General features: G+C 36.4%; 4 protein-coding genes across 4 annotated transcripts; 3 read left to right on the top strand and 1 right to left on the bottom strand.

The window, feature by feature from the left end:
• The first annotated feature begins 26306 nt into the window (after positions 1–26306).
• Positions 26307–35777, top strand: LOC144062522 (regulator of G-protein signaling 8-like). The gene is made up of 5 exons (XM_077583987.1): positions 26307–26499; positions 31498–31608; positions 32034–32095; positions 33482–33648; positions 34420–35777. Exons 2-5 carry the CDS (start codon positions 31508–31510, stop codon positions 34612–34614), a joined length of 525 nt encoding a protein of 174 aa, XP_077440113.1. The 5' UTR covers positions 26307–26499; positions 31498–31507; the 3' UTR covers positions 34615–35777.
• Positions 35778–43212: 7435 nt separating this feature from the next.
• On the top strand, positions 43213–45376 carry LOC144063091 (regulator of G-protein signaling 5-like). Its single transcript, XM_077585064.1, has 5 exons — positions 43213–43355; positions 43494–43577; positions 43655–43716; positions 43863–44029; positions 44747–45376. Exons 1-5 carry the CDS (start codon positions 43312–43314, stop codon positions 44960–44962), a joined length of 573 nt encoding a protein of 190 aa, XP_077441190.1. The 5' UTR covers positions 43213–43311; the 3' UTR covers positions 44963–45376.
• An 8737-nt stretch (positions 45377–54113) lies between these two features.
• On the top strand, positions 54114–58643 carry LOC144062541 (regulator of G-protein signaling 5-like). Its single transcript, XM_077584024.1, has 5 exons — positions 54114–54260; positions 54782–54895; positions 55623–55684; positions 57973–58139; positions 58275–58643. Exons 1-5 carry the CDS (start codon positions 54217–54219, stop codon positions 58437–58439), a joined length of 552 nt encoding a protein of 183 aa, XP_077440150.1. The 5' UTR covers positions 54114–54216; the 3' UTR covers positions 58440–58643.
• A 7599-nt stretch (positions 58644–66242) lies between these two features.
• On the bottom strand, positions 66243–70361 carry LOC144062849 (regulator of G-protein signaling 4-like). The gene is made up of 5 exons (XM_077584608.1): positions 70214–70361; positions 69948–70055; positions 69185–69249; positions 67779–67942; positions 66243–66952 (listed from the first exon to the last, which is right to left on the bottom strand). The coding sequence occupies exons 1-5, from the start codon at positions 70255–70257 to the stop codon at positions 66719–66721; spliced, it is 615 nt and encodes a 204-aa protein (XP_077440734.1). The 5' UTR covers positions 70258–70361; the 3' UTR covers positions 66243–66718.
• Between the last annotated feature and the right edge of the window lie 1728 nt (positions 70362–72089).

The following is a 72089-nucleotide window of genomic DNA, read 5'->3' as shown; positions in this document are numbered from 1 at the left end:
GGTTGTTGTGTATATAAACATTTTAAATGATTTATTTGAACAAACTCAGGAAAAGTACAAAAGTGTTTAAATTTTAAATCAGTCATTTGGAAGTATTCAGATATCAAAGGATAGGAAGACAACAATACCTGTTCTGATAAAGGTCACCGACATTTATCATGTTCTACATCAAAACTAATTTTCCAGTTACAGATTTCCTTTATTTAAAGTTGCGTTTTTTTTTTTTTATAATTGTCTCAAACGATAGACGTCTATACAGCAATATGTTCTCCACAACAGCCTGTTTGAATTTGCATTACATCTGTTATCTTCAACTCCAGCGGACTTAGACAGATAAGAGTTGCAAGTCGGTTCCAGTGTCAACAGAGGTCCAGTATCTCTTCTGGTCTTTTGGCAGTGGCCAGTAGTTAGAGCCTCCCTGCTGATAATGGAACAATCTCCAGCCTCCATCTCTCCCTGGCTCTATTGCCAATCCACAGGGTGCTCTTCAAACTGTTCAAAAAAAAAAAAAACAGCAGCAGGTGAAGCACTATGTCATGTGTGTGTGTTCCGCATGTCAGCTACAGAACTCCACTACATTTTTTGGTGTGTGTTCTACTGGATAAGATGCAAAGATGCTTTCAATGCATAAGGTCATCTCAAGTCATTTGCGTTGATTTAGTGGATCTCAACATAAATCATACTACGTTAACTCTGTTTCTGTTTTTTTTTTTAAATGTAATTAATTATTGAGAACCCGATTAGCTATTGACCCAGCTAAGGAGCTAATCTTCCTCTTTTTCACTTAAGACTTGAGCATATCCACTAGTGTTGTTCCGATACCAGTATCGGGAGAGGCCCAGATACATGCCGATACCATTATTTCCTTTTTTTTATTATTATTATTATTATTCTCTTGAGAGCTCAGTATTGTTTACTGATTTGACATGTCATCATCATTGCTCTCTTTTTTTTCTTCTTTTTTTAAATAATTTAAAAAAAAAAAAATTGTATATGGGTGAGTATGTGTATGTGTGTGTGTGCGTGCGTACCATTATTTCCAACGCTAATATAGGACTTTGGACTTTGCGAGCCAAGATATCCTATCGGCCCTTGAATGCTCGGAACCAATGGCACGGCAGTTTTTTTTCATGTTTGAAACAAAAGTAGGTATCGATACATGTTGATACCGCAAAACTGGGTATCAGAATCGGTAACAAGGGGCCAAAAAATAGTATCGAAACACTAATATCCACCCCAAAAAAAGCACCAGGGTTAGCTTTCAGGTTAGGAGTATCTCAAGGAAGATGTGTACTAGAATATTTGGCATTATATGGATTTTACTTTGGCTCGTGTTTTTGTTCCCCTTTGGTGCCAACACATAAGTACACTGTAAAAAAAAAATGTCTGAAGAATTTGGAGTGAATTTCTGTTAAATCGTTCTGTAAAATTTACATGCAAATTTTGTTTATTGTATGCTACATTTGAATCTTGGTAAAATTTTGAAGCAGTTACTTTTTTTTTTTTCTGGAGAGCTCAGTTTGTTCATTCGGTAATTTTACCGATTTGACATGTCATCATCATTGCTCTCCTTTATTTTTTATTTATTTATTTATTTTTTTTAAAGAAATTTTGTATGTGGGTGAGTATCTGTATGTGCGTGCGTGCGTGCGAGTGTGTGTGTATTCATTAGTTCACCTAAAACCTATTTAAAATATCCCATACCGTTCACCTAAACCGAACACTTCCAGCCAGAGTCGTGGGGCTGTCAGGAGACCCGAGGAAGGACCAAAGAAAAGCAGTTACTTTTTAATGTACATTAAATACCAGTCGAATGTACAAGTCGTTCTGTAAAGTTGCTTACATTTGCACTGCATTTTTTTACAGAATTTCTCTGGCAACCGCAGCTGCCAGTTTTTTTTTTCCCCGTAAACACAACATAATTCTTTTTTTTTTTTTACAGTGTACCAATCATGACAAGGAGGAGAAATATGTAGAAGACCAGAATGTGGAATGTGTGGGCTGCTCAGTAGACTCAAGAACAAAATTTACACGAGAACGTGAGACACCTTTGAGCCTTCTGCAGCAGGAAGCGGACACATTTCGGTCATAAGTACTTCTGTCCTCCAGAAAATAATAATAATAATAAGTACATCTGTCCTGCTAGCGCAGATCAGGAACGAGTGCAGTCCTATCTTCAGCGTCACGCATATCGATGCCTCCAATCAAGTGCGGCAACCACTTATGGAAAATGTTCATGTTTTGAAATGCATAAAAATCTGTCCCACTTTTCATGGATAGAATTTGTCTGGAAAATATTTGTCTTTTGGGTTGCTTTATATTCAAAGCTTCAAATGATCACAAATCCAATGACAAGATAGTGGTCTGTGAGAGAGTGCGCAGCAAGAATCATGAGAAGATTCTTTATGCTGCCTAGTTAAGGTTTTTTGGGGGAGAGAAAGGGGGGTCAGCTAGACAGGAAAGCAGGCAAATCAGCCTTCATGTACAAGAAATGAAAAGCCCATTGTTAAAAAAAACACACACAGGTGTCCACAATACAGTATAAAGTTATGTGCTAAATAAATATTCTCCATAATAAATTCTAGAGGTTTATAAAGAAACAGAAAGAAAAGAGAAGTTAGTTAAGTAGAGATAGAGAGCAACATATTGAAAATTAGACCCAAAAACGTTGAACCTCAAGGCCGAATTAAATGCATGAAAATTCATTAAAATGCTGACGATAAGCATCACTGGCGGGTTCAATAATGGGCTGCAAACCCATTTGTGCTTAGTAGAAATCCCAGAGACGGGGATCCCAGCCAGGCAGGCAGTTTCTGATCTGATTCCGCATAGAACGCTGTTGATAGGGACAAATGAATAATCGAGGGATAAAATGGACAGGCACTACTTCGTACAACTTCTGCTAAGCTAGTGTCCACCTCATAACTGTCTTCATTAGAAGGCGGTGCGAAGTCACATTGAGGTTGCGTCTTTCCTCTCACCCTAATGAATTATCAGCGTGCCGTACCCTCGCATATTTGAGATGATGTTCTAATGCTTCAGGCAGGGGGGGTCATGCTTCTGTTTCGCGCATGAATGACGCTCGCGCCATCCACCTCACATTACCAGCAATAGTGGCACTGCCGCAAACCTACAGCCGTATTCATCATAGTTATGATTTGGTGACAGGGTCACGCCATACCCCCCCCCCCCCCCCAACACACACACACACCCAACATTCCCCTGCCTGAGACGCAGGACTCGTAAAGACTCCCTTTCTGCCTGCAGACCTCCTGTTATGGTGGCTGTAATTGGCTGATTGGTGGCGAGGAGAAAGCAACGCTGTCTTGTGAATAGATGACCAATAAGGCACAAGTGTGCTCCCTTGGGCAGGAAAGCACCTATTAAGGCTCCTTTCCAGTTCAACGCCTCATTGTCAATGTTATACACAGCCAACCTTTTTACACTATTACTTCTTTCTCTTTTTTTTTTCCTATCCGGAAGCCGTTGCCTCTGCCATGGTCTATGAAATCATAAATTGTGAATTGACTGTTGTCTAGAGAAAATACAATGTGGCCCAATTTCCGCAGCTCTTCTTACCGTATGTAGTCGTAGTATACAAAAATCCATGCCGTCCAACCAGCAGTAATTAAATTCCAAACTATCATAGTAATGGATATTGCTTTCGGCGCCATAGCTAAATGACCATAGAAAAATATAGTGTATTTTAAACTTCACAAGCATTCTCCACATTAGCAGTCAGAATGCAGTGCAGAGGTTGAGGGCATGTAAGCTAAACAATCTATCTTCATGTCAGAATTATCTATGCAGGTTTTGGGGCAGTGCTGGAAGCTGCTTTTGTTTAATAAAGGCCTGATTAATGAACACGGCAATGAAGACAGGGCGACCGAGAGACCTCGGGATGAATACGTGATCTCAACTTCCTTCACACACACGCTGATGTTTGCTTGCTATCCGTCTATTTTATATAAATATACAAATATTGTACCCATCTGAGTTCATGACATGAAAAAACATTTTTTAATTTGAGAAGTATTGGAGCCTGTAAATTGACTATTTATATGAAATAAATCCCATCATATCTACGTAGATTACAGTAAAGTGATACACATTAATGTCCTGTATATTAACTCATACAAACCCAAAAACGTATAAATATGTTTTTTAATACTTTGTCTTTCACTCCCAAAACATTTTTTTTTATGCTACAGCATACAGAAGGCTTTGATGCAGCTTCTGACCTGAAGAGGTCTCTTAAAGCAATAGTAGTTATTGCAAAAAGTGGCCAGCAAGTGGCAGCAGAGTATAAGAGATCAGCCAGGCCCATGTTGCAACAAGCTCTTTTTAATAGTGTTTTCAACAGGTTTATGAATAATGATGAAACTTTGCTATATTCCAATGCCAATTGTTGCAAAATAAAAATAGATACAAATATTTTTTTCTGATGAAAGAAGAGACTCCATGTTTTTATAGAAATAGAGCACAATATTCTGTGGGCCTCGCAAAATCAGTCATAATCCAGTAAAACAGCCGGGAGTGAAGGGGGTTGCTTCAGTCAAAATGGCTGGGAGTAAATGAGTTAGAAAAAAAAAATAAAAACCAAACAGTTCCTTTAGCCCTACAGGTTGCACAACTCCTAGCTAGCATGAAGCTAACCTGGGTATTTTTCTCCGCTGCTTCGCTGGGCTTCATTGACTGACATGCGTAGCAGTTGAATTGAATGCTTATTTAAAATGATACACCGGTTAGCGTTATTGTTTTGTTGTGGCATGTTCTGATTCAAAAATTCAGATTCAGTGTTCGTTTTTAACGGCCACCCATTTGTGTACAGCTCAAGCAATGCATCACAATATGTGTGTTCAAGACCATTTATAGTACATCCAATTAAAATTAAAACCATTTAGCAGATTAAGTAAATATACAGTGCACGTAAAGACCACATTGTAAATCATAACGTGACCAGAAAATTGCGACCATGTCAAGATCCTCATTATGGAAAATAAAATAGGTATGAATGCACGAGTTTATGTTTTCTGTGTGTGCATCTAAGGTGGGATGGAAACAATTAACTCTTTGACTGCCAAAAACGTTAAATAACGTTTAGTAAAATCCTATGGAGGAGTGCCAAAGACGTTAAAAGACGTTTGTTTCAAAACAGAGGTGAAACTAACCATTTTCTATTGTTGATTACTGAAAAACGGAATAAGGTAGAAACAAACTTTTTTTCTGATGAAAGATGAGAGTTCAATCTTTCATTTGGTAGTATGTGTGTTTCCATAGTCCAAACACGTAATTTTCTGTTGACCTTGAAAGATCAGTCAAAATGCTTAAATCGGCTGGCACCCACGGCATCCCTTTTCTGAAAACGTCTGGCAGTCAAAGAGTTAATGGCTGTCTATGTACAGGAGTCATCAAGGGTCTAATACAGGGGCAAATTACATGCTCTTATCACACACAATGTGTAACTGCATGTGTTGGAGGATAAGAAAACATCGCCTTACTGGTTGTCCTGGCAACCTCTTCCTTCCATCACCCAGGAGCCAGAAATCAATTATTCATTGTGTACAGTAGATTCATGCTGGTGTCTGTCCTTTGCACCCACACCGCAAAAGCAGGACTAAATGTTGATGGTACACTCCTAATTGACTAGACCAGGATTGTATATGGGCGATTTGATACAATAGATTTAATACAATGACATTTCCTGCTGCATTGTGGAATTACTGCAAATGTTAAGTAGATTTCACAAATGGGATACACATGGAGATAAAATATTACATTTTATATTTGTCTCGTTTCTTTTTGGCTGCATGGAATGAATAGGCCTACATTTAATATAGGAAATAAATAAATGTACGGCATTCTTGTGTGTCTAGCATATTTAGTTTGAGAAACATAAATTGAATATAAAAAGTATTCATTCCCCTGTTAAAATGCCGAGTTTAAAAAAATGAGCCCAATGAATAATTTTAAAACATATGTTACCATTGAATTGAAGTTTCAAAATATTTTTAACAAGTAAAAAAAAGAAAGAAGAAGAAGTTTTGTAATGTTGCAAAAGTGTACACACCCTCTTGCGGTTTTGTTAAATGCACACAAATGCCACCATTTAAAGTGCCTCTGATGTCTTGGTTTCATCAGACTGGAACACAAACTCTCAAAAACACACGTCATGTGACAAATGTGTTGTGGTTGTTAGAACCTTGTGGCCATAATTCCAAAAGGTGAGTTTGCGTTGAACACCACATTTCTTAACAATTCTTATCTCAAAAAGATTATTATTATTATTAGTTATTTTCTTTTTTTTTTTAAGATTTTTTTTTTAAGATTTTTTTTTTATTGTGTTGTGCAAGTTATGGGTCACATTAGAATTTAATAACATCTTGGTCTCATTAAAAAAAATAAAAAACAAAAAAACACCTTAGGATTTGAAGTAAAGTGTTTAGACTTTTTATGTCCACTTACTTCTACCTGTATCTGATAAAGATCTAGCACACAATTTGTCATGGCACTACAGGGAACAGTGGATTCATGTCCAACAGTTTCAACAGAACAAGAAAATCAATTAACTCAGTACACAAGTGAAAAACAAATAATTGTTTGATTCATCAGAGACTTGGCCGATGAAATCTCTCAGTTAACCTATTTGGCTCGGCGCTACAAGTGTACGGCCGCCTGAAGAGTAATTAAACCACATTTACGCAGTAATGTGTAAAATTTTGAATCAGTAAAATAGAAACTGATTAAATCAATGTAAATATATTTAGCGTCTGGCCGTGTGCTGATTAAATCGTATTTCAGCATCGCAGGAGAAAAATATTTTCATTTAGGCTTTGGAACGGTGCCGAAACATAAAAACATAATCTATTGATACGTCATAACTGAATAATCATTTCATTTATATTGATATTAATTATTATATGTAATTCCATTTTTGAAATGCCCCTTAAGCATAGATTTTGTTATTAAGATACAACAACTCTCAACAAAGTGATTCAATCATACTACAGGGGCCAGATATGCTCCTTTTGGCACACATTTTAGGTACCTGTGTGTGTGTTTGTTTGTTTTAAATGTTAATTTGGTACAAGAGAGAAACAAATGGAAGCATACATTAGGGAAGTAGCCAAAATAAATATTTGATTTGTTTTTGTTCCCTTCAGTGTTTTAGTCTGTCGAGAGCCATGTTATAGCACGTGGCAGAGGTTTGTGAAAGCAAAGCTAATGTTTCGACTTGCCATTATGAAATGACTTCAGTTTAATTCAACATATTAAAAAACAAAATTCATCTTAAAGGGAAAGTCAACCCCAAAAAATAAATCCTTGACAACAATATGTTCTATTCAGGTATTCTGGTTAATATTGCGTTAGTGGAATATGAGCTAAGCAGCTAAATCGTTTATATCAATATCAGAAGGCGGCCATTTTGCCACTTGCTGTCGAGTAAAAATGACATCACAGTTGCTCAGGTCTCAGGTAACAACCAATCACACCTCAGCTTCAGAAAACAGGTGAGCTGTGATTGGTCGTTGCCTGAGCCATGAGCAACTGTGATGTCATTTTTTAGTCGACAGCAAGTGGCAAAATGGCCGCCCCACTGAGATATATTTTGCTTTATAACATATTAATCAGAATGTCATATTTAGACTCGTGAGGTCACATTTAACATATTATTGCCACACTAAATTACGTCAAGATATAAAAAGAAAAATCACTAGAGTAAGTCTATTGGCTGTACTAATACCTTGGTTGGTTCTTCGGCAGGTAAGTATATTACACAAGGCAGCGTTCTCTTAACAATGGGGCCCTGGGGACAAGTTTGAACTTTAATGAAAGCCAGGTTCTTTGACCCGATGATCCTGCGGTGGTGAACAAGACCTGAGAGAATGTGAGATTTGCTCAATTTGATGAGCAAAAGTGCAGCCCGTGGAAGGTTGATAGAAGGTCGCGTCCCCCTTGGAGACACAAGAAAACAACATTGGGCTCGGCCCTATTTGCACTACATCAAATTCTTGGCTCTTGGTTGCCGGTTCTTGGGATGTCGTTGTCACGGAGCGTTTAAAATTGAGGGGACGTCTAATGCTTGGTTCAAAACGACAGATAACACCTGAATAAACAGACAAAACAAAAAACAAGGTGAGAAATACACGAGAGTCCATGATCCTATTAAAACCCGTGCAGGGCGCATGAAGCTAGGTGGTAGCAAATTGGACGGGAGCACGGAGTTTTATATACGAATGGACAAACAATTAGCCCCTCTCGACTGAAGCTAGAGGGCAGCCATCTTACATTGCCACTGTTTGATTGTGGTTAAAAAAAAAAACACAGTTTGCAGTGTGTGATTTCTGCCAGTATCCCTGTAAGGACTATGAGAGCCTCTCGAATGAACCAAAAGTGTTTAAATTATATATTTACACTATATTTATATATTAATACAAAAATTAGGACTAAAGTTTTTGACTCCTTACTACTCCCTTTGGAACGTGATAAACAGTACTTAATGATGACCATTTATACCAAACAAACAATATTTACATTTCACAGTGACAATCTCTTATTAATGTTGTGCAAATAGAATGAATTTGAATAGATTAGAATTAATTTGTTCCTAATGGACTTTGCTTTTGTTTTCATCCTTCACGGTTCTGACAACATGACGCAGACGAATATTTGAGTGGCACTCAAAGATATACCTTGCAAGAGAAAACAGATGATTAGTTTCTGCCTCTTTGCCATTATGGTCTCCCAGGGATTCAAAAGTTCTGCTAAGAGCACAGCTGATGGGGACTAAACCATGCAGACAGGTAAAACTTTCATCTCTGTTAGCATGCTTAGCAGCTTTATTGGTGCAATCGTACGCCACGCACTGTGTCATTTGCCGTGAAGTCATAAAATGCACCGAGCAAGTGGCAATGTAAGATGGCCGAGCTAGCGCGCTAGCGGCTAGCTAGCTGCTAGCTAGCACATTGGCGGCTAGCTAGCTGCTAGGGTCTATGAGACAGCTAGCTAGGTGCCAGCATGCTAGCTAGCCACCAGCGCGCTAGCTAGCTGACTCATAGACCGTCAAACTTGCCACCACCTTGTTCCGTGCGCTACATGCGCTTCTACAAAACAGAGACGCTTCAGTGGACGGTAGCCGGTGGCTAGCTCATGGGCTAACAGGTCAATCACTATATTGTGGCTCCCGATGCAGACATTTGAACACATATTTTGAGAATATTAATACTAATGAGTGACAGGTAAGAGTCCGCAGGGGTGTTTCAAACCTATTAATCATCTGAGAACTAAAGTAAAGTTTCAGTTTGACACCATTTTAAAACCTGATCTGAGTATTTCACCCAGAAGCAACTTGTCCACTGTGCAACCATGAGCACATTACAAAATATTTTAATTAAAAAGTGACTAGACACTTTCTGGGGCATACAAACATTGTCATTGTCTGGTACGAACATGATTTTTTTTGCTGTGCGTTGTCGCACCTTTTCTGCACAATCAGCATTTCAGTCACTAACACAAGCCAGACAAGCCAAAGCGGATTGGGATTTCAACTCTTTTTTTTTTTTTTTTTTAATCTCTCTAACCTCACATTTAATTTGCTCGCTCAAGCTTCCCCATTGCTATCTCCCCCCAAGTTCCAATCTCTGTAGTTGGCTTTGCTACACACTGTGCCATCAGAATAAGGCTCATAGAGACAGACAGAGCAATTCCAGGGTGACTCTTGTGGAAATGGGGACTTTAACCAGAGGGGGTTGGAGAAAATGGCTTGTTCTGTCCTTTTGTATTTGTTGTGGCTCGGGTAGAGACTTGGCCGCGCTGGCCCGATCCCTGACACCAATTCCCATATAAAGAGCTTGTTGTGGCTTGTGAATATATATATATATATATATATATATATATATATATATATATATATATGTATATATATATATATATATATATGTATATATATATATATGTAGCTGCAAACATAGCATATTTTCCCATAATGCCACGGGGGGTTTATATTTGAACATGCGCATTGCATTATGGGTAATATGCTGAACCTAAATCATACATTGCAGACAAAACAATAAACGTAAGAGCGTATTTGCGAGTATATTTGAACGCATTTGCCAGTACATTCAAACATATTTAAAAACCAGTTAAGTTTCACCGGTTAAAAATGTTGACTCCACATTGGCAGTTCCTACACTTCTGTACAAAAAACATATTAGTACAGTAAATTCAAAGATCAGATTCTCTCTATTAACTCACTCACTGCCATAAATTCATTTAAAAAAAAAAGAAAAAAGATTATCAAAAATTTGGGGCAAGAGGCGATTAATTTTTTTTAATGATAATTAATCACATGACTTCAATAGTTAACTCACAATTAATCACAAATTCTATATGTTCTAAAAAAAAATCGAGGTTTTCATACTCTTGTTAAAAGTGGAAAAAATGTTAAACTAATAGAAATAGTTCAAATGAATTTTCAACGGCAGTAAATAAATAAAAAAAGAAAGAAAAAATAAAGAAAATCTAAAAAATTTGGGGCGTCAGGCGATTAAAGTTTTTAATCGTAATTAATCGCATGACTTCACTAGTTAACTCGCGATTAATCACAAATTTCATGTACAAAAGTAAATGTACAATAAAAAAAAATCTAGGTTTCAACAAAAGTGGAAAAAAATGTTAAACTAATAGAAATCGTTCAAATGAATTTTTGACATTTATAGACGTCAATGGCAGTGAATGAGTTAAGCGTTTTTATACATAAATCTTATATGTAAATTTTTTTGATGTCCAAAATGAACAATTTCCACGTAGTTCTGTAGTTTTGGTATTGATATATGGACTACTTTGAACCATTATTCTTTAAGATATTGTCAAATTTTAATATAATTCTGTGACTTTATGACCTCAGCTGTTAACCTGTTCTCTTTTTTGTTAATATTTTTTGTGTCTTCTACTGCGTAGGTATAAAATGTGAACGCTTCAAACATATTGAGGAAAAATATATAATAAATATAGATCTTGGCATAATATAGTGCATGTACATTTATAGACGTGTTGATTTAGCCGGATAAGAAGGAGAAATAAAACCTCCCTAATTATAGATGCCTCTTTTGGCTTTTACTTTCTGATTCGTGCTGTTCTGTGTCGATGGGGCAGACGAGACAGCCTTGGCAGATGAAAACGCACGCCATGCTTCACTGGCACCGCTTGGAAGCATCCGATCAGAAGCGTCAGGATGCCAAGTGAGAGCAACTAAGGTGGCATCGTCGTGCGCTTTGAGTTGGATGAAAATTTGGGTCGCTTCCACAATCATCAGACGGTATTGGTCACGCAAATTGCTAATATCTTTTTCTTTTCTCTTTTCCTGGAGAGCTCAGTATAGTTCATTCGTTAATTTTACCGATTTGACATGTCATCATCATTGCTCTCCCTTTTTTTTTGTTGTATGTGGGTGAGTATGTGAATGTGTGCGTGCGAGTGTGTGTGTGTGTATTCATTAGTTCACCTAAAACCTATTAAAAAATCCCATACCGTTCACCGAAACCGAACACTTCCAGCCAGAGTCGTGAGGCCGTCAGGAGACCCGAGGAAGGACCAAAGAAAAGAAAGGAAATTGCTCATATCTAACTCATTGGTCATTGCTTTATATTTGAATCTATGTGTAGATATGTCCAAATTAATTGATTAATCAACAAAGTAATCATCAAATAAATTGACAACTATTTAATAATCGAGTAATCTTTTTTTTAATTGTCCAAAACCTTTGATTTTCAGCACATCAACAGTACCGGTAATTTACTGATTTCTGTAGTCCTTGAAAGTGTCATGTTTATTTTCAGTCTTGTTTAGTCCCTGTCATGTTTAGCCTCTGTTTTCCTTGTGTGTTCCCCTTGTGTCATTTCCTGTTTTATTGTGAAAAGTCTGACTCCTCTCGTTTCAGGTCACTTGCCCTTCCTTGTTTGGTGTCTTTGTCAACCCTGATCCCTGATTGTGTCCACCTTTCCCCATTACCCTCATGTGTCATCCAATCAGTGCCCTCAGCCAGGTGTGTCTTGTTATGTCATTAGTGTTGGTGTATTTAGTCGGTTGTCTCCCCCCTGTCTGTGTCGGTTCATTGTTGCCACTGTCGTAAGTCTTTCGCCACGTCACGCTGACCTTTTTGCCTTATCAGGATCCATGTCATGTTGTTAGTCTCGCCTTAGTTGTTTTGTCATGTTTAGCTTCATGTTTTGTTAGTTCAGTTTATTTTGTATTTTGAAGTTAGCTTTTTTTAATTAGAAATTAAAACCTCTTTTTGGACTGCACCTCTGCCTCCTTGCTCTGCCTTCCCGCATTTGGGTCCTAAAGCCCCCATCTTACTAATAGAAAGAAGACTGACTGATTATCTCCTGTTTAATCAAAATAAGACATTTGCAAACACCTGTTTTTACTTTTACCGGGTTAGGGTTAGGGTTAGCCCTAACCCTAACCCGAAAAAAACAAAAACAAAAAACTTTAACCTTTTTTTTTTTAAATCACTATGTGAATATAAAGTACAAAACAAGTACAAAATAAACACCATTTTACTTTTACCTTTTTTTTTATCACTATGCAAATATAAAGTACAAAACAAGTATAAAATAAACACCATTTTACTTTTACCTTTTTTTTAAATCACTATGCGAATATAAAGTACAAAATAAATACCATTTTACTTTTACTTTTTTTTTAATCACTATGTGAATATAAAGTACAAAACAAGTACAAAATAAACACCATTTTACTTTTACCTTCTTTCTTTTTTTATCACTATGCGAATATAAAGTACAAAACAAGTATAAAATAAACACCAATCACCAGTTAATAAACAGTAATCAGGGAAAATATGCTTTTGTTATACATTTTAATGCAAAATTTAAATGAATCTGATTAATCGATTAATCAATTGAGTCATCGATAAATTAATTGATTCTAAAAAAATATTCAATAGTGACAGCACAATTCTAAAGAGTTAATAGTTGACATCATGTGCATTCCCACTTGTGCGAGAATGATTTCATCTACCAAAGATTTCATCTTGATTTTTCTCATTGGCCAAAAAAAATGATAACGACACATGAACGATCAAACTGCTGGGGGGAGAAAAAACAAAAAAAACAATGAATTATCTTTGAACGTGGAAGCATCAACATGACTCTCCTGAGACCTGGTGCACTTTTTTTTTTTTGGTGTATAAGCACAGTGTTACTTTCTTCTGTTAACCGAAATAAGAGTCTGGCCTCTGTAGATGTAACTTCACAGAAAATTAATTAGCTCAGATAGAAAATGTGACTCAGGAAAACTGCAGGGAAAATGGCTCGGGATTGCGGTTCAGTGCTGTTAAGCTCTGCTGAAAACAAAAGTGAGGCAAAAGTTCAAAGTAACATTTTACAAGTCCCAAAAGTTCACTCCCACTTCCACTGTTTGCAAAAAAAAAAAAAAACTCATCAGTAATCCAGTCGACTGTTGGGGTTTACCACGATGAATTCAACCGATGGATCCTGATTCGGCTTCCATTCCAGGATGAGGAGTGCAAAATAAAAAGGTACATAGCCTGACATCAATCACAACAGAGAGGCAACATATAATTTGGCAATTAATTCAATTAAAACGACTCGGAGCAGCGTTGCATGAATCCTCTCTACCTGGCTTCACTTTTAAACCCCATCTTTTGTGAGGACAAAACGGTAAAGAAAATGGATGGCTGGAATGCCAATACGCTGTCAACAAATCAATAAAGAGCAGCGTGTCTATCTCCATTCTTCACTTGGGAATGTTAAAGTACTGTTTTGTACTCCAGTAAACGGATGATTTCATGTGAGACGGTATCCGTCGAATGTTTTTGAATGAATGAATTGTCCCGCTTGGTGAAATGTGGTCAAGGTCAGGGAGGAACGGAATACGCATACCCAGCATTCTGCATTCAGATAATTATGTTTTATTTGCTTACAGTTAGAGATTGACCCATATGGTTTTGTCAGGGCCGATACCGATTATTAGTAGTCAAGGACGCCGATAACCGATATTTTGGAGCCAATATTAATTTTCACGAAAATTTATCGGATCAAAATTTGAAAAAAAATGGAAACTGCAGCTCAATTTTTTTGAAGCATATGTTTGTTTATGGAGCAACATTCGATTCGAGAATTGCGCGTTGTAATATCGCGATATATTGCCGAATCGAATTTTTCTAACACCCCTAATATATATATTTTATATATATATATATATATATTTTTTTTTTAATATATACATATATATATATATACACACATGAACACACAAAGACAATATATAATGAATGCAAGTATGTGTGCATGTGTATCGGATGCAGTACTGGGACCTCTTGAGTGCCACTGTTCTCGATTTCATATAAAATTGAGTTTATGGATGTAAGCGAATACAGCAAAAAGAACCAAGGAGAAAGTCCATTTAATTTTTTTTTTTTTTTTACGAGCACGCAACCTCTCGTGCAAGACTCCAATTTCATCCAGATCGAGCGATGATATGTGCGTGTTCTCCATTGTCTTTGTGTTCATATATCCTGCAATTTGCAGTTTGCGCTAATTTGCCATAAAACCTTATAGCTGACACAACGCTGCACTTTGTGTTTGATATAGTCTTGAATTATTCTAATGAACGCAGGGAATCCAGTTTAAGGTCAAAGCCAGCTTCTGGCAGAGACATTTGGCCATTGGACGTCGTACTTCATGTTAATGAATGCATTCATACGAGAGCCCGTGTGCCAAATGTTGCTTTCTAATGACCTTGCCATTCAAGGTAATCTCCAGTTGCTGCTCTCTTTTAATGAGATTGCCTCATTATAAATTAGGACTTTATTAGTGGTCATGAAAAAATAGAAAACAGTCAATTAATTCCAATGGATTGTGGTCACTATTTAACATCCAGTTCAGTACTCAAGCGAGGCTTCAATACATTTTGATTGCGAATGATATTTAAGAGAAATCAATCCTTCAAATTGGCTGCGTTCGGAGGACGATAGGCAGCCGCTTCCGAACCCTCGTCAATCCCAAAAACATACACCTGTGATTACATGTGTTGTTTTTTTTCCTGTTACTGTAGTTATAGGCTGGGCCGATTATCGGCTCCGATATTGAGCATTTTGACAAATATCGGCATCTGCCATTTTGAAGAATCTTATGGCAGATGATAATTTTTTTTCAAAAAGTGTTAACTTTATACACCAATTGTTCAGTATTGATTTCCACAAGATCAAATAATTTTACAATTTTAGTTGGTAGAAACAGTGTATTGGTGTGATGGAGATTTTTTTGCAACAGAGGTCGTAACTTCTGAACAAGAATTTAAATATGGTCATACTACAGAGCGTTTTTTTTTTTTTAGAGAAAATGCAGCCAGATGAGAAATTGTCACTCAAATAAGAGTGAGAGAAAGTCAAAGAAGAAGATGCGGATTTTGGCTTAGGGCACAAGAGGACATCTCTGACTACATGCAGAGAGGGCGCGAATATGTCAGCTTTTATTTCTTTCCTCGTCATCCGTCTATCTGTGTGGGGGGGGGGGGGGGCTGTGTGAAGGGAACATTGGCCCTTCAGCATTCACCAGAAGCAGATTACACTCATCAGTATAAGTACCCTCCAGTGATAGCATGGCATCATCTTCGCTGTGACCTTGATTGATTGGCGCTAGTAGCTAGCCACCCTCCGCGCTTTGCTAGCACGCCTCCATGTGTTTGCTTGTGGCTCCCGATGGATGCGGTGTGTTCAAAGTTTCATGGAAAATTTGTCAACTCTGTCGTCATGAATTTGCCTTTCAGCCAAAGTGTGAGTCGTAATTTTCGCACGGGAAAATAACTCGACGTGTTTGATTTGAATAAAATTGGACAAAATGGAGACACTCACTCCAAAGGCTTGCTTGGTATTTTAACAGGGATGTCATATTGCTTTCGCACTCACTCACACCTTTTATTACATTTTAACTCATTCACTGCCATTGACGGCTATAAACGTCAAAAATTCATTTGAACTATTTCTATTAGTTACATTTTTTTTCCACTTTTGTTAACAATTGTATAAAACCTAGAATTTTTTTTTATTGTCCATTTAGAATAGATATAAAATTTGTGATTAATCGGGAGTTAACTAGTGAAGTCATGCGATTAATTACGATTAAAAACGCCTGACGCCCTGAATTTTTTTATAATCTTTTTTTATTCATTCAATGCCATTGACGGCTATAAACGTCAAAAATTCGTTGTAACTATTTATATTAGTTTAAAAAAAATCCCACTTTTGTTAACAAGAGTATGAAAACCTAGAATTTTTTTATTGTACATTTAGAACAGTTGTAAAATTTGTGATTAATCGTGAGTTAACTAGTGAAATCATGCGAGTAATTACAATTAAAAAATTTAATCACCTCTTGCCTTTTAATTTTTAATAATCTTTTTTTTCTTTTTTTTATGAATTCATGGCAGTAAATGAGTTCATGTTTTTCCCATATTACCACGGGGTATTATTTGCGCATGTGCAAGTCCATACCCTGTTGCATTATGGGAAAAAATGACAAACCTAAATTTTGCACTGCAGATATAATAAAAAAATAAAAAATATGAATAAACAATGCTTAAAAAATGTATTTATTTATTTTTGTATTCACTCGGGCATGCACAAGAAATATCTTGCGGCATTATGGGAAAACATGCTATGTTTGTAGCATTTAGCCTAAAAATACTTTTGAACGTACTTGTATGTATGTTCAAACGTATTTGCGAGTGTATGTTCGAACGTACTCACCAATCTAAAAAAAAAATTCTCAACATTGGCAGTTTGCTTAATATTGCGTCGCTCAAGCAGTACATTTTTGCATAAAGCAACAGGTTTCGTATTTGATTCTAGCTTCTACTTCATTCCTGTTAAATGATCCTTTAACTTTATTTTAAAATCCCAATTAGGCCTGATGCTGTGTCATTAGCGTGTGCCTGAAACACCTTCTTCGACATAATTGCCACCATTATTGTGTGAATGGTTAAATGAGTACCTGGTAAGAATGCTGAAAGGTTGACAAGACAAATAAAAAGAATGCATGTTTTACCTTGAAAGTCAAGTCTATTCATCTGTACATTACAAATAACACATATCTGAGATGTGTGTGGGGGGGGGGTTCCAATCATGTAACACAGACAATTAAATTGCATGTACTGTGAATAACTCCGCAGGTGTTAATTATAGGTGCTCACTGTACAAACGTAAACGATAATACATTAACGATACGAATTTTAAGCGATGTGTAGGTTTTTTCACAGAAGCTATCCTCTTCACTCCCGGCGGTTTTACTGGATTTTGACTGATTTTTGCAAGGCCCACAGAATATTGTGATCTATTTCTATAAAAAACATGGAACCTACCAAAAGAAATATTAGCGACTCTTCTTTCATCAGGGAAAAAAAGTATATTTGTATCTGTTTCCGTTTTGCAGCAATTGGCATTAGAATATAGCTAAGTTTCATCATTATTCACAAAGCTGTTGAAAACACTGTCAAAAAGAGCTTGTTGCAACATGGCCCTGCTTGATCTCTTATACTCTGCTGTCACCTGCTGGCCGTTTTTGTAATAACTACCATTGCTTTAACAGACCTCTTCATGTCAGAAGCTGTATCAAAGCCTTCTGTATGCGCTAGCATAAAAAAACACATAAAAACGTATAAACACGTTTTTGGGAGTGGAGGGCAAAGTATTTTAAAAAAAAAAACATTTCTACGTTTTTGGGGTTTGAATAATTGACTTTCCCACTGATTTAAATAAGAATAACCTTCACATACAGCAGTGGTGTCCAAACTCGGTCCTCGGGGGCCGGTAGTCCCGCAGGTTTTGGATATTTCTCTCCTCCAACACAGCTGAAGCTCATCAGCAAGCTCTGCATAAGCATGATAACGACCTTGTTGATTGGAACAGGTGCGTTGGAGCAGGGAAACCTCAAAAACCTGCAGGACTACCGGCCCTCGAGGACCGAGTTTGGACACCACTGACATACAGTAAACCCACTAGCTGCCATCTACTATTTTGTTTAACTATTGAGGTAGTTATAATATGCTATACATCAGAATAATGTTTTTAAAAAAAAAAAAATTGCCTTTTAGGCATCCTTTACTACCCAAGGCCTTATTTTTCTTTTATATAACCGCCGTGGCCAGATGTCTAATTGTGAAACGTTGCTGTCAAATTCACTCTGCTCTTGCCATATCAATCTAAATGACATGCCACTTGCGGGCATTTCATTTTTTTTTTGTACACAAATAAGCGCCATTGAGGCAGACGTACAGTATATTAATAAACATAATGCTCGTGTTTAGGTTTTTGCTCGCTTGTTCAAAAATAATTAGCTGGTTAATTCTAGAACACTTTTCCTTTCTTTTTCTTTTTTTTTCTTGGAGAGCTCAGTATTGTTCATTTGGTAATTTTACAGATTTTATTTTTTTATTATTTATTTTTTTTACACTTTTCAATGCAGATGAACATGAATCATTTCAGGCGCCTGAGGTGGTGGTGGGGGGTGGGGGGGTAATACACAGTTACTCTGGTATACTTGATGAAAATACTATTGCTCTTTTTTTATCTGATTGAAAAGTAGAATTAAAAAAGGAAATCCATCTCTTTGACAAATGGATTCAACTGTCACACTAATTTCTTACCGCAGGATTGATGGCAGCAGAAGTGTTGAAGCATCCAAGTGTATCCATCATATCAGGGATTCTAGTCAGAGCTGTGAGGAAAAGAGACTTTTTTTTTTTAATCCGCACTTTTCAAGGTGATTCCATATTCTGTAAAATCTGTGAAAGTAACAATATTTTTGTAGTGTCAGAATTTTATTAGTCACCTCGAGGCTGACTGAACAAAATGTCAGGAGGCGAACAGAATTTTATATATGTTGCTTTAGGTTTATTTGTTTTTCAAAACTCTTGTCAATATACGAGCGTAGTGATATAAAACTAATGATTTGTTTACTGCCGGCAGTTAAAGGAGTAGGTAGCGTAATGGTGAGAACACTTGAAAAGCCTTGAGATGGTTCACATCATGTTGTGAGGAAATGTAAGGCTTTCTGTCCTTCATTGCAATTGAAGCACTTAGCACCCAATTAGGCAGAATGTGACAGATGGCTCTTTGGCAAGAGCGTTCTCTTCATCCATCAGCGTGTCAATCATACTCTGCACTTCTCAAGGTGCTCTTACGTTTGATGGTGAAATTGCCACCCAAAAAAAAAAAAAAATAGATCTCAGGACTGTGTCATGAGCTCACTGGATCACAGAAATGAAAAGATGTAGTCTGGGTTGCAAGATGAAGCATCAGCTCCCTCTAGTGTGACATCGTTTTTGCTTTGTTGCTACATGTTAAAGCTGATTATCTTCCCTAAGACTTGCAGTCAAACACTTTAGCTCATCTTAACATTGTTGGAGGTACTGAATGCCACCAAATTCCTATATGATTTTTTTTTTTCAAATTCAAAGCGTAGGGATGGGGTTTACTGGTGAATATTGAATCTATCTTTCTTCACCTTGAATTCAGAAAATCTCCATGCATCTAAAGAAAGTGTTCTTTTAGTTTTGTTAGATAGCTACTTGTGCTGGACTAGAATTGCGCAACTTGGCCCATTTTTCTACATTATATTTATAGAACACTTGAAAACAACCACAGCTGTTTTTCTTAACTCATTCACTCGCAGCCATTTTCACAGAAGCAATCCTTTTCACTCCCGGGCTGTTTTACTGGATTTTGACTGATTTTGCAAGGCCCACAGAATATTGTGTACTACTGCTATAAAAATATGGAACCTACCAAAAGAAAGATTAAAGGAAAAAAGTATATTCTCAATCGGTTTCCGTTCCACAACAATTTTCATAAGAATATAGCTAACTTTAATCATTATTCAAAAACCTATTTAGAATTGTGAGTAATTGAGTTTTTTTTTTTTTCAACATGGCCCTGGTTGATCTTCTTTGCTCTGTTGCCACTTGCTGGCCGTTTGTGTAATAACTACCATTTTTGTTCAACCGTTCTTTGCAGTTGAGAGGCTGCATCAAAGCCTTCTGTATGCTCTAGCATAAAAAATAATAAAAAATACATTAAAAAATGTATAAATACGCCTTTGGGACACTTAAAACATTTAAAATAGAACATATTTATCTGTTTTTTGGGAGTAAATGAGTTCAAATGGAACCCAGGGGCAGCAGATACAATAAAAACAGCAGAGGCCCCGTAATTGAACCCTGTGGAACACCACACGTTCCGTTATACATGTCAATTCATATTGCACGTATTCATATAATAACCCCTGAGACTGACTCACCAAACTCGATCGAACCCAGGTTAAGAACCACTGACTTAGCTGATGCAAAGATTACTTTGGAGGATCCCGACTGTAATCCCTTACATTAAATACACTCCTTTAACAGTCGCCCGCTTGTCTGAATCTTATAATAATTTTCTAAAAAGACGATGTAAGCCCAGTGGAATTGTTAATTAGCAATGATTTATTACATTAAATTTGACATCCAGTTGAGGGTGACGGCGGTGTATTGTAATGGGTTGTGAGGAGAGAACACCAGAAAGAATCAAGTTCGTCCATCTTATCAGCCGGTTACAGTCGGAGCTGTGCCGGGCAGTCGGAGCGCCACTCACAGGCTAATCTGAGCCTCACTAACATTCACACATGCGCTCTCCCTGCTGCTTTCAGAACCCGACACATTTTGCGGTCCAGCGGGGAAGAAAAGATTTTAAGCCTTTGGAGGTGAAACGTTTGGTTTATGAAGTGTTAGGAATCCACGCATGTGGTTTGAAAACTCTCAATTTCAGATGCTGCAGCATGAATGAGATCAATGCAAAATGGATCGGCGGGTGCAAGTGAAGTGATTGCCAATGAAATTATATGAAACTCCAGTGCGGTGCTGCTGGGAATGTCGTGTATTAAATATCCAGAGAGCCATCGTCCTATTTCATCTTAATGTACAATCGCCCACAGCCTCGAGCCTGCCAAGACTTCATAGGTGAAATAACAATAAGAAAACGCATGTGAAATTGTGTTGAGTTCAGCTTCACACTGACTATATCTAAGGCTCTCGTATCTCAGTAGATCAAACTGCCTGAATTATACAATGTTCTCGCTGGGTGAGGGAAAAAAAAAAATCCTCTGAAACGGGAAGGGAACGATAGATTAGAACTGTTCAGGGAGGGCGGCAGCCCGCTTGACTGACTAGGCCATTATAAAGTACGGGCTTTGTTGCTGCTTGTTTGGGTGGTCCTAACTCAGCTACTTTGCATTTCTGTCGGTATAACAGTTTTTCTCAATAGCGCTCGCTATACTTCATAGCAACTGATAAAACGTTGAAGAACAAGAAATTAGAATTCCCCTGTAACGGCTAAAAAAAATGCTTTCACCGACTGGACTGCATAGGAAATCAACTGAGTTTTTTTTTTTTTTTTTTCTGGAGAGCTCAGTATTGTTCATTCGGTAATTTCGCCGATTTGACATTTCATCATCATTGCTCTTTTTTTTTTTTTTTTTTAGTTGATTACTCACCAGGAACTATTCATAACAAATCGAATTGCTTATCAATCTGTTTGTGTTATTACTTTAGCAGATGCTAAATGCAATTTTGGTTGACAGTCAACAGATGTAAATAATATGTGCCGTTGACCTTGCGCCAGATCGTAACATTGGAAAAATGCCGTTGGAAAAAGTCCACTTATGTTGGGTTTGACTGGCGACTGCAGCATTAGGCTCGTTCGTAAAAGTACATTTCGCATGATTCTTAGACACAGACGCAGGAAAGTCATTTTTGTTTTGGTGTGACACGCCTGCTAGCGATTTAACAGTTAGATTGCTTTTTTAATTGGTTTATACTAGTATGAATTACTGTGACAACTGTGCGATTGACATACAAAATAACCCAAACAATTGGCTTGCTGACTGGACTAAGAAAAAAAAAGAATGAAAGAAAAGAAAACGGGAGCCATGACAACGGGGATGGCGAAATCCATCAGGACTCTGGACACAAGCCTCAAAAACCAGACTGTTCCGGACATCTTGTCACCATGGATGGATGGATGGATTGTGATGGATGGATGGATCATAATGGATGAATGGATGGATCATGATAGATGGATGGATGGATCATGATGGATGGATGGATCATAATGGATGGATGGTTGGATGGATCATGATGGATGGATGGATGGATGGATCATAATGGATGGATGGTTGGATGGATCATGATGGATGGATCAATGGATGGAATGTGATGATGGATGGATGTTGGATGGATCATGATGGATGGATGGATCATAATGGATGGATGGTTGGATGGATCATGATGGATGGATGGATGGATCATAATGGATGGATGGTTGGATGGATCATGATGGATGGATCAATGGATGGAATGTGATGATGGATGGATGGATCATAATGGATGGATGGTTGGATGGATCATGATGGATGGATGGATGGATGGATCATAATGGATGGATGGTTGGATGGATCATGATGGATGGATCAATGGATGGAATGTGATGATGGATGGATGGATCATAATGGATGGATGTTGGATGGATCATGATGGATGGATGGATCATAATGGATGGATGGTTGGATGGATCATGATGGATGGATGGATGGATCATAATGGATGGATGGTTGGATGGATCATGATGGATGGATCAATGGATGGAATGTGATGATGGATGGATGGATCATAATGGATGGATGTTGGATGGATCATGATGGATGGATGGATCATAATGGATGGATGGTTGGATGGATCATGATGGATGGATGGATGGATCATAATGGATGGATGGTTGGATGGATCATGATGGATGGATCAATGGATGGAATGTGATGATGGATGGATGGATCATAATGGATGGATGTTGGATGGATCATGATGGATGGATGGATCATAATGGATGGATGGTTGGATGGATCATGATGGATGGATGGATGGATCATAATGGATGGATGGTTGGATGGATCATGATGGATGGATCAATGGATGGAATGTGATGATGGATGGATGGATCATAATGGATGGATGTATCATGATGGATGGATGGATCATAATGGATGGATGGTTGGATGGATCATGATGGATGGATGGATCAATGGATGGAATGTGATGGATGGATGGATGTTGGATGGATCATGATGGATGGATGGATCATAATGGATGGATGGTTGGATGGATCATGATGGATGGATGGATCAATGGATGGAAAGGGATGGATGGATGGATGGATCATAATGGATGGATGTTGGATGGATTATGACGAATGGATGGATGGATATATGGATGGATCGATGGAGGGATCGATATATGGATAGATCGATGGATCGATCGTTCGATCATGATGGATGGATGGATGGATTGTGATGGATGGATGGATCATGAAGGATGGATCATAGTGGATGGATGGATGATGATGGATGGATGGCTGGATGGATGGATGAATTGTGATGGATGGATGAATGGCGTGATTTGGTTGACTGCAGATCCATACAGACATCATCTATACTGCTGGTCAGTAAACACGTGTGTTATTTTTCAAAAATTTTGACCAATCTTAAGTGTTAAAAACGTCTCCCTCTCTTTGACGACGCAATGTAAATGGTTGAATTTTTTTTTTAAGTGATGATTTTACAGGAACAACGTCAACATTATTTACAAGTGCAGCCTCACTACACTGCTTAAAAATGTGCCTCAAGTGACAGTTTGACCAAAGACGGAAATAAAAGTCCCTATTGGTGAAAACCGGAATCATTTGCATGTTGACGACTTTAGAAAGATTTCAATAGCCAACCCAAGGGGAGAAAATATGCAAATCTCACAGTCATGGAAGTTTGTTTAATATACATTTGAGCAAAAAATGACAAACGAGCGTACAATTTTTTCAATTATTTTTTTCCTTATTGTCGTATTTCACAGCCCCTCGAGCATAGAAGACACAGCAACAACATTAGTTTGGCTCTTTAATTGCTTAATCTTCAATTGTGTAGGGACCAGCTGCTGCCATCCAGCCTGTGCACTTTTATTGATTGTGGTACTGATCCATTTCTGTATTCCCCTGGAACCAAAGGCAATTACTTCATGTAAACTGCATACAGCTGTGAGACCATCGCTTGTAAACAACCGCACACAACATGCGGTCACGCTAAAACCGGATATTTCCTAAAAGCTTATCTAAAAGAAAAATGGTGATAGTATGTTGTCTGATATAAATTTGGGTTTGCATTCTAGCAGTATGGACCCAGAATGTATTTATTTTAAGGACTGAATATGGATCAAAGGTTTACCTGCAAGGAAAGGAGAGAGAGAGAGAGAGAGAGACTAATCTTATTGTACTCTGCCATCTTGTGGCCGAAATGAGAACATCACGCTCTTTGAGGCGTAAATCTACAGTAAAAGTATTGACGTCATGGATTCTTGTTGAACTGTTTTGAATCGCTGCGGGTATCTATAATTTGCTTTTGACGTTTGTATGCAAATGACAACAAAACGCGCACTAGAACTGATGTTATAACATGAAAAAAGAAGGCTACTTTATCCAGGTATCTGAAAAAGTAATGTAAGTTAAACTATATTAACCAAAACCATGTCATAGCCGGCATAACATTCCAAATACGCACTCTAAATAATAAATAAATAAATTTTTTAAAAAGCCGCTGCAAGGTGCCGTACAGAAGATGAATTGCAAATGTTAAGCGTGATACCGTCGTTTGACCACTAGGGGGCAGCATCTCCAAAAGGCAAAACGAGGCAAGGCTGAGCAGAAAGCCGCTCGGTTCAACTTATCCTTATCAAGGTTCTGCAATGTTGCGACTTGTACCATAAACTTGTAACTCGTAGGTTCGATTCTCAACACCCACTTTGCCAGTAGTCAAATGTCATATCTAGGCGATATAATGATCAACACACACGATGCGCTGAGGATAACAAAAGGAGGAAAGCTACAGAAGGAACGTGCATGTGGACGTTATATAACAACTCAGTTCACAATTGGCAAGACATCACTCGCTTTCCTCTTCCGCTTACTGAAAGCCTCTCTCAAAGCTGTATGTTGATATACTTTTGCAATAGTATGCATATGCTGATAGCATGGCCTCTATGTGTAAAAAAAAAAATATATATATATATATATATATGCATCTCATTATGTATGTGCTGCTAACTGTACGAAAGCTTCAGACAATAAGTCTGATTGTGCACAGAGAAAAATCTGGCGTTAAGTAGTGCCAATATCACACCAGATGGAGATGGCACTCACTGTTTGTTTTTTTTCTCACGGGTTTAATTACAAGACATGCACATAAAACAACTTTTCCATGCAGGTCAAATTTATATCAGTGCTTGTTTAATTTTTTTGTTTTTATTTTAGGGGACACCGAGCTAAGGTCTTGATTGAAACAACAATCTCCTCAAATTTCTTGTAGTTCGTTTTGATTGCCTAAGTCACAATTTACTGTATTAAATGACAAGATATCTTCCCTTTATGCTTTTTTTCTGAATGTCGTATCTATTATATTCTACGGAAGCGTAATGCATTCACTTGAAAAAAAAACTAAAATTTTTTGTTTTTAATTTTCTGGGTTTCTGAATATTTTTTTGTCTGTCATAAAAACATATATTACAAAAAAAAACGGGGCATTCAGAAAAACAGGAGGAAAAATATTCAGAAAAACAGAAAAAATAAAAAAATAAACGGGGGTCGGATCATTTAAAAAAATATATGAATATATTAATCGTAAAAAAAAATTTATTTTTTTTTTACCTCTGAAATCCAAGTGACTAGTTGCAGACTCCGAAAAACTAAAAAAAAAAAAAAAAAAGCTGGTGCTCTGTTTGTCAGATTTTTTTTTACTTTTTTCATGTTTTCCCCTGTTTTTCAGGTTTTTTGTTTTAGTTTGTTTTTCTGAGTCATTTTTTCTCCTATTTTCTGAATAATTTTACATCAAGTTTTTCCGAAATTTTTTATGACAGAAAAAAATGTGCAGTAAAACAAAAACAAAAAAATCACAAGAAAACAAAGCTCCCCCCAAAAAATTGTTAGAAAAAAATGTTTTTTTTTGTTTTTTTTTAATTTTTAATGAATGCAATACGCTTCCGTAACATTCCGCCTTGTGTGGAAAAAGCACTTGACAACTTTGAAGATGCGCTTGTGTTGTCCTCCGGATTCTTCAAAGATAGCTTGTCTCTGATTCCACCCCCTCCGTCTCTCGCCCCCCCCCCCCCCCCCCACCACTCGCGCCCACATTTCGCACCAATGAGCATGCTGCTGCTGGCTCGCACACAGCAATCGCAAATACAGTAGATGATATTACCACTTCTCAGCTGTACACTTTCATGCGTGCTCAACGGCAATAAAACTGGAGACTTCATTTTTGAAAAGCGCTTATTTAAAAAAAATATATATTAAAAAAAAGGGGAGACAAGTACCTCATCTGCAGAATCCAGGTAAAGGATTAATATTCATTACTTACTGATCATGTTATGTAACTCTTTTGAACATGGAGCTCAAAGTATTATGTGAGTCGTCGCTTCGTACTAATGGTTTACCGTCTGATTATTATCTACAGCTTTTAATGGAGGCGTTCTGTTCAATCGGAAAAAATGATGATGAATCAATTAAATGATTGTTGATACAAACCGCAATTCCAGTGAGGTTGCGTCAAATTAGTACTGTCACTATAAAATATTTTTAGAATCAATTAATCTATCGATTATTCAATCGATTAATCGACTAATCGGATTCATTTTCATTTTACATTAAAATAAAAAAAACATTTTCCCTGATTACAGATTTATTAACCAGTGATTGGTGTTTATTTCGTGCTCAATAAAAAGAGGAATTTGATGTTGTACTATTGTTTTTTTCAAAGTAAAACAGATGTTTGCAAATTTCTTATTTTGCTTAAACACAGAATTTCATCAAGGACTACAAAAATCAGTGAACAATTACTGTTGGTATGCTGAAATTAAAAAAAAAAAATGTCTCCAACCGATTACTCGATTATTAAAATAGCTGTTAAAGTTAAAAAGTTTTTAATCGTAATTAATCGCATGACTTCACTAGTTAACTCGCCATTGATCACAAATGTCATATCTGTTCTAAATGTACAATAAACAATTCTAGGTTTTCATACTCTTGTTAACAAAAGTGGGAAAAAATGTTAAACTAATATAAATAGTTTAAATGAATTTTGGACGTTTATAGCCGTCAATGGCAGTGAACGAGTTAATGAAAGTAACACGTGTTATAATCACTTTAAGTGTTACACAAACATTGACATCCGCAAAGATGAGATGAAAATATTTTCGGAATATAATTCAATAATTGTACATTAAATAAAAATAAAAAAAAAACGGTAAGATACCCAAAAAATATATATATTTTCTTAAGAATTTCTGGAAAAAATAGAATAATCGATTCATGAATCGATATCAGGCTTGAAAAAAAACAATGATTTTTCGATTTAAAATAAAAAATAATTTTAACCCAGCCTTAATGATCAATGGCATTGATTATTGTAAAAGTGTACTGGTTCTAAATTCAATCAAGAAAGCCAGTGGGGGCATCTGTTTGACCTTCTAGAGAATCGATATCAGGCTTGAAAAAAAAAACGATTATTCGATTTAAAAAAATATATTTAAACCCAGCCCTAATGATTAATGACATTGATTATTGTAAAAGTGTACTGGTTCTAAATTCAATCAAGAAAGCCAGTGGGGGCATCTGTTTGACCTTCTAGAGAATCGATATCAGGCTTGAAAAAAAAAAGATTATTAGATTTAAATAAAAAAAATTAAAACCCAGCACTAACAGTTAATGACATTGATTATTGTAAAAGTGTACTGGTTCTAAATTCAATCAAGAAAGCCAGCAGGGGCATCATCTGTTTGACCTTCTAGAGAATCGATATCAGGCTTGAAAAAAAAAAAAGGATTATTCGATTTAAATAAAAAAAAATTAAACCCAGCACTAACGGTTAATGACATTGATTATTGTAAAAAGTGTACTGGTTCTAAATTCAATCAAGAAAGCCAGCAGGGGCATCATCTGTTTGACCTTCTAGAGAATCGATATCAGACTTGAAAAAAAGAAACGATTATTCGATTTAAAAAATTTTTTTTAAACCCAGCCCTAATGGTTAACGACATTGATTATTGTAAAAAGTGTACTGGTTCTAAATTCAATCAAGAAAGCCAGCGGGGGCCTCTGTTTGACCTTCTAGAGAATCGATATCAGGCTTGAAAAAAAAAAACGATTATTCGATTTAAAAAAAAAATTTTAAACCCAGCCCTAATGGTTAATGACATTGATTATTGTAAAAAGTGTACTGGTTCTAAATTCAACCAAGAAAGCCAGCAGGGGCATCATCTGTTTGACCTTCCAGATCATCTGGCACATAACAAAGCCGTTTCACACGCATCTATCAAATGAGGACATGGAGGGGAAAAACATGAAAACTGCACTGCACCAAGTCGCTTCACATCAAAGACGCTGCGGCAGTCAAAATGATCCACATTTTTGTTTTCTTTTTCTTGATTTTCTTTTGGTTGTCTTTTCTTAACCAAGCCTCGGAGCATCTTTCGAGGAGAAAGTCGCTGGTTGTTTCCGATTCAAGAGGTGTGTCAGTGTGTGTCTGAGATGTTGCTATTTTTAGCTGCGTCCCTGCGGGAGTCGGCCTTTGCTGCATGGCTGAATAGAACATGCACTTGTTTCCTCCTGACTGCACAGATTTGTCAGGATATTTTTAGAAATAGTTCAGCACAAGCACGTGCCTGCAACCTACTGCAGCTCCACATAGCGATTCATCACAAAAGAAATCTGTTTGGAAAACACAACTAAATCATAGTTTGAACCTCTGTGTATCGGAATCAATTTTCCTTTTTGAGCCTGATATCAATTCATAAAATCATGAATCATGCATTTTAACTCATTCACTGCCATTGACGGCTATAGACGTCAAAAAAATCATTGGAACTATTTCTATTAGTTTAACGTTATTTTTTTTAAACTTTTGTTAACAAGAGTATGAAAACCTAGAAAAAAAATATTGTACATTTCGAACAGATATAAACATTTTGATTAATCGTGAGTTAACTAGTGAAGTCATGCGATTAATTACAATATATATTTTTTAAATTCTTTCATTCTTTTTTTTAAATAAAAAAAAAATATATTTTTTAATATTTTAAAAATTAGGGGCGTCAGGCAATTAATATTAGTAATGGTAATTAATCACTTGACTTCACTAGTTAACTCACGATTAATCACAAATTTGATATCTGTTCTAAATGTACAATAAAAAAATTAGAGGTTTTCTTACTCTCGTTAACAAAAGTAGAAAAAAAAGTTAAACTAATAGAAATAGTTCCAATTAATGTATGCCTTTTTTTTTGTGTATCTTACTGTTTTCTTGAAATTTACCATTGACATGAATTTAGGTATTTTCTTACATTTATGAAAGACCTGACTTATTGCACTTTAAGACAATTCTGAATCTTTTTTATTTATATTTCTAATTATTGAACTTAACATTTTTAAGTTGTGTATTTTGTGACAAGTGTTATCGATGTGTAAGTTACTCAGCTGATGTGCTTATTTGGGGGAAAAAAATATGTAATTATTTATTTATCACTATTTTTATTTATTTATTTATTTATTTTTTGCTGATTGGTTTTTGTGCAATTTTTCGCTTTTTAAGCAAAAAATGATCTGTGATAAACTGCAAAGATGACACCAACTCTAGTGTAGCCTATATTTTGCTATTCTTTTTTTTTTCCAACCCCTGTTGGTTTAATGCCATTCCATGTGAATTTGTCAAGTATGCAAAGCAATAACAATGCCATTTCAGTTGCATTAAGAACGACTCGTGTGGTTTTATAAGAGCCTCCCGTAAGTGGGTCACGTCCCCCGAACACAAAAGTTGCACATCATCCCCGCTTGCAGAAATAGAGCACGCATAGTTGAAGTGGATTTTTGCAAGGAAGGCAGCATCCTCAATTTAGTGCCTTGCTATTTTTAGCTTCCCCTCCTAGGCTTTTGTAACTCATTTTAAAAATGTTGACATGAAGGGAACCTTTCGTGCAGCTTTCAATATCGCAAATCCTTGCCCCAAAAATAAAATGTAATTACTAAATGAATTTCACCTTGAGGTTATGACACAGGTGATGCGCTCATCGGTCATAACATAACATTGATTATTTAAGAGGGCTGTTTCTAGGGCAGACCGCCCGTCGAAAGTGCAGATGAAATAATCGACTAAAGCTTTTTTGTGGGGGGGGCGTGGATGACACACATCCCAGAAGTATTTTGATTATTTTTTTCTTTCTAATTTTGCCTACACGTTATGAAAGATTGAAAACAGTCCTGATGGGATTCAAATATTCACTCGAACATTCAAACATACTCACAAACACGTCTAAACCGCAAATTGATTGGATGCGAGTCTCCAGTTCCTTTTACAGATTTTTATTGCACAGCTCAACACTGTAGAACTTAAAATTTCAGACACTCATATTGCATTTACTACAACCATAGCATTGCTTAACATCTAAGCTAACGATAAATCATTTAAAATACTCCTGATCACTAACCAGTCATGAATGCTTTAACAGCTTCTTAAGTCAACATTGTCAATTTGCTCAGCTTTTACAACCAGCTCGAAAGGAAAGGGGAAAACAAGCCGCTTGTTTATTGCTGCGTAAAACTTCCGGTTTCGCTGTAAGCCCGCAACTTCCGGTTTTACATGTCAAAATAAAAGTATCATATTTCAAAAGGAAATAAAGATGGCAGCAATCGCATCGTCCAAACGGACTTCTAGGTGAAATGCTACAAACATAGCACATTTTCCCACAATACACTGCACGCATAACAACAAATCATAAAAGTTACAAATAATCAATGTTTTCTAATTAATTTTTGAACAAATAACGTAGGCCAAATGCTTTTTAAAAAGTGTTTGTTTTTTTCATGTAGTCCGTTCTAATACAGTAAGGATACTATATATTGGTAACATAATCCAAGTAACCTGAAAACGTTTAAGTACTCTAATACCAGATATGCTAATGAAGAACAAAATACACTTCAATATATATATATATTTATTTGGACTTTTCTGCCTTATGAATGTCTTACAGTATGTTTATCAATATGGAAAATTTTGGAACACGGGATGAAGAAGAAATAATGATTAATTTGTTACAGATCATATAGTTATAACGATATAAAATCAAATAAATCTATATTGAAAAGACTCTACAAAGTTTTATGGCAAATGTGCTGTTTTCATAAGTGGGCTGTCAAAATAAATTAAAAAGCAGAGAAATAAAAATTTGGCAAAACAATATGTTACCTGGCTCTCACCTTAACATCTTATTTTTCCTTATGCAAAAAAAAAAAGTGAGCTACATATTTTTCAACTGAATTGTTGTATTTTCATTCTTTAGGATCGTTGCCATGAAGACCAGACTAGGATGTTTATCCCACAAATCGGACTCCTACAGTGACCTCTCTGAGTTCCTGCCTCCAGCGCATGAAACGACTGCCAGGTGTCTGAAGTGAGTCTATCTTTGGAGCAATTTCCCAAAAAAGTGGCCTTTGCAGAATGTGTCTTGCTTTGTGGCCTTTTTTAAATTATTTTTATTTTTATTTTTATTTTTATTTTTATTTTTATTTTTATTTTTATTTTTATTTTTATTTTTATTTTTATTTTTATTTTTATTTTTTATTATTTTTTATTTTTTTTATTTTTTATTTTTTTTTATTTAATTACACAATGTTTTGAATTCCTATGTCTAACCATAAGTTTATCAATATGAACAATGACCAGTATTTCTCTCTATTTTTAACACTTTTTACCTTTCGGCCTTCAGCAGAACAACCACATGATAATTCATGCATTAAATCATGCTGCCCTTCACTATTACGTAATCCATTCAAATGCATGATTTGCATTCTCACGAGGCATTTTTCTCTCCATCAGATTGTCAACAGATGAGGTGCTTCGGTGGTCTGAATCATTTGATCACGTTCTGTCCCACAAATGTAAGTAAACAAGTTTGCAATTTACATAAATTGTACAGCAAATTCCAAAGTATTTTGTAGGGCTTGGTATCGATTCTCATTTCTGAAATCGATTCGATTTGGATTCACAAGAGTTCAGTTCGATTCGGTTTTGATTTTTCCCGATTCGATTCGCTTCAATTCAATCCGATATTGATTAGTTATGGAACATCAATTCTTCCTAAATATCAAGGACATGTTAAAAACCCCGCAAATATTTAATTCCAAATTCATTTTTTTATGAAAGCAGTAAATGGTTAAATGATTTAGTTATAATGTAAGTAACACGCGTTATGATCACTTACTGTAAGTGTTACGCAAATATTGACATCAACAAGGATGAGATGAGAATATTTTCAATAATTCAATAATTGTGGATTTAAAATTCTTAATTTAAAGTGCATTAAGTCAGGTAAGAAAATACTTTTAAATTCACGTGAACAAAAAAACTGAAAGAAAACAGTAAAATACAAAAAAAAAAATTTTGGGCCTTTAAAATGATATTTTCTTATGAATTTATGGGTAAAAAAAAAAAAAAAAGAGATAGGGTGAGAAGCTCGGTCATCCGGGGGTGGGACTCAGCGTCGAGCCGCTACTCCTCCACGTTGAGAGGAACCAGTTGAGGTGGCTTGGGCATTTGGTTCGGATGCCTCCTGGACGCCTCCCTGGGGAGGTGTTCCGGGCATGTCCTACCGGCGGGAAGCCCCGGGGACGACCCAGGACACGCTGGAGAGACTACGTCTCTCGGCTGGCCTGGGAACGCCTTGGGGTCCCGTCGGAGGAGCTGGGTGAAGTGGCTGGGGAGAGAGAAGTCTGGGCTTCCCTGCTAAAGCTGCTGCCCCCGCGACCCGACTGCAATTTACATGTTCAAAAGGAATATTGGAAGATACATTGGACATTTTGCGACTTCTACTATTGTTGTGATTAGTAACTATGTCTCAAAAAAAAAAAAAAAGTACACTGCTCCGATGCGACCTCGTGCAAAACAGCATGTGATGTGATGTTGCATATTTACACACGAGCCATCCTGTCCACTCTTCCCTCTGTAAACAACGGGCGACGAGAAGGATGGGAATAACATGTCAACTTGACACAGGCCTTGTAGAAAAACACGCTCGGCCTCTGTGGTTGCACATTAATTGATCATTTATCTTTACTAATGAAAAAGATTGAAGGGGAGGAAGGGGGAGGAAAAATCGGATTTGTTTGTGTTCTAATGAAAACAGCCCTTTACCATTTCTGGGAAAAAGATTCGTGGATATTATGTATCGACTAATAAAACCTCATGATGAAGAATAATCCTGATTAACTTTAAATGTTTTGTTTCCGTTGTTTTTATCTCCTCTACTTTCTCTTACCCGCATCCAGATGGCCTGGCTGCCTTCCGAACATTTCTCAAAACGGAGTTCAGCGATGAGAACATCGAGTTTTGGATGGCCTGCGAGGACTACAAAAAAATTAGGAGTTCAACCAAACTTGCGTCAAAAGCGAATAAGATCTTCAAGGAATTCATCGATGTTCAGGCACCGAGAGAGGTCGGCGTGGACGAGTGCTTCGTTTGTTCACATCATGAAAAAATTAAATAAAATCTCTTGGGAAACATGTCAATTAAATGTCATTTTTACAGAAGTATGGAACTTCCAATTGGTAAAAATATCACCGTATGTGAACGTAACTTTAAAACCTAACCTTGAAATGCCTGCTTGTATCAAATTGTATACAAACGGATTTTAACCCTGGAGAATCCAAGAACCCTTTTCTTATTTGGAAAATTGTGAATTCTACATTAAATGACTGCTTTAAATTCACTGAACACCAAAATATATGTTTTTTTCAATTTTAACCCTTTTTTTAACTAGCTCAGAGTTGCTAATTTATCAAAGTATATATATAAAACATACTCCTAGGCATTCTGCAACATGATATGAAATAGATTAACAAAAAAAAAATAAATCCCATCTGATGGTTTGCTGAGAAGATGGTTTTGTTTGGATTGATTTCCAGTTTAATAAAACAGCATGTTGCCAGCCATCTTGTCACTCTGGCTCATGTAAGTGCAATATTCATCCACTAGATGGCCCCTTGCAGGGGTCAGAAGTGGCACTCTGGACTTTTGAAGTTAAATTTGTAAAAAAAAAAAAAAAGTCTTTGTTATTTGAGTAGCAGAATTTATAGGGGCCAAATTTGACCCCGTGGGTTCTCCAGGGTTTTAAGGAACGTTTTGTATAAATAACTCGTAGTATACAAATGGCTACTTAAGATTGATGCAGTGTTGTAATGCAAAGTGATCCCCCCTCTTTGGCCAGGTAAACATCGACTACCACACCAGGGAGAAGACCAAACAGAGCCTGGAGGATCCCACGCCCTGTAGCCTCAATGAAGCTCAAGCTATCATCTACACTCTCATGGAGAAAGACTCGTACCGTCGATTCCTCAAGTCCAAGTTGTACCAGGATATCGTCGAGAGGACACACGCCCGCGGCCAACGGAGGTCTGTCTGATCCGATCAACGGACATCGGGTTGCAATTCGAAAGGAACACAGTATTGACCGTTAGATGTCAAATGAAAGCCTTTACTTTCCTGTCTTTCCTTTGGTCCTTCCTCGGGTCTCCTGATGGCCTCACGACTTTGGCTGGAAGTGTTCGGTTTAGGTGAACGGTATGGGATTGTTTAATAGGTTTTGGGTAAAATAAAAAATTTAAAAATTTAAAAATTTGAAAATTTGAAAATTTGAAAATTTGAAAATTTGAAAATTTAAAAATTTGAAAATTTAAAAATTTGAAAATTTAAAAATTTAAAAATTTAAAAATTTAAAAATTTAAAAATTTAAAAAAATAAAAAAAAAATTTAAAAAAAAATAGAGAGAGCAATGATGATGACATGTCAAATCGGTAAAATTACCGAATGAACAATACTGAGCTCTCCAGAAGAAGAAAAAAAAAAAGATGCACCTTTCGTTGCCATCAGATCCGTCCGTGCATGCAGACCTTCGCAATATACTGTGAACGGTACAGGAATGGACACATAATGGCTTTACCGCACCTTGTATGGTGACGAATGAGAAAAATAGTTTTTTTCAAACAAACATATCATGGCAGCAATATTGTATCTATCTTGACGTGATGTGATGATCTTGTTTGGTCAAGAGTATTTTTGTGATTTTTTTTTTCAGTTGATCTGTGTTTAATGAGGTTTTCTCTCTATTTGAGTTTGTTTTGAAGAAACATATGCAGGAGAAGTTTACACTGAATAAATTGATTACAAAATATCTGAAGCTATGCCAAAATGAATTGCACTTTTAACATGTACTGTATATAACAAGGTAATGATGTGGCCGAGTCTGTTATGTGGCACAAACAGAGTGAAATGTGCTGGTAAACATTTGCTTTCTATTCAAATGTAAGAAGCTACAATGTAATCAAGAAGTTGGATACGTACTGTATATATTGGAATGTATATGGAAGTGCGGAAGCTATTTTGAAAATAGAACCATTTTGTCTACAGTTTTGAAGGCCCTAGGCCTCTTTATATTCTCTTATATTATATTATATTATACTATATTATATTATATTATATTATATTATATTATATTATATTATATTATATTATATTATATTATATTATATTATTACGATGCCATATTAGGGCCACATGTTTTTATTTATTTATTTATTTATTTTGGGTGTGTGTGTGTGTGGGGGGGGGGGGGGGGGGGGGGGTCATTCCAAGAAATAACAAAACCTAATCTCCTTGCTTGAAAACCTAACCAAAAGGTGTAATTTAACCGTAATTCCACCATTGGCATTTTGCACACTTGGGAATTGTGACTTGGCAAAAAAAATCCAAGCAGGTTACTTTGATTTCTTGCAAATTTTTGCAAGAGTGTTTTTCTTGTAAATCAGCGAGTTCTCATAAATTTTTGAGGTTTTTTTCTCACAAATTTGCCAATTTATAATGTCGCAAATATTAAAGTTTTTTCTTGTAAATTTGTGAGTTTTTTTCTCAGAATATTACTCCCTTCTAAAAATATATATATTTATACGTGACCCTAATACGCTGTTATATTATATTATATTATATTATATTATATTATATTATATTATATTATATTATATTATATTATATTATATTATATTATATTATATTATATTATATTATATTATAATTAAATGTCAGCCTATAGATGCTGAAATCCAGAGCTGGTCACTCCGTCTCCCAATGTTTTCCGTGCACAATGACGCTAAACCTCGAATAAATAATAAATAAATAATAATAAATGGAGCATGTAGCATGTTTATGAGCATCGATCTGAGTGAGTACAGATGGTCCCTCTGACTTTGTGTATTATTGCAATTATTGTTCATAAAGCATTCGCAGAGTATGTGTAAGCACTCGGTAAAGGTAACAGGAATTGACGATTAGCGGAAGTGCCCAGCTCTGGTCAATTATGTGCATAATAACTAAATGTATTAAAACATTTGCATAAAAAATTCTGAGACAAAATCTATGATGTTTAAAAATATATATATTTTACTGTAAATGATACGTTCTTTCATGCATGACCCAAACTGCTGAATAAAACATAATTTGACATTTGTGTAGCACATTATTTTTCCTTTCTGCTCTTATTGTCATGTTTGGAGGGTTTGTTGTGGTTGTGTGGGCATTGAAAATGGTCGTTTTCTACATTCAAAATACAAACTACAATTTCTTTATTTTTTTAAAATAGCATTTTTGTAAATACATAGGACATGAACATACTCTTGTACCTTTCATTAATTGTGAAACAATTGGCTATTTTTGGGCCCGCTCAATATTTGGATTTTATCTGGGCCGCAGGAGTTGCTGCATCACAGTACAGCGTGGCCTTCAGATAAAAACAATAACAGTGTAATATCGGGAAACATCATAGGTTCTTCCTCTAGCATTGACCTATGACTAGAACGTTATTTTTCTTTCTACCCACTCATCCGTAGCGCATACAAACAGACTAACCCATTCCCATAATACGATTGTTTCTGTTCGTTTTGTAATGATTCCCTCAAAGCAACCCTGGTTTACAAGTAGTCTTTATTTTTCTCCATTTCGTTTCACTCATGACACACAGTATTCATCAGTAGCCTGGCAGCATGCTAGAGTTTACACATAAAGGAAACTCTTGAATCATTTGGACAGATGCTTGGTGTGTTTGCACTGCAGACTAATGCACATGCTCGCTATTGTGGATGTGATTTCTGAACAGGATTACAAAGCAAAGCAAATATACAGCAACTGCTAGTTAATGCTGCTTCAGTGTTATCTTCTTTTCAGTTACCACTCCCAACTGGATGCGAGAAAATTCAGTTGAAGAATCGAACATTTTCGATGGAGCTTGTGATGAATCTGCAGACAGGAAACACAAAATTACTGGACTGACATTGTCCTAACGACCACAGCTGGAATCGGGAGTTAGTTAATCTGTAAACCAGGTGGACCATAACAACGGAATGAGCTAAAAAAAAAAAAAGAAAAAAAAGAAAAAGAAGCAGACCTGGAGATTTAGCTAGCAGCCAACACAAATACAGGCAGGTTAGCAGATTCACGAGAGACGTTCAAACTTTTCATCCCCGTGACCAAACACATGCGAGATATGAGGCACATGTTTTCGCCAGTTTTCAGAGAAAAGGTGACGGCACTGACGGATGTCCGGTCGAATTTTATTTTGAACATTGGTGTATGGAAATTTGTTCTCGTTTCATCAAACTGACTGCTTACGTATAGACCTGCAGTATGAGCTAGCTACAGCTAGCTACATGTATTTTGGCATCGATGTAAAATGTAATGAGTAAAATACGACATGTTTTCTCTTTTTTTCCCCCCAGTTACTACTTGTCTTCAATTGTCTGTAAGCAAAAGAGAACTCCATAAAAAGCAAGAAAAGTAAACCGACTGTACATGTGTTATCGTTTTTGTATGGAACACACAGTGGAATCATTATTCTTCATTAGTCTTCAATAATATGGAACATGCAGTATGCAGGTATTGAGTTTCTGTTTTCCCATCAGTTTCCTGTATGCTACAAATAAATTAAAGTCCGCTTCTAATTTGTATTAACAATACCTGTTCCCTGACCTACTTTTCTGTTATTGAAAGCCTCTCAATTGAATGAAACTAAGGTGCATGTTAGGTATGGTCAATTGACTTAAAAAATATGTCCTTAATATCTCTTGATGTTGACCTTTTCTTCCAGTGTTTTCAATTTCTGAGCCTGTCCGTGGAAGTGCGGTATCCTAAAATCCATTTGATCATTCTCTCTGGCAACAAAGGGTTGACATGAAAGAATACTTACAGCAAAGACTCATTTCAACACATACTTCATTTCTTCGCTTTTGAAGGGATTAAAAAACAAACACGCTGAGATTCAGATGATATTTCCCTCCATAATAACCGAGCCTGAAATAACAGCTTTTCACTGTGATGGACAAAAGAGAATGACATTTCAGGTTGCATAAGGTTAAGATCTTATGTTAAAAGCCCAAGTGGGGTAAAGTAAGGTGTAAGTATGCAGATGGTCTCAAATGAGCTCAAGCATGTGTCCTTACTGAAACAAGCTTTCAGCCAAATGTGGCCCAAAATTTGAGATTAGGGTAACGAGTCGCGTCCCGTTTTGGCCAAGACAGTCCCGATCGTATTTTAGCCTTGGGTCCCGCGTCCCAGCAGATTTTGCAAACCTATTTTTTTGTCTTACGCAGGACCCGTCCGGGCGTCTATGTCAATCACACAGTTGTCATATAGCAATTCATACGATACAACTATTAAAAGAGAATTTAACTGTAAACAGAGGCAGGGTCTACAGAAATTTGCCATAATAGAGATCCGGACGTCACGTGACTATTTCTGTGAAAACGCCCTCCTGCGGCAGGAAAGTAGCAGCGCAGCGTTAATGGACTACAATGGCGAGGAGGGCAAAAACTAGCGTTTATCCGTTAACTTTCAGCCCAAGAGCATTGACAGTCACTTTGATAAAAAAGGACATGATATATATGTGCGCAAGGTGGACATGTTGGATTGCCGATTTTGAGGGTCTTCTGCCCAGATTTAGTTATAACTGTTTTAATTTACTTATTTCCTCAGTAGAACTTTTATCTGTGGATGTGTCTTTGTAAGTGCTGTCGCAATTTCTGTTCGTGTCGTCATGTCTGAAGGACCTCGTCTGTTTCCACATCAATGCGCCAGTGTCTGTGGTTGAAGTCAATGTGTATTGGATGATATGCTAAAAAAGTCTTATCTACTTCCGGCTGTCGTCATGTGTATTGAACTCATGGCTGGGGGCTGTTTCCTGGGGGTTTGGGGTTTTTGGAATATTGTTTTTCAAGATAGTATAAGAATGCTGTGAGTCTGCTGTAACTACACACTTGCGAGAGGACTGCAGCCATTTGTCTGTAAACTTGCTTGTGTCCGGAATATTCTGTAAAATAAATCCTTCGAAGGACCTGTTCACCGATCTCCAGTCTGTATTCAGAAAATCAACATTCTCTTTACCCGAAAAACAACGAACACGCGGAAGACAAAGATGGTCTTCTAACACCGATGAAGTGTCAGGAGTGTTTTGTTTTTTTCAACTCGGCAATGCTGCTACATGGAATTACCTCCTCTCTTACCGGTGAGTGCTTTCAAATCTGGTCATACAAAGGCTTTACATGCTTGTACAATCCGGATTTATTTACCCTTTATGTGTGGTCAAAATGCCAAGTTAGCAGTTTCACGTAAGTCATGCAGTGTTATTTAGGTACGTTAGCAACTTAGCAGCTGCTAATAAGGCCACGGCCGCCGTCATTTATGCCATAAAAAGTCTTGTTTATGGTGTTTGTCAGTTATTAAATTCAACTGTGTAATATCTATTAAACCATAACAGCACAAATGAACACATTTTGCGTGTGTTAACAGTTAGCATCTGCTGATTCAGCCAAAGTGGCTACGCATTGGTTCCTCTTTTGGTAGCCTGGAGCAAGCTCAAACCTTTTTTAATTGACTCTTTTTGTTGTGGCAGCTGATTCACAACAGCTGTCAATCGTTGTTTAAGTGTTTTCTGTGCTGCCAAAATGGCTGCGCTAACGGCCATTTTGGGACTCGTGACGTCAACGTGCTATGCTCAAAGGTGGGCTGAAGAGGGTCTTCTGCCCAGATTTAGTCATAACTGTTTTAATTTATTTATTTCCTCAGTAGAACTTTTACCTGTGGATGTGTCTTTGTGAGTGATGTCGCAATTTCTGCCAAGTGTCTGTAATCACTGATGTTTTTAAAGTCTTATCTCATGTCCGGTGAACTCCAGGTGGGCTCTATGGGTGGGGCTTTTGTGATACCGCCCTTCAAGATAGTATAAGAAGGTTGACACACTTGCGAGAAGAATGCAGCCATTTGTCTGTAAACTTGCTTGTGTCCGGAATAATTTTGTAAAAATAAAACCTTCGAAGGAACTGTTCACCGATCTCCAGCCTGTATTCAGATAATCAACATTCTCTCTACCCGAAAGAAAACGAACACGCGAAGAAAAAGATTAATTTCTTCAACAGGGCAAATAAATTAAAAAAAATTGCAGGTCCGTTATCGTCAGTCAGTCTTTTTTTTTTTTCAAGCCGAACCAGATTGTAATCTTCAGACCGTCAGTTTTATGACCAACGGGTATTCCGTCAGTTTGTCATTCATCAACAGAACGGGCGTCTCTCAGTCACGAAGTCCATCGGTAATTGACTTAGTTTGTGACAATTACACCGACGGACAAAAACTCACTTCTATGATTAGTGGCTCTGTGGCCCATATTTGGATGAAAGGGTTTAAATGTGCTCTTTTGTGACTCCAAATTTACTCTATAATGTCCTCTACTACAGACCCACATAAAGTTTATCACATTAAAACCAAAAGTGATATGAGTAATGTTGCCAATGCTTGTGCGTGTCAGTTGCTCATCAGCCAACGTCAATGACAATAAATTTATAGCACAAAGAGAAGCTCAGCAATGTTTTAAAAATATATATATATTAATTTCTTTCTTTCATTCAAACACGCCCGTCTCTTCCGGTTGAGCTTTCTTCCATTATGGTCGGCACAAAAGGTGTGCTGACATCACAGACTGAGTGCATGAGTAGGCGGCTGGCTTCCCCAAGGCAACTCTTCTTTAATTTCCTGGCAACAAATGGCGCTATTAAATCTTCACTAGGAGGAGGATTTTGAGCGTTATGGCTAACGTGCAACAGTGTGTTCTAGCAGGGGCCATCCACTCCATATTAGCGGCAGCCGCGGCTCGGGGTGTAGAGACGGTCGTTCGGTAACAAGAAGGTCGGCTGTTCGATCCCCCGATGTGTCCTTGGGCAAGGCACTTCACACACATTGCCTACAGTGCTACTCACACTGGTGTAGGGTGGGTGCGAATGTTTGGTGGTGGTCGGTGCACACTGGCAACCACACTTCCTTTTTTTCCCCTGGAGAGCTCAGTATTGTTCATTCGGTAATTTTACCGATTTGACATGTCATCATCATTGCTCTCTTTTTTTTTTTTTTTTTTGCTATTAAAAGCCACACTTCCGTCAGGAGTCCTTATGGGCCTTGTGGCACTCCGCAGGAAGCTGTTGGGTCCTGGTTGGCCAAGCAGAAAGCAGTTTCGGCGGTCGTCGAGGCAAAAAGTCGTTCATGGGAGGAATTTGGTGAGGCGTGGGAAAAAAAGACTTCGAGACGGCTTTGAGGAAGTTCTGGTCCACCAACTGGCGTCTCAGGAAGGGAAAACACTGTGTATAGTGGAGATGGGGGCGCTGTTAATCTCGACTCAGGACATTGGGAGTCGGTATGGAGAATACGTCAAAGATCTCAATTCCACCGTCTTAAGTCAAGGCGCGAACTAGTTAATTTGCTTGCTGCCTCAAAACCTCAAAAACCTCACTGTAAACAGCGGACTCCCTGTAAATGTTTGAATAGGATTGATTTGCTAAATTGCATATAGACTCGTGATGGAACCAAACGTCTTGCATACATGGAAGGAAATTGAGTGCATCATCACGAATGGTTGTTCTCAGATTTCTTTGAAACGCCTTTAGCTGCATCTTTACGTAAGTAACCCACTTGGTTCGATACAATGCTATGCACTGTTTGTAAACCTTTGGCACTATTTTGATTGGGGTATTGAATCGGTCTGGTCTTGTTCCATCTCAGCTTTGGAGTCTTGCTGTATGGAGTTTGCATCTCTTCTCCAAGCGTGTGGATAATTTCAAGTAAGTTCCATTAACAAAGGCAATAGCTGTTTTTAGATCTTGGACGCTAAATGGTCAAATTCCGCTACTGGCCTATGGTTTGGGTCCTGAATACAATAAGGAAATACTGATTGAATATAAACCCAGTAGAGCTCTGAGGTCTACAGATGCGGGGGTCAATTAGTGGCGCTCGGAGTTCAAAGCAAACATGGTGAAGCAGCAGTTAGCTGTTATGCTGCACATAAACGAAATAAGCTACCAACAGAAGTTAAAACTGTGCTCCATTAATTTCATGTGATTTTTAGGACAAATACTATATTGGGATATATACTGTAGGTCTTTCTTTAAAATTTTCTGTCATTGTTTTTTGGGAGGAAATATTATGCATCAAAAGTACTAGTGGTGTTGGTGACTACTGTAGAGTGTTTACAAACAAATACCGGACCTCTTTGGCACCTATACGGGTATAAAGTTTGATTGATTGATTAAGAAAAGACAGCAAAATGCCAATTACCATCATAGTTCATATTTAATTTATACTTATACTGTAAACATCCTCTTTCTTATGTAACCAAACTGCTTGCTTGATCTCAGATTTATTCAGTCTGTTAAAATTGCTTATGTTGTCAGGTACGGAGTTTTCAAGGACGCGTTGAAAAAAATTTTTTTGTTAGCACTGGCTTTAATTATTTATTTATTTTTTAATCATTTGATAGAAATTTCCAAGCTCCCTCTATGCGTGTCCTTCCCCTTTCGGTGACTGCATCGTGAGTGTCACCCGTTCACGCGCTCTGATTGGCTACGAGGTCTGATGACACATCGGAGCCTGGCAGGGGCAAATGCTATAAAACCTCCTCTCTTTGCTGTATTCACACGCACAGACGATCCGACTTCCAACTGAGGATATTTACCCACCGTTCAGCTCAACACAGGAGAGACTCAAACCCCCACCACACGTCCATCTGCTGTCTGCTAGTATGTGTAAAGGACTCGCATCCATGCCTACCTGCTGCTTGGAAAGGTATGGAAAGCTGCATGAAAATTGAAGGATTACAGAAAAGCCACTGGATGTTTTTTTTTGTTTTGTTTTTCATTCGTCTAGATGACAACTCAAGGTCACATGCAAATGAGATGTAATATTTTAATATTCTCTCCGCAGGGCCAAAGAGCTGAAAGCGAGGCTGGGAAGCGTTTTGCAAAAATCAGAGTGGAGTCTGTTCTGCTGTAAAATGGGGAAAAACAAGTAAGATAAAAAAAAATTACAGTCTGTTTCATAAATTGTGTGTTCCCTGGAAGCTAACAATGCAGCATTTGTTTTAGACCGACCCTGGAGGAATGCCTGAGGTGGAAAGGATCATTTGAGCAACTCCTGTCTAGCAAATGTGAGTACATCTTGACACACGTGGGCTTGTTCCTCAGCAGTTTCAACAAGACTCAAATTTGCCCCCAATGTAATAAATGTATTTTGTAGATGTACACATTTACCATTTTAGTGCCATCAGTAATTGAATTGACTCTCTTCCCCCAGATGGACTGTGCGCTTTCACTGCCTTCTTATTATCAGAATTCAGCGAAGAGAACATTGCGTTCTACTTTGCATGTGAGGATTACAGGAGCACTAAATCTCTTGACAAACTAGCCGCTAAAGCCCAGAAAATCTACAATGAGTTCATCGGCAGCGATGCACCACGAGAGGTAACTCAAAATACAGCACATCACTGTAGTGTCGGTTGAAATAATGAAAGCTTTACTGGTGGTCTAAAATTTCCTTCTAATCCTCTTTTTTTTTGTTGTCCAATACACAAACCGTGTTTTACACTGTGAGAGCTGGAAAATAAATCAAACATGACACCGTCACTCAGACATGTTCACATTTCCTCTATAGAGATAACGTCAGGCTAATTAAACTCAAATGTCAACACCAACATAAATCTATTTATCTCAATCTCATTTTTTTGCCTTGTTGCCACTTTCAAACGGGCTAAGTTTCTAGTTTCTTAAAAGGTTGGATTTGTCGTGCGCGAAACTGTTTTTAACTCTTCAAACGTCTCTCTCTCTCTCGCTCTGTCTCTCTCTCTCTCTCCCTCTCGTCTTTCACGTCATTCACCCTTTCCGCATTCCTTCAAAATAAACTTCCGCCCAAAGAGGAAGTTAGAAAATAAGAGTTCCAACATTTACAGAAATTTAGCAAATAAACCCGTTATTAATTCCTGTTATTTTTTTATTTTTTATTAGATTTTTTGTAGAATGCTCAAGTAATTTATCATTTGATGATACACGAGTACCTTGTTTGTTTGTGTATAATTGTTCAATTAAAAAAAACGTTCTCCTTTACAATCACAATGAGCATGCATGCAAATTTACAGTCTAAATATTCCAGACTCATTTGACTCTTCTGTCCCCATTTCCCAGATTAACATTGACCATGAAACTCGTGACATCACCAAAGCCAACATGCACTCGCCGTCCCCGTACTGCTTCGACCAGGCGCAGCACAAGATCTACATGCTCATGGCCAAAGACTGCTACCCGCGCTTCCTGCGCTCACCCGCCTTCCGGGACATTTTCAGTCAAGCCAAGCCGAGCAGCAAATCCACAAAACAGCCGCAGCTGGCGAAGAAGCCGTAAACTATCACGGAGAGGCCACGAACATGTACTCGGGGTAAAAGTGTGTCTCATTAAAGAGCTCTCACTCAAAAAGCTGGAAAGAAAGGAAGCGTGGGATTCCTTTCCCACAACTGGAATGTCAATGCGTAGCAATGAGGTGGTCAAGAAAGGTGGTTTGGAAAGTCACAAAAACTAAAAGGTGAAGAAGCTAGTGAGGAATGGAAAAGCACTTTTTTTTTATTTGCCTCAAGGCAAACATTTGTGTTTGTAATGTCTGTCAAAGTCCAGCACTGTTTGTGATAACAATTCAATTTCATATTTATGTGTGTATTTTGTGGATTTTTACAAAATAAAGGCTGTGCAATATAATATATTGATATTTATATAAAGGCTGTATTTTTACATACCAGCAAATAAACTTGACAAATCTAAAGATATTATGCTCAGTTGTTGTTCATTATGCTCACATACACAATGTCATGAATTCCAATAGAAAAAAAGCTGCATCAGTAAGGTGAGCTAGTGGTTAGCCCGTCTTGCCATCTTGAGTCGACTTTTTCATTTTTTCAGGAAACACCCAAAAAAATTAACCGTTTCCATCATGAGGAGATGATTAAGGCAAAAAAAAAAATGCAAAAAAATGACTCATGCAATTCTTTTAAGAGGGTGACGTTATTCAGGTTACTTTAGTGATCCCTAAAAGGGCAATTTACCCAGTCACAATCTGAGGTAGACAGACGAAGAATTATCTATGTGGTTGTTTGTCTACATCAGGTACAGGCAACTCCCTGATGTAGAAAATCCGTCCATGCATCTATTTACTACCGCTTATCTGGGTCGGATTGCGGTGGCAGCAGCTTTAGGAGGGAAGCCCAGACTTTGCTCTCCCCAGCCACTTCAACCAGCTCCTCCTGATATAGAAAAGAAGGAAAAAATATTATATATATATATATATATATATATATATATTTATTTATTTATTTTTTCAAATCCATAAAAATTCTTCCAAAACCGCTGATGAATATCCAATACTCGTTTTCTATGAAAACCAAGGTGAATGGGGGCAAAAAAAAAATCACGGGAACAATGGGGGGGAAAAAACACCCAAAATATTGTTTTAAATATATATATATATACATATTGAGCACACACCCAAAAAACTCTTAGGATTTACGAATCCGTGGGTGCCGAAACACAAGTATGCAGGAGCCGACTGTAGTTTTGAGTTGTAATACCACCATTCACCACTAGATGATAGCCCTATACAACAAAATGAGTAGGCCAACAATTTTTCTTCTTTTTTTTTGCGGATTTGGAATGACATGAAGGATAAAGTTGAGTTTTGTGAGGCAAAATGTGTTCTTGTACTTAATTTTAAGTTTACTGTTCACCAGTTATGTGCTGTCCTCGAATGGTCATTTTTCAGCAAAACTGCCCTTTGCACTGGGTGCCAATTTTTACTTCTTTTTTTTTAAATCACAGCATGTGGTTATTGTATGTTTCCTCCAAACCATTTGTTGTGTTAGGAGAGTGGATCTTTTACACACGCAATGAGAAATGAAAAATGAAATATATTAGGATCATGTATTTTGCGCATATGCATATATTTTGTCTGTATTTCAAGTGGCATTTTTGTCATACATTTAATCCTATGTGGCCCCCTAGTAGCACTGATGAAAAACTGTGACCCCTCCCACATTTCACTTGTTCCTGAAATTGTGATTGTTCTCACAAGCCCACTGACAAGGATAAAACATCAATTAACAGAGAATGGTCCATAAATGAGACACAGTACTAAATGTACACAGTGTTTTTTTTTTGTTTTTTTTTACCTGAGGTCATGAAACACTTATGTGCACAAAATAAGACTAATAATACTTTTGCATGTTCTATTTCCATGGTAGCCAGCAGCACCATGTGTTTTGTTTAGTTGTTGCGCCTTGGAAACCAAGCGTGTGAATTAGGAAATACTTCAGCAAACAGGAAGCTCCTCCAGAAGAAAAGTCAGAGCATTAACGTAACACAGTGAGCTATAAAAGTTTATTATAAGCACAGCAACTGTTTGCACTTGTCATCAACTTCAGGTAATAAATTGCGAGAAAAACCCCCCGGTGGAAACCGTTGTTGTCTGACAAACATTAAAATTCAAAGAGCTACTTGGGGGGGGGGGTTTTGATGGCATGGTTGAAAGCATCTATTCAGGCTAATGTCGGTTATCTAATTTGTACTCATTAAAATGTTAATTGTAGCATTTGCCTTTGTTTAGTAAGGTGATTTATTTGATACAAATGGGCTGAATGTCGACTTTGTGTATTCAGATGTCATCAGTAGAGCATGGAGGCGGAGTCGGGCGGGGAACAGCTGGCCTGCAGGCCTGCTGCATAATCGAACACTTGGAAGGCTGCTGCACTGCCCCCTGACATTTTGTCAGGATGTGAGGATGGCAAGGACCGTTCGGACATTCTCATTGTGGATAAAGAAGGACGGGATTGATCACTTTAATTGCCTTACCGGTACATTCACATGCATACATATGATGAGGCTTGCTTTAGGCAGCTGGAATTACACGCCTTGCTCAAGGGCACCTCAGTCTTGATAAAGGCGTACCAAGGGAGGGAAAAGCACTCGTCATTCGTTATGAGCTCCCAGAAATCTCAGCAGGTCTCAAATGGATTAGTAACAGAAACAAAAATAAGAACCGCGTTATATATATATATATATATATATATATATATATATATATATATATATATATATAATATATTTTTTAACTGTCTTACAGTTGAGTTGTGCCAGGTTTGAATCAGTCCTGAGTGTTTATTTATTTATTTATTTATTTTTATTTTTTATTTTTCCCTATGATTGCTTGTGGGTTTCCTAACAAATTTCCAAAACATGCATAGCAAGTTAATTTAATCGGCCATAAGTGAGAATGTGATTTTTTTTTTTTTCATATGTGCCTGTGTTCTTTTTTTATATAAGTACATAAAGGCGTACATCAATTCCAGTTGTCTACATTCTTATTATGATATATATATATTTTTTTTCATTTTCTTCACTTATTAATTTCTTTAATTCCACAATGAATGTACCCAAATCTGTTCAACGGCCATATGGTGGAATTAGTTGGGCTCATTTCTGACATTTTGAAACGAGAAAGAAAAAAAGATTATGATGTCTTTCCTTTCCAATCAGTAGTTCAAGATACTCCTTTATTCTGTAAAACACTAGAGGGCAGCAAAAAGCAGCAAATGTTGACCATGACAAACAGCTTTCTGTTCATTGGAAACCTCATGTACATTTTTATTCAACACTTACTTTAACAGGGGAGAAAAACAGTTAAGTTGAATAATCACTTTATCGCAGGTGTCCTGGTCTAAAACATACAACTGCATCTCTGACTTATGAAACTGGGTTATGTTTAACATCAGCGTTCTGGTAAAAACACTGTAAAGCTATTTTCACGATTTGTTTCTAAATACAAATAAATATATGTGGGGAAATAAGCGCTTGAAACATGTGCAAAGACTGAAAACAATTTAGTCCTGAACTGATCAGTTATTTATCGGCTGTGGATATTAAATAAATAAATGAATAAATAAACCGTGGGTCACAACAATAATACTTGTTTTTTGAAATCTTGCTGATGTATGGATGCAGCCTCCTTACTGTATACTGTATGTACACAGAGCTGGGAGGGTGACATTTGTTTTGTTCTTGCGCCCTCATGTGGTAAATGTTTGGTGTTACACAACCCTTTATTTCAAATACTGAAGAACAACAAACCAGGAGATTCAAACTCATAACGTTTGATTGTGAAGCTTCGTGCTACAAAATGCTGGTCCCATCATATCTGTACAGCTGAAATTTAATGTTTTTCTTTGATTTTCCTAAAATGACTTGTTGGCATTATGATCAAAGTTGAACAATTGTCATGAGACTTTGTCATACTTTTCAACCCTGCATCACTTCCTTATTATTGCTGGTGGGCGGAGCCTCTTGCTGCACACCTGTTGGGCATGACAATCATCAATCAGTTAAGTTTTCAGCTGCGGGTGAAGCCGAAAGACGGCGTCGAGTTGTTCTGCATTGTTCGCTCATTCCTGTTTTTGTGTTCACTTTTTTTGTGGTCGTTGAGCCTAGAAAGTACTTTTTGGTGCGCTTGCTAGTATTTTTGGGGTTTGTTTGTAGATTAGATTCTGATTGTTTCAGTGCCGTCCTTCAGATGAGGCACCGTTCAGCATCTTGAAGATACAACATTTGCAGTTTACAGTTTTTGAAAAATCACTACTCAAAGCTATTTTTAGTGGTCTCAAACAAACGGTAATGATGTTGACATATTATGCTGCAATAAACAAAATGGACACTTTATTTCATTATATTTTTTTAAAGTAATGTCCAGTTTGGTTTCACTTGGATGTGGAAATCATTCGCCTTTCATTTTCAAACAAATATTTTCTATTTTTCACATATTTGTCTAAAAGCCCAAAGTGGAGTTTTTCCCCTCTGCGGGTTCCGAAGGTTTATGAGGACTGTCCACATGACATCCGTACAGAATGCCGTGAATCCACTGCGTGGTGGATACTTCTCACAAATGATGACGTCGGATGAGACATTCCACAAGGGCACTTGCCTCATGTTTGACCAAGAGAACATCAAGCCGTGACGCTCATGAGATGTTGAGGCCAAATTACAGAGAGATGAAAAGACAGACCAACCCTGAAGAACTCGAGTTTACCCTACTTTACACGTACAATTCATTTTTGAATTGAATTGACAACCCGACAATACTTTGGAATTAGTACAGTGAATGTATTTATTTATTTATTTATATGTGTACTGTATGCAGTTGACATTTTCAGATATTCAAAATACCATGTTGAACTTTCAGTGGCCATTTTGTGAGAATTTGACACACCTCAGACCTTGTAACACTTAACGAGTCATGTGACATATGTGTGTTCAATTTGGACATTTTCACTTTTTGTTTTTGTTAGCCTTATATTGTCTGTGCTTTGTGTTATTTTGAGGAGGACTTACTTGTCATTGTGTCAAAGTGTCCCATGAAAATGATATCATTAAATGTCAGTCGAAATGTGAGGGGTGTGCTCACTTTTGTGAGATGCTATTCAATGCTTATCTCGACGCGATGCGATTCGAGGATGATTTATTTTGGATTTGGTTCAATTCAATGGGATTGAAGTTGGACTCAGAATAGTCAAATCTACTCACATTTTCACAATCAACCCAATTAAATGTCACATGATGATGAGCTACATTAATTACGGCCATCAGTAATTTAATTGGTTTAAAAATGATTATTATTATTATTATTATTTAAATAACCCGGGAGCAAATGATACATGTTTATAAAAGTTACAGAAAATGGTTTTATTAATTTATGTGAAAATTCACAGAGAAATTTGCTTTACAGATTTTTTTTGATGAGAGATAAATAAATTAAATAAAAATAACCACAGCAATGGGATGCTACTGGCTGAGCATCTAACAAATATAATTTTGTGAAAATAATTTCACTTTATTTATTTATTAAACTAGATGCATTCTTGATATTCACTACTTTGCCAATTCAAATCCTTGCTAATTTCATGTAAAAATGGCTTCTTCTTTTCTTTTTCTTTTTATGAAATAGAGAAGTGTGATTCTGAGAGGATGTGACCTGAGAGGAACTTTGGGTTACTAGACATTTCAATATTCCCTTTACACAAGGGACCCGCATTTGGAGCTTTCCCATGCCTGGAGTGTCGTATTGTTGTTATTCCCTCCTCTAGACACTCTTTTCTCCCCCGCTTGTAAGATTTTACAAGAATTTGCCATTACTTTATGTCCTTTCTCTTGCTGCAATGCTTGTCTTGAATATATATATATTTATATTCTTTAAAAAATGTTAAAAAATGTATTCAATAAAATGTATTCAATGTAAAAAATGTATTCAATAATACAAAAAATAAAAAATGTATTCAATGTATTCATTTCTACAGTGATTCAGAGGGATTGACTCCACCAAAATTGCATTATGGCACCTGCTCCACAACTTAGACCTGCTTTTTCCTGGGTCTAAAGTCTAATCCCTGTCACCAAATTGTCAGATGCGCCGGGGACGTGTAATAGATAATCCGTCTGCCGGATCCGCCCAGCATTGCTGCTGAATTCCTAAACACGGTAAACTAGACTTGCCGAAAACGACGATGAGACGATGAAGCAGTTTTTTTTTTAACGGCAAGCGCACGTGTGACGGTCTATAAAAATAGAGCTTTAAATCTCGCTTTCGGTGGTCCTCTGTGAATATGCCAAGATTTCACTAAGAATGTTTAATCACCAGACTACGCGTCTTCTATATAAGTTGGCGTAAAGTTACGTAACACAAAGCCTTGTTTATATTTCTAATTGAGCTCTGAAAAAAAAGGAATTCAATTTAATTCTCCAAGACAAGAATGATAACCGATAATTATTTACCTTCATGTTTTCTCTTCCGTGTTATGGTCTTGAAACACTAAACACTAGTTGTAGATGTTTCCTATCCCGTGTGTATGAAATTGTTTTATCTAAAAATCCCTTGCAAATAAACATCTTAATGAAAACAATTTAGGGCTGCGGTGGGAAGAGTCGTTTAATTTCCTCTTGCATTACGCCGGGCTGGAAGCCCTGAGAAAACGGACGCTTATTAGTCAACCGACCTTGTGTCAGCAATTCCGCAAAAACCAAGATGAAAATAGATAAACATTTTCAGCTGGAAATATGCGACTAATTTAGGTAAGGAAAGTGTCAAATGTACCAAATATGTCATAAATGTGTCTGTAATTAACTCATTCACTGCCATTGACCGCTATAAACCTTACAAAAATTCATTTGAACTATTTCTATTAGTTTAACATTTTTTTCCACTTTTGTTAACAAGAGCATGAAAACCTAGACATTTTTTTTAAATAATCTTTTTTTTTTTTTTTAAGAAAAGATTATTAAAAAATTAGGGGCGTCGGGCGATTAAATTATTAAAAAATTAGGGGCGTCAATTGCATGACTTCACTAGTTAACTCACGGTTAATCACGGATTTTATATCTGTTCTAAATGTACAATCATTTTCTTCTAGGTTTGTAATTAATCACATGACTTCACTAATTAACTCACGATTAATCACTAATTGTATATCTGTTCTAAATGTACAATAAAAAAAATTCTAGGTTTTCATACTCTTGTTAACAAAAGTGGAAAAAAAAGTTAAACTAATAGAAATAATTGAAATGAATTTTTGATGTTAATAGCTGTCAATGGCAGTAAATGGATTAAAAAAAGAAGAAAATATTATAAAAAATTTGGGGCATCAGGTAATTAAAATTTGTAATCATAATTATTCGCATGACTTCACCAGTTAACTCACGTTTAATCACAAATTTTATATCTGTTCTAAATGTAACATAAAAAAAAATCTAGATTTTCATACTCTTGTTAACAAAAGTGAAAAAAAGTTAAACTAATAGAAATAGTTCAAATGAATTTTTGACGTCTATAGCCGTCAATGGCAGTGAATGAGTTAAAAACCTCAAAGGTGTCAAGATGTCTTCATTTTCAGATGAAAACTCTTCCCCCAGAGTCAAGGTGCCTCCTGTCAACAGGATTTCATAACGCGATCCTTTGAGGTGCAATCAAATTTGGTCTGGATGCACTTGTAGCGCACTTGTAACTGATAGCTGGAGGTCACAGTAACCCGTGTCACGACCCTGCAGGGGTGCAAGCCTTATCCTATTAGGGGTTGTTGTTTTTTCATCAGTGGATCATGTGATGGCGGTGGGATGTGTGTTAGAAATTGTCACTTGAGTGAAAATTTAATATATTGAGTAAGGTTTCATTCACATGAATGACACCGTTTCCTGAAGGCTCCTTAGGCCCCGAGGATTGGAGGGGTGGGGGGTGGGGGGTACTCGACACCTTGTGTGGGGCCCACCATGGGGACTCTGGGATGGCCGTGGGTTGTTAGCCCTCTCAGTGTGGGTACTTTTCCTCACATGGTTTCTCTGTACCCCGCTTTTTACAGTACATAGCTCCTAGGCTTAGTGTGCTATATAAATAACGTTTCATTTGGAATAAAAAAAAAATGAATATTTGCACTACTAATATTTCCTGCCTTCATTGTGATGATGCATCTTCATCCTGAATCCTTATTATTGAAGGTTGGATGAGTGGGCAGACACGCTGGCAAAGCGATGCACATTCCATTCTGCCTGATGGCCATGAAGCATCCAGCACCTAACAAGTACATTTCACATGGTCAACAGTCCAGAACATGCGATTCAAAGTTAGCCTGCTGTGTGTGTGCTACATTCTAAACAATATGAACAAAATAAATACAGAAAGCGTGAAGCAATGAATTGTCGGGATTTCTTATTTTGCCCCCTTGCACGTCTCGCAACAGGCATCATCCAATGTTTTGTACCAAGAGGACTTTTTGATGAAGTTGTTGCTTATTATCTAATGAAAATACATGTTTATGTATAAAATGTCGGGAAACAAGTTTTTCCTCAGCGAAAGAGTTTTCCCAGAGTGAGAGCTGGGGAAAGGTCAGCCTCTTAGCCTGCTGCCTGCTGTGAGTCTCTGTGGGCGACTGCATCAGAAAATTGGGACTTGCCAATAAATGAAGGCTGCTTGGAGGATTCAGTCCTGAATAGCAATTTATCCTTTTTTTGGATGGGGGGTGGGGGGGGTGGTGTATGTGAGTGCAAACGGACAAAAACACATCATGCTAATTTTATTGTGCTTTTCTAATGTGGTGTGAACACATTTTTAAAAACAATATTGTAAATCGATTATAGCCGCCGATTCCACTCAAATCCATTATTAGAACGACACCTCGATGAAAATATCTCAATTGATGACGTTTATGACTTTTAGGATATTTAGGAAGAGTTACACAGTGGTTGAAAGTTTACCAGAGCTGGATTGTGTGTGGGTGGTCGCATTTAAAAAAAAAAAAATAAATAAAAAATTCAAATGAATATGCTGCAAATCTTTTAACTACAAAGGTGTTGAAATGTAAACACCTGTCCGTCCCCTTTTTTTTGTCCATGCTCTGCAGACGCCAGGGCCGGAGACACATTCCAGTCTGATTGGCTTCACTTTTGGCCCGCAGCCCAGTGGGGGGGTCTGCATAAAACCCTGGTGCGGTTGAAGCCACGGATCAGAAGGCAAGAAGCAACGCTCAGGCTCACTTTGGACGAAAAGCATTGACAATTAGAACCCAACCTGACGCTTTTGCAAAATGTGTAAAGGATTAGCTGCCCTGCCCCAAACCTGCCTTGTAAGGTAAGACCTACCTGCATGTCCAATTTTTCTATTTATATATATATATATATATATATATGTGACTAGAGATCTACAAAATATAATTCTGCAAAATTAGCAATTAGCAGCAAGTTAATTTTTGTGTATAATTTATCCAATTAAATGTTTCTGTTTACAGTACAGTATGTTTGTGTGTGCATAATAATAATAATAATAATAAAAAATTAAATAAAAAAAATATTTGGATTTTTATTTTGATGTGTAACCGGAGTGTCACGTTTTAAGTCCCGTTGTTAAAAAAAAAAAAAAGTCAAAATAGTTGTTGGAGAGATTCTTGTCTGCTTCTGTCAATGTGCCCTTGAGCAAGGGTTCCCCCTCAACCTCCAGTTTGCGTGTCCTTTTCACTCCGATATCTCTCCTTGCATGTCTGCGTTGGGGATTTGGTTCAATGTGTTAAGCAGAACCCTCCAAAATGCATATTCAGCAGCGTATAAATGGAGTTTCACCTTGTGGGATTAAAAGCTCTGCTTTCTGTCTTACAGGGCCAAAGAGATCAAGTCAAAGTTGGGCGTTTTACTTCAAAAGCCCGAAAATGCAATCGACCTCATCATTCCCTACCCGGAGAAAACCGAGAAGAAGCCAGAGAAGCTGCAGAAGTAAAAAAAAAAAAAAAATTCTTGCTTGTGTTTGGTAATGTAGCAATTCACAGCCATTAAGCAGAAACATCATTAAAAGGTTAAAGGTTGAATCACATTATTTTACCGTGCAGAATTGAAAACACTGTGGGGTGTGATAGTAATCATTATATTTAAATTAAGATTGGATATTAGACCATTTGTAGGTTTTTGCATTTTTTTTTTGGTAAATATTCCTTCCGCGTGGTCATTCTAAGGATGAATAATAGATGAGAAATCGAGTACAGTTAAAGGTGGAACGCACTCAATTTTCCCGGTGACGTCAATACGGGACACCAGCTGAGTTCAATTATCAGCAGCTGTTTCCAAGCAAAACTTCAGAATAAATGCTTGAACGGTCAAGAAAAACATGAAATCAGCAGCAGCAACAGGACTCGCGTTTAATTTTCTAAACGTTACGTAATGTGCTGACAAATCAACCATGTTGTTTTTAGAAATCCTGCAATTGAGATGATTTATTTTTTTTTCAACCTTGTTATTCTTGATTGTATCTCTTGACAATGTTGAAGAAAAAACATTAGGAGTAATTCAGCCCCAGTAAATAAATACTTCACATGGATTCAATTCAGTAGATTACTTTTGCGGAATATTTTATATTTTTTCGCGACCAAACGGAACTTGTTGTAAAGAAAAACATGAAGATTCCCTGAATTTTTTTTTTTATTGACGTGAAGTTTTCTATGCACAGACCGTCAAGTGAGGAAGCATCTCAGTGGCGTGAGAGTCTGGACCGAGTCCTGAACAACAACTGTAAGTCGAACACCTCCCCTTGTCTCAGTCATACTTTGTCCATCTCAGCACACATTTATGAATACGTATGATATGATACACAACAGTGAAAATAAATAATAACTTAATTTTTTTGTTCCAATGATCAACCGATCAAACCCGCACCGCGACCATGTCTTCCGTTTGTGAGCGCAGAGCGCTAACAAGCTAGCTGGGCTAAAATTTGGGCTGCCATCACAGCTCAGGACCTTATTTGAGTGAAGTAAACTGACCGACTTTTTTCTTTAACTCATTCACTGCCGTTGACGACTATAGACGTCATAAATTCATTTGAACTATTTCTATTGGTTTAACATTTTTTTTCCACTTTTTTAAAAAGAGTATGAAAACCTAGAAAAACATTGTTTTTGTACATTTAGAACATATAACATTTGTGATTAATCAAGAGTTAACTAGTGAAGTCATGCGATTAATTACGATTTTAAAAAAAATTAATCCCCTGACACCTCTCCTTTTTAATAATCTTTTCTTTAAAAAATTTTTTTTTATAATAATTGTAATAATTTTTTTCTCCAATTTTTAACTCATTCACTGCCATAAATTCATTAAAAAAATAATAAATTAGGGGCGACAGGCGATTAACATTTTTAATTGTAATTAATCACATGACTTCACTAGTTAACTCACGATTAATCCCTAATTTTATATCTGTTCTAAATGTACAGTAAAAAAAAATCTAGGTTTTCATACTCTTGTTAACAAAATGTTAAGCTCATAGAAATAATTCAAATTGATTTCGACGTCTATAGCCGTCAATGGCAGTGAATGAGTTAAACAAAAAATAACAACCTTTTTGAATACATAACAAAAACACACACACAAAACCTGCCTCCACTCATTGTAGAATACTAATTAACCTTTAAATAGAAAAAAAAACAATATTGAGGGATATTTTTTTACTGATTTCAAAATAGATAACATCACTACCTCCTCAAATCCTGCTGTGTCCTTATTGTGTAGTATTTAAGGTGAAAAGTGTTAAAAATAAAATTGCCAGTGTTATTGTGAGGCTTGTCAACAGTCAACGGGCACATGCGCGTCTCTTTGTGTATATTTGCACAGCAGCTTGATTGCTACTCAGAGCTATTTAAAAGCAAGGCAGCCATTACGCTTGGCTAGATGGCAGATAAAAGCCGGCGGGCCGACCAGAGCAGACGGCTTATCATCAGCAACGCAGACTTGATCGGACAATGGGAACTTTGAAGGGCATTGTGCTCAATTACAATGGCTTTTAATGAACTCAAGATCTTGTTGTTTCTGGAATTATTATTATTATTATTATTATTATGTATTTCTTTCTAAATCAAGTTGTGCTTTTGTGGCTGTAAAACATGAAAAGCTTGTAATTACTTATTTTACTTAAAACATCGATTTGACTTTATAGTGATATGTTTTGGCAGGACGACTGCTTCTGAAGTCATTTTTGTGGTCTCGCAAGGAAATCATTTCATATCCAGTATATGCTTTTTGAATGTAAAAAAAAATTGGGGTGTGTGTCAAAATTAGTGTTACTTTTTAGTTAATTTAAAGTTTCCTTTAACACCGCAAATTTTTTTAACGCACGATTAATGACCGCCCCTTACTTGTGTTGCCTGTACTAAATTTAGTAGTAACAAATTTAATAATAATAATGCATATATTTATGGAAAGTGGTCAAGTTGTATTTTACAATTTTAAAAATGTGCAGAATTTCACAAGTTACTTCATGTTAAAGATTAGATAGCTCTTAAAGAAAAATGCACTGAGCTGTCACCAATGTCTTACAAATGCAATTATGCCATCTAGTGGCAAAAAAATGACCCCAACACAAACCAATAACACACTCGTTTTTTACAGTGCAACATCTTTTGAATTTTAACTCAATTTTATAAATGATTATGAAATTGCTGTAAAAGATGCAGCCACATTTCTATTCATTTAACATTTTTTCCACTTTAATGTTAGGAGTATGAAAACCTAGAAAAAATATATTATTGTACAATTTATTGTACATGTCGAACAATGATATAAAATTGTGAGTTAACTATTGAAGTCATGTGATTAATTCCCATTAAAAAAAAAATAATCGTCTGACGCTCCAAATATGCTGTTTTCCACAAGACCATGTTAAGCTAAAATCGACTTCACTCCGTACTTGTAAAATTGCCACTTGAAAAAAAATGTCACTCAACGGTCAATGTCAAAAATAGTTTAGGATTCCTGTTGATGTTATTATCTTATGACAAATGCTTTTCACTTCTGCCCATTAGATGGTCTCGCTACTTTCCGTAGCTTTCTGCAGTCTGAGTTCAGTGACGAGAATATTGAATTCTGGATGGCCTGCGAGGACTTCAAGAAGACCAAAGACCCGGTCAAGATGGCTGCCAAGGCAAAAATGATCTATGAAGACTATATACAGACCGAGGGACCCAAAGAGGTTACGCTTCCCCTTCGATTCCAATAAACATAGTAACTAGGGCTCGGCTGTAGAAAATTGTCAGTTGACCAAATACTCAGTGATCCAAGACATATTCATGTCCTTCATTTCAATTTGGTTCTTCTTGTGCCACAGGTCAACATCGACCATTTCACCAAGGATGTGACTCTGAGGAATTTGGTGCATCTTTCCCCTGAAACCTTCGACCTGGCCCAGAAGCGCATCCACGCCCTGATGGGAAAAGACTCCTTCGGTCGCTTCCTGAGGTCTGAGCAGTACCAGGAGCTCCTGGTCAACTAAACCTGAGACCGGAGACCGAGCAGCTGGGTGGGGGAGTGGTCAATGGATTTCGATTTTAACAATTAACCCGTGGGCAGTATTTTATTTTTGAAATGGCTTGGTCAGAACCAACAAAAAGCCCAAAAATGGTCACAATAACGCCTAGGGGTTAAAAATGGAAATTAAGAGTAATTCCGTGATATTTTGTGTGCTAAAGTGCTAAAGCTCAAGGAGGGGGGGGGGGGGGGGGGTTCATCCAATATTGATACAAAATTGGGGGGGGGGGGGGACAAGTTGAAGTAACAATCTCGGGGTAAAAAAAAAAGAAGAAAAAAAGACTTGATATTAGCCACCCACTTCTCCACCCAACACATATTTTCCCAATCTTGTTAAATAAGAGCTGCTCAAACTAAATCGGACCGTCAAATTTAACCCTAACATTTAGACCGAGCTGATGCCAATCAAATCTCATGAAGAAGAGATTAAATCATTAGAAGGACATTTCAAAATCCTCTCCTTGTCTGGTGCATCCAATTATTCTGCATTATTCAGCCTTAATTCAATTTTACAAGGCAGACCAAACTGAATGTTCATGGCAGGTGCCTGGAACTGAGGCAAAACTACATTTTGTTTTTCCTACAAAAACAAAAACAAGCTCAAATAATTTTGCTGTGAAATAATTACCCTTATTCCAGAAAATTACAATCCCAAATTACTGTTTTAGCCTTAAAAAAAAAAAATACAAATTGTGTTTTTTTTAGTGTTGGAACAGGGTGGCGTCCCAATTCTTTGGTCCATATTGTTATATTGTAATATTTGGCAACAATCTGTAAACATAGAAAGAAAGAAAAAATTACACTGGGGAACAATTACAAAAAAATATGTTCTGCTGATTAAAACTAAAATTGGCATGCTGATTTCACAATTGCAGTTTTTTTTTGTAACACGTCAATTTCCACTAATTAGCTAGTGCTAATTACGATTGACCTCATCTGCTAACTTGTTTGTGCAGACACAATTGAGACACTTGATACTGTTTTAATTATTTTTTTTGGGGTACTATTCCATCTTAGTGATTTATTTACATACTTTTTACATGTATTTTACGATTATTTAGGAAAATAGGGATCCTATAGTTAAAAAAGTTGACTTTGATCACTTTTGGATTCCGCACCCAAAAATGAGTTAAAAACAGTTATCAGACCTAATTCAACCAAAACTGTGTTCCCCGGTGTTATTGACGTGTTCATAAAAGTATCACAATGTATCGTAAACGAGCACTGATGATCACCAAACTCTCATTTCCACTTTCTCACTCCTCACATACAAACCCGAGTTCATATGTACGGTGTTGTCCAGCAACCTCCTCTTTTGGCCGTCCTTGAGAACAGTGTTGGCAAGTTGGCTCCGTGGTCAAGCTTCTCCTCGGTTACCACTAAAATGCAAGTCGCTTGGATGGGAAATCACGTGGGAGGGAATCTTACATTGAGGGAACTGTGTGGCGATATGTTTTTTTTTTTTTAAGTATACACAAAGATATTAACAACCTGGAGTTGCGCTTTTCCCATGTGCTCTTACTTGCTTTTCTGAAAACGGTTATGTGCGATGATTCGACAAAACCACTGAGATTTCTGATTGGCTTCAATAAACACTCCGTATGCGAGTTGTTCTTAACTCATTCACTGCCATTGACGGCTTTAGACGTCGAAACTTCATTTGAACTATTTCTATTAGTTAAAAAAAAATCACTTTTGTTAACAAGAATATGGAAACCTAGAAAAAGGTTTTATTGTACATTTAGACCAGATATAACATTTGTGATTAATCATGAGTTAACTATTGAAGTCATGTGATTGACAGCTATAGACGACAAAAAATTCATTTGAACTATTTCTATTAGTTTAACATTTTTTCCCACTTTAACACTGTTTTTCACTGTTGACAAGAGTATGAAAACCTAGGGGGGGGGGGGATTATTGTACATTTAGACCAGTTATAAAATTTGGCGATTGATCATGAGTTAACTATTGAAGTCATGCGATTAATTGCAATTAATCTGACGACCTAATTTTTAATAATCTTTTTTTTCTTTTTTTTTAAATAATATTTTTTTCAAAAAAGAAAAGATTATTAAAAATTAGGTTGTCTTTTCTTTTTTTGAATAATCTTTTTTTCAAAAAAAAAAAAAAAGATTATTAAAAATTAGGGCGTCAGGCGATTTTAATTGTAATTAATCGCATGACTTTAATAGTTGACTCATGATTAATCACAAATTTTATATCTGGTCTAAATGTACAATAATTTTCCCTCCTACTTTTTCATACTCTTGTTAACAGTGAAAAACGGTGTTAAAGTGGGGAAAAAAATGTTTAAACTAATAGAAATAGTTCAAATGAATTTTTGACGTCTATAGCCGTCAATGGCAGTAAATGAGTTAAAAATGAATCTGAATAATGATATACAAAGTCTATACAGTATACGCTCTACGCTTTAAAACTATTTATTCCCTACATGTTGATTTACTGCTTCGTAGCATAAAGTGCACATTGTTGGAAACTGGTGAGTTTAATGTTTGAGTTCATTAAGTGTGATGATATACACCTGTGTAATCTGTGTTTGTTTTTACATCACAAAAGCATTTAATCAACACAATATTATTTACATATTCACCATTTGTTAAGTCCTTTTTGTTGACTATGGTGCGGATTAGCCAGTCTGATGCCATTAAAAAAAAAAAAAAGTTCAAATATCAACATCTGCAGACAAACAATGAGGACTTTGAGAATGCTGAATATGTCACACAATTAATTGTGCATGTATGTCTTGGAGTTGACCACATAAACGTATATCTGCATACTACATACTACTTCTGAAGATGTATTTATTTGACGTGTAAATATATATTTGCATTTCACTGTGTCTAACTTATTCATAAATATAAACGATGATGCTTTCGATGGAGAATTGACAAGGCGAGATATGATGTTTCTTTATAAAAAAAAAAGAAAAAGAAAAAAAAAGAAGAAACATTTGACTTGTCATTTTGTGTTTATTTGTATTCTTTAAGTATAAAAGCAGAGCAAGTTAACAAAAACAAAGATGGTGAGGTCAAATAAAAAAGCATCCTGAGTTAGTTACAATGCTCAAGTAGAAATCTCATATTAACCAAAATCTTCACTTATGAAACATCACGTTAACAGAGATGTGCACACAAATAGACATTTCATTCATATTCATCAATTGGGCTTTCAAATAATCATAATTTGCCATTTTATGATGAATTACATCAACTCTTTCACTGCCATTGACGGCTATTGACGTCAAAAATTCATTTGAACTATTTCTATTAGTTTAACATTTTTTCCTCTTTTGTTAACAAAAGTATTAAAACCTTAGAAAAAACATTTTTATTGTACATTTAGAACAGATATAAAATGTATGATCAATTGTGATTTAACTATTAAAGTCATGCGATTAATTACAATTAAAGAATTTAATCGCCTGACGCGATTTATAAAAAGAAAAGACAAGATTAATAAAAATTTGGCGCGTCAAGCTATTACATTTTTTAGTCGTTATTTTATTTTATTTTTTCTGGAGATTTCCATTTTGTTCATTCGGTAATTTTACCGATTTGACATGTCATCATCATTGCTCTCTCTTTTTTTATTTTTTTATTTTTTGTATGTGGGTGAGTATGTGTACGTGCGTGTGTGCGTAATTAATTGCATGACTTCACGAATTAACTCACGATTAATGACAACTTTTATATCTGTTCTAAATGTACAATAAAAAGATTAGAGGTTTTCATACAAAATAAAATTAACTAATAGAAATAGTTCAAATGAATATTTGACGTCTATAATCGTCAATGGCAGTGAATGAGTTCATTTCCATTGTGCTTAACAATAGAATTGTCAGACATAGCATTCATATGATGTCATGTTTAAGACATATTTTGACCACAGACCGGCTGTAATTAAAAACAGCTCGGCTTCCCTTTTCTCCTAATATGGTATCACTCCCAACAAAACGTGGCGGAGATTCCGCATTGAATATTTAATTGGAGAGCAAAAGTTCGGAATGTGAAATCATCTTCCACATTATTGCTTTTCATCTCATTTTTAATGGGGAAAAAAAAGATGACATAATCCGGTACACTTGTTCCTTCCGAATGTGTCCCCGTTGTCATCCCTCAAACCCCCCCCCCCCCCCCCCCCAACATACACACTCCATCCGATGAGTGCAAAACAGAACGGAAACAGATGCGACAGCGAGCGTCTGCCAACACAAACATGGTCGGAGGCGTGCGTGCGTGCGTGCGTGCGTGCGTGCGCGCTCACATCCTCGGCAATTTCCAAGAAGACGCTGGAAAATCTCAGATTCCTTTGGGCCTCACGGGGGGTTAATGACATTTGAAACGACTTTTGTTTGTTTTACGGATCTTGTGAAGTTTGTCAAGTGTAGCCTCAAACCGCCATCTCAGAGAACACCACATAATAAATATATGACATAATCCAGCATTTAGTCAAACGTTTTCAAGATACGAATTTTAAGGGATCGAGGTTGAAGATGGGGGATGACGTCATCCTGTGAGCCTCAGATGTTTGGACTCGGAGCCACCAATTAGAAAAGACGTCATCTGCTGTTATGGACCACAAAATAGTCGGGAATTAATTTCGCCATCATTTCGTTGGCCCATTACAACATCTGATTCACATCACAGACACAGATGGACCCAACGGTTTGGACTAAATTCTGTTACTGTTGCCTTCTGTTCACGTCAGCTGGCTGGTGAGCATCAGAATTCATTATTTGATCACATTAAATGATCAGCGGCCAATAATGATTGTTGTTTGTTTTCACAGCTGTCGCCGTCTCCGAAAAGTCAGCAGAATTGTTTTGAAGCTGCGTTTGGTGCCATCTAAAATCAACAGTAGGGGTGTCAGGCGATTCATTTTTTTAATCATAATTAATCACATGACTTCAATAGTTAACTCACGATTAACTGCAAATTTTATATCTGTTCTTATAGTGAGAAAAAAATGTAATGTCATAATAATTCATAAAATGTAGTTAAAATAAAAAAATATGTACTGCACTGTAAAAGTGCGACATTGATTTGTGTTGTGGTCATTTTCTGCCACTAGATGGCATCATTGCATTTGTAAGACGCTGGTGACAGCTCGGTGCGTTTTTCTTTTCATATTAAGAGCTATCTAATCTTTAACATGATGTTACTTGTGAAATTCTGCACATTTTTAAAATTGTAAAATACAACTTCACCCCAGTCTACACAAATATATGCGTTATTATTAAATTTATTACTGCTAAATAGGGGTGTGAATTGCCTAGTACCTGGCGATTCGATTCGTATCACGATTCATAGGTCACAATTCGATTCGATACCGATTAATCCCGATACAAATCTATAAATTGATTATTGCAATTTAGTTGTTTTTTTTTAACTCAAATTTAGAAAATACTAATCCGTAAACTTGTACATGTACACTGTAAGATTTGTACGAAAATGTATTTATTTATCTAAAAATTCAGGCTTATAACTGAGCCACTTTATTTAACAAACAATCTGTTGCAATCTGTTTCATGTTTGAACAGCATTGAAATAAAACATTATGGCTTAATGTTCCATTAATATAACATTCTTCCATGCTTAACGTGTGAACCCTAAGTATGACGTTTTGTTGAATATTCCCATAAAAAAATAATGTTTAAAAATCGATTCGAGAATTGCGCGCTGTAATATCGCGATATATTGCCGAATCGATTTTTTTTTAACACCCCTACTGCTAAATGTAGACATGGACGTGTCTGCTCATTAATCGAGCAATTTAAAAAAAAAGGCTTTAAAGGACCTTTAAATTTACTCAAAATGAACGCACTCATTTTGACACCCCTAGTATGAAGCAAAAGTAAATAAAGAAATAATGAATTTCTCATTTTGTATTTGATGCCTGTAAACGGTTTCCATAAAGATGCAGGGACAGCGGCGACAAATGACTGTTAAGTGCAAGAAATTTAGGAAAATTTATCCACCCCTCAAGCTGGACACAATTTATTGTCTATCCCGGGTCACGCTGCACACGTGTGGAACACGCAGGTGGCTGTGCGTGCGCCCGAGTGTGTCTATGTGCGGCCTTGCACGGATGATTACATCAAATGTCCAGATCCTGTCAAGATTTCATTAGCGGTGCTTGCAGCAGCTTGATGTTGGGGAGGCGGGAGAGAACATCCAGTGATAAGCAAGTTAATGTTGAATGAGCTCTGCGGATGATCAAGCGTTATCAAATAGACTGCAGCCGCAGGCCATCAAACAGCCAAATAAGAAATAAGAACGACATTGGTTAAGGTGGGTTTTCTGTTATGTTTTCTGTAGATCAACTTTTGCTCTAGATGAGAGAGCGTATTGCAGTCACTTGCTGTTTTTCTGACTAATTTTAACTTCTTTTTTTTTGTAATTATTTTTCTGTTTTCTGAATATTTTTTTCAGTTTTACTGATAATTTTTTGTCATAAAAAAAAAAAATTCAAAAAAACAAGAAAAAAATGATTTAGAAAAACTACTCAGGAAAAAAATATGCAGAAAACGGGAAAAAAAAAACGGAAGAAAAACTATTCCAGAAAACAGAGCACAAAACAGAACACCTGCTTCTATTTTTCGGAGTATTTTTATTTTATAAAACAAAACAAAAAAATCTGAAAAACAGGGGAAACATTTTTTTTTTTAAAGGAAAAAAATTATTCTGTAAAACAAGAGCTTCTGTTTTTCGTAGTAATTATTATTATTATTATTTTTACCTCCAAGTGACTTGTTATAGACTCGCTAGTGACGGACACTTTCCCACATGCATTAAGCTTCTGTAGCAACTTAACTGCTAGCTTACTAAAATCATGCCGATCGATTGACATGTTCGTATACTTACCGTATACTAACCTAGCTTACATTTGAATGACAGTATACAGTAAAAAAGCATAAAACATTACCAATACTGTGTGTGTTACTAATTAGTTACGGTGCATGTTTTACCTTAAAAACATGAGCCAGTAAGTCATATAGTTGAAGGTACGTTGGAGGTATGCGGGAAAATGTCCACTATTAGTGAGTCTGCAACTCGTCACTTGGAGTTCAGAGGTAAAAAATAATAATAAAAATACTCCGAAAAATAGAAGCAGGTGTTGTGTTTTGTGCTCTGTTTTCTGGAATAGTTTTTCTTCAGTTTTTTCCCCCCAGAACAGTTTTTCGTCCTGTTTTTCTAAATCATTTTTTTCTTGTTATTTTGAATATTTATTTTAAGTCACTTGGAGTTCAGTTAGAATTAATAATAATGATAATTACTCCGAAAAACAGAAGCTCTTGTTTTACAGATTTTTTTTTCCTTTTTTTGGGGGGGAATAATGTTTCCCCTGTTTTTCAGATTTTTTTGTTTTGTTTTTCTGAGTAATTTTCGGCATATTTATTTTTTAACCGTTTTTCGGAATATTTTTTGTATAACAGATTTTAAAAATCAGTAAAACAGGAAAAAAAATCTGAAAAACTAGAAAAAAATCAGAAAAACTAGAAAAAAAATCTGAAAAAAAATCAGAAAAACTAGAAAAAAGAAAAAACTGAAAATTTAAAAAAAAAATGACTCATAAAAAGCAAAGGTCCCCCCAAAAATTTGGCAACAAAACAGACGGGGGGTCAAGTGAATGCAATCAGAACCGTAGCGTAACGTGCAATTTTAATAAAATAGGAAAGAAATTGTTTGCTACTACAGGACCCCAAAATCACCAAAGAACAAAAAAAAAACACCAATGTCAGCAATTCATGTCTTGTGTTTATTTGAATCCTAAACAATGTTTTTTAAAGGTTCAATAATTCATACAGCAATATTGCAATATAATGTGATTATTTTTTCATTATATTCTAATCATGCAAGGAGATCTTAAACAGTTGTATTTTTTTTTCAAAATGCTTAATGAAATTACTATCCAACATTAAGGCATGCGAAATGATCAAATGCATTATTGTTATATTTCTTTAATAATTATTGACATCGTTTTCAAGACAAAAAAAGCTAATCAGAATTTTCCAGGACAAAATCAAAATGTCTTGTTGACATTCATTTCTGATTACATGTCGAGGTTTAACACGAGGCAGGCTGCATTTTCTGGATTTTCTTTCTTCTTTTCACATCAACATATCACGACTCGAACCTTGTTAACACCGCACGCAAATCCTGTTTTCGCAACAATCATCTTGTATAGAAATTTGTTGAAATGTCCCGTTTTCCTTCCTGTCTAGGCACCGCCAGCTAATTCCTGCCTGATATCAGCCGTGTGGGAGCCACTTTTTTTGTCTTTCTTCCGTGTGGCCTGAGACAAATCCAGGATCAGCTTGGAGTGAAGGAAACGCCGGTACGAGTCTTTCTCCATCAAGATGTAGATCCTCCTCTGAGCCTCGTCAAAACACGAGGGAGAGGCGCTCGTCACGTTCTCGCAAGTTTCCTCTCTGGTCGCAGCATCCAAATTTACCTGCAAGGAGACATGAAGGAAAAAGCATGTCAAGAAAAGGAATGAGTTTTTCAATTAGAGCAGTGGTTCTTAACCCGGGTTCGACTGAACCCTAGGGGTTGGGTGAGTCAGTCTCAAGGGTTCGGCGGCGACGCACGCACTCGACTCAAATTATGGACAAATATGTGCCATATGGATTCACGCGTATAACGGAACGCATGGTGTTCCACAGGGTTCAATTCCGGGGCCTCTGCTGTTTGCATTCTTCTTTCTTTTTTTTCTCTTTTTTTTTTCTTTGCTGTTTGCATTCTATCTGCTGCCCCTGGCTTCCATCTTAAGAAAACAGCAGCAGTTGTTTTCAAGTGCTCTATACATACAAAGTTCTATATAGTGGCCTAACTGAAATATATATATATATATATTTTTAATTTTTTTTCCCCCAATAAAGAAGGTTTCACTGGTGGTGTTCAGTTCCTCCAACAAGGTTAAGAACCACTGAATTAGAGGGTGTACAATTTCAGTGGTGTTCCACAGGGTTCAATTCCGGGGCCTCTACTGTTTGCATTCTTCTTTCTTTTTTTTCTCTTTTTTTTTTTCTTTGCTGTTTGCATTATATCTGTTGCCCCTGGCTTCCATCTTAAGAAAACAGCAGCAGTTGTTTTCAAGTGCTCTATACTATAATATATTATTATTATATATTATATATTTTTTTTTAATTTTATTTTATTTTATTTTATTTTTATTTTTTTCCCAATAAAGAATGTTTCACTGGTGGTGTTCAGTTCCTCCAACAAGGTTAAGAACCACTGAATTAGAGGGTGTACAATTTCAGCTCGTTCGTCATTACCTCATTTGGAGAGCCTTCCGCCACATATTGCTTGTAGATGAACTTTGCTTTCTTGTCCAACTTGCATGTCGGCGTGTTCTTGAAGTCCTCACAAGCAAGCCAGAAGTGCATGTTCTCTTGGCTGAACTCCGACCTCAGGAAGCTGCTGAACACGCTGCGACCCGCTAACAAAGATATCAAATACATGATGCTCGTTAGTTGGACATAACGTCAGTGGAAAAGCCTAGTAATATTTTATAGTTTTTATGCTTTTGATAGCTCAATTGCTATAGTTTTGGAATTCTCATTTTTGTTTTGATTTTGTTTTGAATTTTGTTTTTTAAATTGAGTTAGTTTGAATTAGTTGTCAGGGTGGTTCTGTTAGTTCTTAGTAGTTTCAATTATTTGAAAAATGCTTAGTTTTAGTTAGTTTCGGTATTAGTTTTAGTTTTAGTTTTTTTTTTTTAAAGGTTGTTAAATGGAAAAAGCAGGCAAGCCGAGCCATTGCAACCAAAAGTCAAGCATGAAAAATTGGCGCCTTGACAACATCTGAAGGTGCTTTTCTATTGGCTGCTGCAAGGTGACGTCACTTCTGTGTGGCACACTTTTTAAACATCCGTATTCTGGTTAATATAAAAATAAATCTACTTTAAAATCAACCTCAAAGGCTCATGCATTAAATTAAATTAAAGGACTTTTTCACGATAATTATTGTTAGTTTTAGTTAGTTTTTTTTTTTTTTTAAATAACAGCATTTTTATTTTTATTTTATTTAATGAAAAAAAAAATTGATTTTTTTTTCCCGTTAGTTTTCGTTAATTAAAATAACCTTGGTTAGGCATCATCATCATAATATGGAATAATAAAAAAGGTGCTCGCTGTATGTTAGCACACCTCCCATATTTCTCCTTTCCAAGTTACAATCAAATGAATCATAAAAACAGAAATGTATAGAATGAATTTCACTTATTTATGAGCACAGCTGTTGCCAGGAAAGACTTGGACAACAGTCATGACACTCAATTTCAGTGATTGTAGTCATGGTCAGATCTTAGCTGCTTACCCTAAGGCCATTGCTCTTTCTCACACTCACACACACGCGCGCACACACACACAATAGCGGTTCACCACTGGTGACAAAGCCCTGAGGGATTTTCCAGTTGCGCGTTCCGACACGTAGCGTTTTTGGGCCAAGTCCTCCAAACTGCTTTTTTAAATCCAGACCACAATAGCTTACCAGAATGACAATATCGTTACATATCTTTTTTTCTTTTTCTTTTTCTTTTTTTTTACGTTTATGGGATGAAACTGAATGTAGACATCCCAAAAACGTTTTCACAGAAAAGCAATGATATTTTAATCAATAACGTATAGAAATTAGTTAATGTAAAAAAAAAAAAATTTTTTAAGAGTTTTTTGACACTCACTTTCAGAGTTCATCACACAGCTGAAGGATTCTTTCCATTTCTCCACATCAGCAGCAGTTGGCATCCTAAAACAATTGTTTTATTATTATGAAGTAAAAAACACAACATTTTTGTTTGCTCCTAATATAACTCAAAATATAGACCATCGTCAAATATCTTCCCTTGTTGGCTGAGATGTTTTTTTTAATCTAAGACGACCGCAGATAATCGATAAGCCTAAAATCAATAACTAATTTAAGCCTGATGATAGCCGACTCGCCTGACTCAACTGAGCAAATCGATTGCGCAATCCATTGATAGCTTTATCATCTTAGAAGTAATTATCTTTAAGTGTCTCTGAAAGGTTACAAATTGAAAAGGGTAAATGAGTAAATGTAAATGTAAATGAGTAAACACGTAAATGAGATCAAAGGAAGTTCATTCAGTCCACAACAAAATAACAAACAGTTGTTCAGAAAATATGTTTTATTGAAGATATGAGACTAAAGTCCCATCTAATTTGCTGTGTTTTTTTGCTAACTCGGGATTTCACAACAATTTGTTGCTGCAACAATATGATCGCGCCAATCTCGGTATAGGCATTTAAATTGTTGAAATTTGAATATCGCTATCCTCTCTGCTAATGAGGTCATCCGCTTATTTAAGGGACCAAACCCCATAAGCTGACGGTCATTCATTTGAACATTTTCCTCAACAATGTACATCAATATTCATACCTTCAATTTCTTTGATTCTATTCAAAAAAAACGTTTTTTCTTTTCACCTTTTTGCAGCGTCTTCATTCTTCGTTTCTTTGGTCTGCTTGTGGTCCACTTCTTGGGATTCTTGCTTCTGGAGCAAGAAGCTTATTTTGTGTTTGATGTCTTTGGCACTGAAAAAAATATTTGGAAATCTCATTGGATGACCAATTTCATTTGAATAACAAAATGCTTCCACATTATTTTGCCTTTGCAGTTTGCAGCTGGCCAATCAATTCAAAAATAAAATGTCAATAAAACAGCCATGGCTGTAATGTGAAATCTTACTTACCTTTTCAGGCATGTTGCAGGAAGTGTCGCTAGTCCTTTACACATGGTGAAATGTTCAAGATCTCAAATGTTCAGCCTTTTATTTTTCTCTTTAATAACAAGAGTGAGGTGGCATGAAGCAGTTTTCAAGCACTGATCTTCAGTTGAGCATAGCCGGCTGAAGCTGGCTCCACCCCTACGAGTGTACACAAATGCAATCATGCAGGGGGGGGGTTCTGTGCAATGGAAAAAGAGGACCTTAGATAGCTTCTTTGTTTTGCTCATCGGGATTGTTTTTTTTCTTACCAGTAGGTGTTATGTAAGAGCAGAATTGGTGGTCAGGGATGGATCCCACCAGATATTCTTAAAAAATAATAATAATAATAATAATAATAATAAGAGCAGAATTGGTGGTCAGGGATGGATCCCACCAGATATTCTTAAATAATAATAATAATAATAATAATAATAAGGAATAATAATAATAAGAGCAGAATTGGTGGTCAGGGATGGATCCCACCAGATATTCTTAAATAATAATAATAATAATAATAATAATAATAATAAGGAATAATAATAATAAGAGCAGAATTGGTGGTCAGGGATGGATCCCACCAGATATTCTTAAAAAAAAAAATAATAATAATAATAATAAGAGCAGAATTGGTGGTCAGGGATGGATCCCACCAGATATTCTTAAAAAAAAATAATAATAATAATAATAAGGAATAATAATAATAAGAGCAGAATTGGTGGTCAGGGATGGATCCCACCAGATATTCTTAAAAAAAAAATAATAATAATAATAATAATAAGAGCAGAATTGGTGGTCAGGGATGGATCCCACCAGATATTCTTAAAATAATAATAATAATAATAAGGAATAATAATAATAAGAGCAGAATTGGTGGTCAGGGATGGATCCCACCAGATATTCTTAAAAAAAAATAATAATAATAAGGAATAATAATAATAAGAGCAGAATTGGTGGTCAGGGATGGATCCCACCAGATATTCTTAAAAAAAAAATTATAATAATAAGGAATAATAATAATAAGAGCAGAATTGGTGGTCAGGGATGGATCCCACCAGATATTCTTAAAAAATAACAATAATAATAATTATCAGAAATCTGTGCAGCATTAGTTAAGCACCTCTAGCATTTTATGATATTTCAAAATACAATATATTTGTAATAATTATTATTTTCTCAGTCAAGCCCCCCCTTTAGTGGACACGCTGAACACAAAAATTCAGCTGCCAAAAGTTTATTGCACATGAAATGGAAATTAAGTGGAAATGCAAATTTTTATTATACACCTCAATACTAGTTTATTTTTCTACAATATATGAATGAGTCCGTGTTCTTAGTCACAATTGATTCCGCCAAATGTATTTCAGAAATTAGCCTACACGTTGTCTTTTCAGTGTAAATTAATAATTACAAAGCCAAATGTATCATATTCTATACAATAAATTTTTAGCCCTCCATTTCATCCATTGTGTGTGATTAATCGTGAGTTAACTATTGAAGTCATGTGATTAATTACTATAAAAAAATTTAGACGCCCCAAATTTTTAATAATCTAGAAGTTGCGTCAGGCGATTAATTTTTTTTAATTGTAATTAATCGCATGACCTTAATAGTTAACTCACGATTAATCACACATTTTATATCTGTTCTAAATGTACAATAAAAACATTTTTTCTAGGTTTTCATCAATTTAAATCAATTTAAAAAAAAATTAAACTAATAGAAATAATTCAAATGAATTTTTGACGTCTATAGTCGTCCATGGCAGTGAATGAGTTAAACATTTTTGTCCTCTTAGATGCTGTCTGAAAGCATCTCCAATTTCTATCTGCAAATGACCTCAGTTTTTTTTTGTTGTTTTTTT

Source organism: Vanacampus margaritifer, chromosome 13 (genome assembly GCF_051991255.1).
Source record: "Vanacampus margaritifer isolate UIUO_Vmar chromosome 13, RoL_Vmar_1.0, whole genome shotgun sequence".
Classification (NCBI taxonomy): Eukaryota; Metazoa; Chordata; class Actinopteri; order Syngnathiformes; family Syngnathidae; genus Vanacampus; species Vanacampus margaritifer.
The sequence above is the reverse complement of the archived record's forward strand: the minus strand, read 5'-3'. Positions and strand labels throughout refer to the sequence as shown.

Bases quoted from the DNA above. Each gene is read 5' to 3' on its own strand.
- LOC144063091 (XM_077585064.1), top strand. From the start codon at position 43,312: ATGTGTAAAGGACTCGCATCCATGCCTACCTGCTGCTTGGAAAG. The intron at 43,356-43,493 runs GTATGGAAAGCT...TTCTCTCCGCAG, and splicing joins CCTACCTGCTGCTTGGAAAG to GGCCAAAGAGCTGAAAGCGA. The intron at 43,717-43,862 runs GTGAGTACATCT...CTCTTCCCCCAG, and splicing joins GCAACTCCTGTCTAGCAAAT to ATGGACTGTGCGCTTTCACT.
- LOC144062522 (XM_077583987.1), top strand. From the start codon at position 31,508: ATGAAGACCAGACTAGGATGTTTATCCCACAAATCGGACTCCTACAGT. The intron at 31,609-32,033 runs GTGAGTCTATCT...TCTCTCCATCAG, and splicing joins ACGACTGCCAGGTGTCTGAA to ATTGTCAACAGATGAGGTGC. The intron at 33,649-34,419 runs GTCGGCGTGGAC...CTCTTTGGCCAG, and splicing joins ATGTTCAGGCACCGAGAGAG to GTAAACATCGACTACCACAC.
- LOC144062849 (XM_077584608.1), bottom strand. From the start codon at position 70,257: ATGTGTAAAGGACTAGCGACACTTCCTGCAACATGCCTGAAAAG. The intron at 69,250-69,947 runs GTGAAAAGAAAA...CAATTGTTTTAG, and splicing joins AATGAAGACGCTGCAAAAAG to GATGCCAACTGCTGCTGATG. The intron at 66,953-67,778 runs GTAATGACGAAC...GTCTCCTTGCAG, and splicing joins CGGAAGGCTCTCCAAATGAG to GTAAATTTGGATGCTGCGAC.
- LOC144062541 (XM_077584024.1), top strand. From the start codon at position 54,217: ATGTGTAAAGGATTAGCTGCCCTGCCCCAAACCTGCCTTGTAAG. The intron at 54,261-54,781 runs GTAAGACCTACC...TCTGTCTTACAG, and splicing joins CCCCAAACCTGCCTTGTAAG to GGCCAAAGAGATCAAGTCAA. The intron at 55,685-57,972 runs GTAAGTCGAACA...TCTGCCCATTAG, and splicing joins CCGAGTCCTGAACAACAACT to ATGGTCTCGCTACTTTCCGT.